The sequence below is a fragment of the Salvelinus fontinalis genome, chromosome 22 (genome assembly GCF_029448725.1).
Source record: "Salvelinus fontinalis isolate EN_2023a chromosome 22, ASM2944872v1, whole genome shotgun sequence".
Taxonomy (NCBI): Eukaryota; Metazoa; Chordata; class Actinopteri; order Salmoniformes; family Salmonidae; genus Salvelinus; species Salvelinus fontinalis.
The window spans coordinates 1,475,182-1,547,270 of NC_074686.1; the positions used below are offsets into that span (position 1 = coordinate 1,475,182).

General features: G+C 42.9%; 1 protein-coding gene and 1 pseudogene across 4 annotated transcripts; both read right to left on the reverse strand.

The window, feature by feature from the left end:
- Positions 1–25,436: 25,436 nt before the first annotated feature.
- Positions 25,437–53,325, reverse strand: LOC129819533 (tripartite motif-containing protein 46-like). 4 transcript variants are annotated; one of them, XM_055875872.1, is made up of 12 exons: positions 52,881–53,325; positions 45,886–46,150; positions 45,499–45,655; positions 40,663–40,861; positions 40,432–40,578; positions 39,975–40,070; positions 39,157–39,410; positions 37,767–37,888; positions 36,676–37,014; positions 33,222–33,451; positions 27,746–27,813; positions 25,437–27,375 (listed from the first exon to the last, which is right to left on the reverse strand). In XM_055875872.1, the coding sequence occupies exons 1-12, from the start codon at positions 52,893–52,895 to the stop codon at positions 26,916–26,918; spliced, it is 2,352 nt and encodes a 783-aa protein (XP_055731847.1). In that variant the 5' UTR covers positions 52,896–53,325; the 3' UTR covers positions 25,437–26,915. The 4 variants fall into 4 exon arrangements, with proteins under 4 accessions (XP_055731847.1, XP_055731846.1, XP_055731849.1 ...); XM_055875871.1 differs by lacking the exon at positions 52,881–53,325 and adding an exon at positions 51,789–51,941; XM_055875874.1 differs by lacking the exons at positions 25,437–27,375; positions 27,746–27,813; positions 52,881–53,325 and adding exons at positions 36,363–36,403; positions 51,789–51,896 and having other exon boundaries at positions 33,373–33,451.
- Positions 53,326–57,264: 3,939 nt separating this feature from the next.
- Positions 57,265–61,963, reverse strand: LOC129819534 (protein S100-A1-like; annotated as a pseudogene).
- Between the last annotated feature and the right edge of the window lie 10,126 nt (positions 61,964–72,089).

Consider the following 72,089-nt stretch of genomic DNA (forward strand, 5'->3'; position numbering starts at 1 on the left):
GATCGGACCAAGATGCGGATTGGTAATTGTACATGTTTAATGTAAAAACACAAGAAAACACTACAAAATACAAAACAACAAACGTGACTAACCTCAAACAGTCCTGTGTGGCCCAAACACTAAACACAGGAAACAAACACCCACAAAACACCAGTGAAACCCTGGCTGCCTTTGTATGACTCTCAATTAGAGACAAACAATACACACCTGTCTCTAATTGAGAATCATACCAGGCCGAACACAAAACCCCACATAGAAATACAAACATAGACAAACCCACCCAACTCACGCCCTGACCAACTAAAATGAATACAAAACAAAGGAAAACAGGTCAGGAACGTGACAGAACCCCCCCCTTAAGGTGCGAACTCCGGGCGCACCAGCACAAAGTCTAGGGGAGGGTCTGGGTGGGCGTCTGTCCACGGTGGCGGCTCTGGCGGTGGACGAGGTCCCCACCCCACCATAATCAATCCCCGCTCCTTTAGCCCCCCCCCAAGAAATTTTTGGGTGAGCCTCTCGGGCTTCCGTGCTAGCCGCGTACCCTCATACCTTCGGCTCCTCTCTCCGGTTGCCTCTGCTCTCCTCGCTGCCTCCAGCTGTTCCCATGGGAGGCGATCCTTTCCAGCCAGGATCTCCTCCCATGTGTAGCAACCCTTGCCGTTCAAGACGTCTTCCCATGTCCATTCCTCTGTCTGTCTCTGCTGCTGTCGCTGCCCTTCTCCACTCCGCTTGGTCCTCTTGTGGTGGGTGTTTCTGTTAAGGCAGTCAATGTTGTTCTCCTCCTCAGACGAGGAGGAGCATGGATCGGACCAAGATGCGGATTGGTAATTGTACATGTTTAATGTAAAAACACAAGAAAACACTACAAAATACAAAACAACAAACGTGACTAACCTCAAACAGTCCTGTGTGGCCCAAACACTAAACACAGGAAACAAACACCCACAAAACACCAGTGAAACCCTGGCTGCCTTTGTATGACTCTCAATTAGAGACAAACAATACACACCTGTCTCTAATTGAGAATCATACCAGGCCGAACACAAAACCCCACATAGAAATACAAACATAGACAAACCCACCCAACTCACGCCCTGACCAACTAAAATGAATACAAAACAAAGGAAAACAGGTCAGGAACGTGACATTATCATTCCCAACCTTGGTCTCACCCTATGTGATGGTAATGATATACCAAGCTAAAAATGGACCAACAGATGTTTCATGTGCTCAGTGGCACAGCCAGCGTCATTAGTTCAATGCCTCTTCAGGTGCCGAGGGTCACATTCGTTCATTCACAGTGGTGAACTTGGAGTGGCTGGCAGGCAGCGGAGGGCACTGCCCTTTTTAGAGTGTACTTAGGGGCCAGAGAGACATACACATCATTCACTTAGGGAGGGCAAGGGAGACACTAAAGAGCCACTGAGACGTTAACATCATTCACTGAGTAAAATGGGACGTTGGTGTTTACTGTTAATAGTGTGAGTGATGGTGTGAGTGACTGCAGGCACGGGTTCTTTCTGTTTTAACAGGGTTTGTACATGCATACAAGTGTGTAAGATACTATGTTTTTGTGTATATTAGTAGAATATGTGTGTCTTTTAACACACACATACTCTACTTCATATAGGCCTACCCTACACAAACATTTAGTGAGTATTTGACTCTAATTGTATGTTGAGTACTGAGCCTGAGGATATAAAACTGCAATTGTCAAATAGTTATTACAGACAGTGAATTTGAGTACCCCTCTACAAATGCATTTGCAATAGTGTGTACGTACGTACGTGTGCCTGCATCTACCTATATATATTTGTATATGCCTTTGTATACGAATATATGTTTCTGTGACGTGCAGTGTAGTTGTCTGTGTTACCTCAGTGTGACTAGCCCTGTGCGTGTGTGCCTCAGTGGGAACGACCGTGCTGGCGTTTCTCAATGTGTTTCTCTGCCATCTCCTCTTCCTGTACTCAGTAAACCTGTGCTCCAGCAGAGAGGGCCTGGCAGACACAAGAGCCACCCTGGGAAAGGGAAGAGGGACGGGGAAGGCAGTGAAGAGAGATGGAGGAGTGACTGGGAGGGAGATAGACAGTGGAAAGAGAGGTTAGGAGGGAGAGAGGCAGTGGAGAGAGAGGTGAAAGTGAGAGGTTGGGATGGAGAGAAGCAGTGGGGAGAGAGAAAACGGGGGATTGAGTTTGTGGAGTGGAGAGGGGCCGAGAGAGGAGGAGAGGAGGGAAGGGAACAGGGGGAACAGAGGCAAAATGTTGAGAAGATAGGGGGTTAAAAGGAAGGGAATTTGCACTTTGAACAATTGATGACCTGAATGGTGCATTAAATCTAGATGCTCATCCAGACTTTTCTTCAATCCCCCAACACCCCCGACTGCCAGAACCCCTGCTTCCCACAGCGTGAAGTTACAGCTTGGAGTGAACATAGTTTTTTAAAATTGTACCTTTATCTAACTAGGCAAGCCAGTTAAGAACAAATTCTTATTTACAATGACAGACTACCCCGGCCAAACCCTAACCCGGACGACGCTGGGCCAATTGTGTGCCACCCTATGGGACTCCCAATCCCGGTTGGTTGTGATACAGCCTGGAATCAAACCAGGGTCTGTAGTGACGCCTCTAGCACTGAGATAATGTTTGGGCTCCCGACTGCTGCGCCACTCGGGGGCCCAAAGGTACCGAGAGAGAAAGAAAGTTTGAGTTGACAAAGAAGATACTGTATGATTAAGTCAGAAAAGAGAAGTGACTCATGACTCCATAAAAGCTGAAAAATGTGTTTTAGAGATTTATGTTGTATGTGTGTGGACAGGTCAATATCAGTCGAGTGAGAGGTCCAGATTAGAGATTGGGGTCTAAAAGAACAAAGGGCGTATTGAACATTTTGGATTGAGAAATATAGACATACAGTAAGTATATAACTCAAATGCTTTGTAACACGAAGAAAGACAGAGAGAAGGGGAAAGAGAGAGAGAGACTCACTGAGCTGAGAGTGTATATTGTATAGGAGAGAGTCAGCTAGAGTAGCAATAGAGCTTGTCGAACAAACAGGAACCCTCTGTTTCCTGAGCCGAAGACCTAGTCCGTCATGTGTTATGTAGCCATGAGATGGTTGTAATGAGTGTTTGTGTGACTAGGGCGACTAACAGTGTGTGGTAGAGTGTGTGTGTGCGTGTGGACATTTTGCGTATAATGCGTGTAGTTGGAATATGCAACTGTGGTGTGTGAGGTGAGTGAGTGTGTGGCTGTGTGTGTGTACTCAGTCAGTGTGACCCGTAAAACCACATGAGGATGGGACAGCACTTCTGTGCCCTCATTGCCCTAAGTCAAAACACACCTGTTTCAGCTGCTGCTGTGAGGGAAGAGCAGAGCAAAAGGAGCTGCAATGAAAAATAAGAATGTGCTTCTGTCATTCTCTCTCCTTCAGCCTCCCCGCCCGCCATCCTGTCATAATATATCACATCAGTAGGCTGATGTGATGTACAGTGGCCTGCTTTTTCTCACTTGGGTATTGTTTGTTAAACTTTAATAGCTGTCGTTACAAATTGCCTTTGTGGAGTATCATGTTCCCCTAGTACACTACGTCATTCCCCCTCCAACCAAATCCATAGTTGTCATTGTGTGTTTGATCAAATGCCTGGTGTCAGTGGAACAGCATAGCAACATCAGCTCGATACCCTTCCAGAGTGCAGTGTCCTTTAACATTATAATGTTTGACGTGGGAACTAATTGGCACATGATGCTACGAAAACCTCTGGCTGTATTAAATTGGACTGCGCTATTTCCTCCCAACATCAGTGCACGAGATCAGGGGATACAATGATTTTAATGAGTGTCACTTCACTGTACCAAAACAGCATGGGTTGGGTGATGTATGTGGCTGTGTCCCAAATGGACCCCTATTCCCTACATACTGCACTACTTTTGACCAGAGTCCTATGGGCCCTCGTCAAAAGTAGTGCACTATATATCAAATAAAAAATGTTTTGTCACATGCGCCGAATAAACAGGTGTAGACCTTACCATGCAATGCTTACTTACAAGCCCTTAATCAACAATGCAGTTCAAGAAATAGAGTCAATAAAATATTTACTAAATAAACTAAAGTTCAATTTTTTTTTATTTTAAGTAACACATTAAAATAACAATAACGAGGCTATATACAAGACGTACCGGTACTGAGTCAATGTACGAGGGTACAGGTTAGTTGAGGTAATTTGTGCATGTAGGTAGGGGTAAAGTGACTATGCATAGATAATTAACAGAGAGTAGCAGCAGTGTAAAAATTTAAGTAGTCTGGGTGTAAATAGTCTGGGTGGCCATTTGATTAATTGTTCAGCAGTCTTATGGCTTGGGGGTAGAAGCTGTTAATGAGCCTTTGGAGCTAGACTTGGTGCTCCGGTACCACTTACCGTGCGGTAGCAGAGAGAACAGTCTATGACTTGGGTGACTGGGATCTTGGACAATTTTTTGGGCCTTCCTCTGACGCTGCCTGGTATAGAGGTCCTGGATGGCATGAAGCTTGGCCCCAGTGATGTACTGGGCCGTACGTACTACCCTCTGTAGCGCCTTACCTTACTTACTTACTTGCCAAGCAGTTGCCATACCAGTTGGTGATGCAACCGGTCAGGATGCCCTCGATGGTGCAGCTGTAGAACTTTTTGAAGATCTGGGGACCCATGCCAAATCTTTTCTGTCTCCTGAGGGAGAAAAGGCGTTGTCATGCCCTCTTCATGACTGTCTTGGTGTGTTTGGACCATGATAGTGTGTTGGTGATGTGGACACCAAGGAACTTGAAACTTTTGACCCGCTCCACTACAGCCCCGTCGATGTTAATGACTACTTTTCCTATAGTTCATGATCAGCTCCTTTGTCTTGCTCACATTGAGGGAGAGGTTGTTGTCCTGGCACCACACTGCCAGGTCTCTGACCTCCTCCCTATAGGCTGCCTCATCGTTGTGGGTGATCAGGCCTACCACTGTTGTGTCGTCAGCAAAATGAATGATGGTGTTGGAGTCGTGCTTGGCCACGCAGTTGTGGGTGAACAGGGAGTACAGGAGGGGATTGAGCACACACCCCTGAGGGGCCCAAGTGTTGTGGATCAGAGTGGCAGATGTGTTGTTGCCTACCCTTACCAACTGGGGGCGGCCCGTCATGAAGTCCAGGATCCAGTTGCAGAGTGAGGTGTTTAGTCCCAGAGTCCTTAGCTTAGTAATGTGGTGTTGAACGCCGAACTGTGTCAATGAACAGCATTCTCACATAAGTGTTCCTTTTGTCCAGGTGTGAAAGGGCAGTGTGGAGTGCGATTGAGATTGCTTTATCTGTGGATCTGTTGGGGCGGTATGCGAATTGGAGTGGGTCTAGGGAATAGTGTGCCAATTAAATATGGATGGGATTGTCTGTCCTGATAATCTTTATTTATATTTTTATTTTATATTTGTCAGTTTTTTGTTAACTAAGTAGAGGCTCAGGTTTGTTAATATAACCATTGTAGGACAGCGATTTTTTTTCCCACTTGGATAACGTGCAGTATTCTGACCTGATGGCTAGTCATATATGTAATCGAACATACCGATTTGCAGCCTGGTCTCATAGACTAGACGTATTATAGTAAATGTAAATTTGAGACACTCAAATTAGAAAGTATTCACACCCAGGGGTTTTAAACAAAATAACTTTCCAATCAAACCACTATTATTTTCATTCCGTTCCACTGTACCCAACAGCAAAATAAAGTACCTGTTTACAGCGTTCCCTTCTGTTCCTTTTTAACCTGTGAAATCAATAATTTTTTACATTTAGCTCCTTAAATTACTTCACCAATCAGTGCGGATACACTCTTAGAAAAAAGGGTTATTTGGCTGTCCCAATTGGAGAACCCTTTTTGGATCCAGGTAGAACCCTTTTGGGTTCCATGTAGAACCCTCTGTGGAAAAGGTTCTACATGGAACCCAAAAGAGTTCTGTTCAAAAACTGTTCTTCAAAGGGTTATCCTATGGGAACAGCCAAAGAACCCTTTTAGTTTTTAGATAACACCTTTTTTTTCAAAGAGTGTAGAGCAGCTGTCAAACTAGTTGTTTACATGCGTGATGGACAGACAAGTGTAGCCTATGGCGCAAGATGCGAGTGAAATTTTGCGGGTGGGACTGGGGAGAGTGAGAGAGAGAGAGAGTGAGGAGGAGGCTTGAGGGGCTGGGCATCTTGTTATGACATGCCTTATCTGAATTAGGTCCACAGAACTATACCTAGGAGGGGCAGCTTCTATGGAGGAACTTTGAATGTCGTTTGAGCTTGATAGCTAACAAGCATGAGCTAGCTAACATTAGCTAACAAGCGTGTGTGTGCAGAGCCTCACCAGAGTAAAAACACGTTTTACCTTTTTGTAGCTAATAAATCCAACATGAAATGTGATAACTAGGCCTATGGTATACTTAACTAGCATTTCAAACGTTTATCCATTCATCTCTTGCTAATTAAAAATTCTCTCCATATCTTCTGTATCACAGTAGCCTTTGCTTCGAGGGGGGGGGGGGCAGGCAAAGATTTTCAGCTTGCAGGCAGCCACTGCAATATGTTTCTGAGTGTCAGAGTGAGGGCTTTGCATAGGCGCTTTGTTGTGGGACTAGAAACAAATATCTGTTCTGTTCCGGAACAGTATGGATCACTTTGTTTCAGGTTCCATTTCTGTTCCTTGAAAAATTGTCTCAGTTTTGTTCCCTGAACTGGTTCCAACCTCTGTTGACACCCCTTGACTTTTTCCATATTTTGTTGTGTTACCGCCTGCATTTAAGATCTATACAAAATAGCCCACAATGTCAAAGTGGGATTTAGTGTTTAGACATTTTTACAACTTAATAAAAAATGTTAAGCTGAAATGTCTTGAGTAAATAAGTGTTCAACCCCTTTGTTATGCAAAGCCTAAATACGTTCAGGAGTAAAAATGTGCTTAACAAGTCACATAATAACTTGCATTGACTCACTCTTTGTTCAATAATAGTGGTTAACATTATTTTTTATAAAAACCCCATCTCTGTACCCCCCACATACAAGTATTTGTAAAGTCCCTCAGGTGTTATACAATACAAACCATTTCCAATGCATATTTGGATTTTTGTGGATATGCACCATATCCTAACAAATTCTGAATCTAGATGCGTTTTTTAGGAGTGTGCAAAGCTGTCATCAACTTTTGACTGGTACTCTATAGATTTTTTTAAATATAAATGTATTTAAATTAACTTACTGAAATTAAATAGACATGTCCCTCAGAGGTTCGCGGATCAGGTATCTTCCCCCGGGAAGCTCACAGTAAAAGTCTGGTCTGGGCGGGTTCACGTCCTCTTTGGTCAGATGGGAATTTCCCTCATGCCTTTACACGGAACTCCCCACCAGTGTTCCCTCGCAGATCCTGTTCGGAAATTCAACACCAGGGACACCTGAAGTCAATATGAAATGATTCACTCTTTATTAACCTTTAACTGGAGAGGTTACAACAAACACACGTACAAGTCTGCCACAAGCTCTGCCAGGGTGGTCCCTTCAGTCCTCTGATATACAGTGCCTTCGGAAAGTATTCAGACCCCTTTCCTTTTTCCACATTTTGTTACGTTACAGCTGTATTCTGAAATTGATTAAATACCTTTTTTTCCTCATCAATCTACACACAATACCCCATACTGACAAAGTGAAAACACGTTTTTAGAAATGTTTGCAAATGAAAAATTATTGAAACAGAAATACCTTATTTACATAACTTTTCAGACCCTTTGCTATGAGACTCGAAATTGAGCTCAGGTGCATCCTGTTTCCAATAATCATCCTTGAGATGTTTCTACAACTTGATTGGAGTCCACCTAAGGTAAATTCAATTGATTGGACATGATTGGGTAAGGCACACACCTGTCTAAATAAGGTCCCACAGTTGACAGTGCAAGACAGAGAAAAAAACGAGCCGTGAAGTCGAAGGAATTGTCTGAAGAGCTCAGACACAGGATTGTGTTGGGCACAGATCTGGGGAAGGGTACCAAAACATTTCTGCAGCATTGAAGGTCCCCAAAAAAACAGTGGCCTCCATCATTCTTAAATGGAATACGTTTGGAACCAGCAAGACTCTTCCTAGAGCTGGCCGCCCAGCCAAACTGAGCTTTTGGGGGAGGAGGGCTTTGGTCAGGGAGGTGCCCAAGAACCTTATGGTCACTCTGACAGAGCTCCAGAGTTCCTCTGTGGTGATGGCAGAACCTTCCAGAAGGACAACCATCTCTGCAGCACTCAATCAATCTTTGACGAAAGCCACTCTTCGGTAAAAGCTCATAACAGCCAACTTGGAATTTGCCAAAAGGCACCTAAAGGACTCTCAGACCATGAGAAACAAGATTCTCTGGTCGGATGAAACCAAGATTGAACTCTTTGGCCTGAATACCAAGTGTCGCGTTTGGAGGAAACCGGACACCCATCCCTACGGTGAAGCATGGTGATGGAAGCATCATGCTGTGGTGATGTTTTTCAGCGACAGTGACTGAGAGACTAGTCAGGATCTAGGGAAAGATGAACAGAGGGAACAAAGTACAGAGAGATCCTTGATGAAAATCTGTTCCAGAGAGCTCAGGACCTCAGACTGGTGCGACGGTTCACCTTCCAACAGGACAACGACCCTAACCATACAGCCAAGACAACGCAGGAGTGGCTTTGGGACAAGTCTCTGAATGTCCTTGATTAGCCCAGTCAGAGCCCAGGCTTGAAAATAGCGTGCAGCGACGCTCCCCATCCAACCTGAAAGAGCTTTAAAGGATCTGCAGAGAAGAATGGGAGAAACTCCCCAAATACAGTTGTGCCAAGCTTGTACCGTCATACCCAAGAAGACGCAAGGCTGTAATCACTGCCAAAGGTGCTTCAACCAAAGTACTGAGTAAAGGGTCTGAAAACTTATGTAAATGTGATATTTCATTTTTTTTTTTTTTTTATAAATTTGCTAAAATTTCTGAAAACCAATTTTTGCTTTGTCATTATGGTGTATTGTGTGTAGAAGTGTGAGGGGGGAAACAATTGAATCCATTTAGAATAAGGCTGTAACGTAGCAAAATGTGGAAAAAGTCAAGGGGTCTGAATAGCTTCCGAATGGACTATAGATGAAGTTTACAATTTTTAACAGCTTGACCAATGATGTTTCCATAAAAATGGAAGAAAACAGGTCCCAAAATTGACCCGTGGTACAACTTTATGTACTTCAAGAAATTATGACTTAACCCCATCAATCACGATGGCCTAAGTTCTGTTACTAAGATAATTAACCATGAAACGATGAACAGAAGTCCAAGCTCAGGCCTATCGAGGACAATTTACTAAAAAAACAGCATGATCAACAGTATGAAAAGCTTTTGATAGGTCCACAAACAGAGAAGCACATTTCATTTTAGTGTCTAAAGCATTGACAAGATCATTAACAACTAAAGTGGTTGCTGTAATAGTGTCTAAACCCTGATTTGTTTACAGACAAAATACATTTCTAAGATAAAAAATATCAAAGTTCTACATTTATCAAGGATTCAAGAATCTTAGCTAGACAAAGAAGTCTTGAAATGGGGCAATAATTATTAAGGTCATTACTACCCCTCCCTTATGAAGTGGCAGCACAAGAGCTGATTTCCATATTTTTGGAATATTTCCTGATAACAATGTTAAATGAAAAATGTGGGTTATTGAGCCTGTAAGGATCGACGCTGGTAGACGAGAAGCAGGTACAGGGAGTGAACATTTAATAAACCATGGACATGGAACAGAACAGCATCTGGACATGAAAACACAACGACATTAATGCTGACACCAGGAACCAATGGAGGAACAGACAGATATAGATGGGGCAATCAACAAAGTGAAGGAGTCCAGGTGAGTCCAGTGAGCGTCGATGCGTGTAATGATGGTGACAGGTGTGCATAATGAAAGGCACCCTCGAGCACCAGAGAGGGAGAGGGGGAGCAGGAGTGACAAAGCCATCAATGATTGGCAATGCGCAGTTAAGCAGACCAGGATCCAATTAGTCGGCCCCTGTGGATTTCTTGTTGTCTATTGCTAGCAAAGGATCCAGGACTTCCTTTTCTACAAATAGCCTAAAGGAAAAGCTTTGACTATCGTTTCTCTGATCATTCAGCAAGTTTCCCCTATCAGCATCCAGCACAAAATCAGTGTGAATAGGCTTAGAAGTTATTTCAAAGAGATCAATGATTGCATTTTTTCAGTAATGATGTCAGTGTCTGAATGAATTTGTTGTGGCATAGAAGAGGAAGTAGAACCCTTCAGGGATTTGACATTTTTCCAGAATTTAGCTATGTTCCCATTACAATCCAAAAGAGCTGTTACATAATAATCAGATGTAGCCTTTCTAATTTGTCTTGCAAAATAATTCCTCAGTTGCTTAAAAGCTTGCCAGTCCGAGCCTAAGCCTATGTTCCTGGCCTTGACCCAAGCATCATCTCTTTCATGAATGACTTCCGATAATTCCGGAGTGTACCATACATTCGATCTACCTTTAACCCTTAGTTTTTTGAAGGGAGCATGATTATCCCCAATAGTATTGAAGACATCTGCAGGCTCAAAGCTAAATCAGGTTCAGGGATAGCTGAAATACAATCAAGGTCACTGAAATAAAGATCATGTTAAACATACTGTTCACTAAAGTCAAAAGAATTCATAATTAAAAAGGGCAAAGAGGGACTAACAGTACAGATAGATAGCAATAAAAACGGTACCATAGAAGCACAGAATACGTTACAGGAAAAACTAAAAGAAATGGAGTAACATATTATAAAACATAAAGGGAACTGGATGGAAATATAGGGAAAATGCACAAAATAATTGTTAAGTCTTTAACATAGAAATACTACCAAAAATAATTTACTGAAACATGGGAGTCACCCATGATTCACCAAGCATATGTCTTCTTTTCAGTGTGTCCTTCATCTCCACTAACCGAAGTTAATTGTAAGTATTTTTTCCCCAATTAATAATGTAAAATTAACAGCTGTACAGAAAGACTCACGTGAAGCCAATTAAACCCTTTAAGTCCGGGAAAACTCCAGGGCTGGATGGCATACGAGTTGAGATATATCAAACCTTTTTTTTTTATATACTCAGAGTACCGTTATTAGCATGTTTTAACCACTCCGATAAAAATGATAGATTAGCAGATACTCAACAAGAAGGCCTGATTGCATTATTACTGAAACAGGATCCAAGTGGTAATATTAAGATCCAGTCCATTGAAAAAGAATTTGGAGGATCCTTACACTTCAGTGTTGTGATGCACAAATTCTAGAAAAATGCATAGCGCATAGAATTAAAAAGATATTGTTGGACATGTCGTGTCTTTGACTATGCCAGATTAATTGCTATGACATGCTATTCTATAAAATAATTTCTCCGTAATGAATATTACCTGATTGAACTAATCATGTAAATATGAATTAACTAGAGAGGGACACCACGAAAGAATATTTATAGAGCTGTTATCTTTCGAATAAACTCTTAAAGATTTAGTAATATTTTACTAAATAGCCGTCACATTAATCGTCATTTTATTCAGTCTCATCTGAAAGTTGTAAGTCCTTGATTATCTGCAAGAATCCTGGCTAACAAGTTGAATCAGCAATACAAAATTGGGTTTAATTATTTATTTACTAAATACCTAACTAATCACACAGAAACACACATACACAATTAAATCATAACTTGATCACAAATTACGTCATTCAGAAAAACGTCCCTAGCGGGCAGAATCGATATGACAGCTTGTTACACAAAGGAAAGGGGGGGAGTCCTAGTGAAAGCGCGGGAGACTTGAGCATAGGCGAGCTGTGCTATCGTAAATCTTATCTTATGCATTCTAAATTACCGCCATTTGAAGAGGCAAATGCAATGAATATTTACTCTGAGCTGCACTTCAGTAGGTTGGTGGTAGATAGCCCGTGTCGCCAACCCGAGTCCTCTGTCCTTTGAAGAATGTCTCCTTCACAATCAAAGTCCATGCTGATGTTGGCTTCATCTATAGTGATTATCTGAACCATTCTGACACTGGATCGTCATCCTAGCATACCCGGAACAGAAAGTTATATTCTGGTTCGTGGCTTTATATAGTGGAGGCAGAGGGGTGTGTCTGAAAAGTCTATTACCCAGGTCTCTTCACAGGGGCGGGCCCCTGGTTGAGCAGAAGCCAAATTTATGAAAACACAGATCTCTCATTTGGAAGGTAAAATTAAATTTCACCTCTTCACAAACAATGTCATATTCAAACATTTGAATTAAACAACAATTCCATGTGAATCCGATACCTCTGACGTTTAGACTTTTCACAGTAGCGTTTATGTCATTCTATCATTGATGAGAATGTGTCAGAGGGCAACCGAACTGACATAATATACCTTAAGTACCACCGCATATGTACAGTTGGTTGGATTACCAGAATATAGTTCATTTCCCCCAACTTCTGATGTTACCCAGAATCTCTATGTTAACCCATTTTCTTGTGTCACATCAGTTATAGTGGGGAGAGAGAAAAAGGGGGAAAGAGGTATTTATGACTCGTAAACCTACCCCCAACCCAACGTCATGACAGACATTATTCATCCTAATCAGAAAGGTTTTTAATATGGATGATACATTGGAGATAATTTAAGACAAGTACTGGAAACAATAGAACACATTGAAAAATCTGGGAAACCAGAACTGGTATTCATAGCTGACATAGAAAAGGCTTTTGATAAAGTACGACTGGAATTTACAGTTGGAAGTTTACATACACATTAGCCAAATACATTTAAAATCTGTTTATCACAATTCCTGACATTTAATCCTAGTAAAAATTCCCTGTCTTATGTCAGTTAGGATCACCACTTTATTTTAAGAATGTGAAATGTCAGAATAATAGCGGAGATAATTATTTATTTCAGCTTTTATTTCTTTCATCACATTCCCAGTGGGTCAGAAGTTTACATACACTCTATTAGTATTTGGCACCATTACCTTTAAATTGTTTAACTTGGGTCAAACGTTTCGGGTAGCCTTCCACAAGCTTCCCACAATAAGTTGAGTGAATTTTGGCCCATTCCTCCTGACAAAGCTGGTGTAACTAAGTCAGGTTTGTAGGCCTCCTTGCTCGCACACGCTTCTTCAGTTCTGCCCACAAATTTTCTATAGGATTGAGGTCAGGGCTTTGTGATGGCCACTCCAATATCTTGACTTTGTTGTCCTTAAGCCATTTTGCCACAACTTTGGAAGTATGCTTGAGGTCATTGTCATCTTGGAAGACCCATTTGTGACCAAGCTTTAACTTCCTGACGGATGTCTTGAGATGTTGCTTCAATATATCCACATAATGTTCCTTCCTCATGATGCCATCTATTTTGTGACGTGCACCAGTCCCTCATGCAGCAAAGCACCCCCACAACATGATGCTGCCACCCCCGTGCATCACGATTGGGACAGTGTTCTTCGGCTTGCAAGCCTCCCCCTTTGTCCTCCAAACATAACGATGGTCATTATTGCAAAACAGTTCAATTTTTGTTTCATCAGACCAGAGGACATTTCTCCAAAAAGTACGATCTTTGTCCCCATGTACAGTTGCCAACTGTAGTCTGGCTTTTTTATGGTGGTTTTGGAGCAGTGGCTTCTTCCTTGCTGCACTTTTCACACCAAAGTACGTTCATCTCTAGGAGACAGAACGTAAGTCCTAGCCGACTTACCAAAACTATAGTTTGTTAACAAGAAATTTGTGGAGTGGTTGAAAAATGAGTTTTAATGACTCCAACCTAAGTGTATGTAAACTTCCGACTTCAACTGTATATATAAATGCCTGGAATATTTCAATTCTGGAGAATCTCTTATACAATGGGTTAAAGTTATATATAGTAACTCTAGGTGTAAAAATACAATGGGGATACAACCATACCAGCTCTGCAGATTTCGATATGAAGAGGCAGAATCATTAGATCGTTTGTTTTGGTACTGTCCATATGTAGCTTGTCCATATTTATCTTGTTCAGGACTGACTGAAGAATTGCATCATTTGCCTGGAGCTAACTCTGCAGATAGCACTACTGAGTGATTTAAAAAGTCACAGTCAATCCATCAATAATATAATAAATCTCTTAGCAAATAGGTTTATCTTTAATTTACTGTCGAAGCTATGAGAATAGAAAGGGTTCAGAACTTTTGTGAAATATCACTCCATAGTTGAAAAATTTATGGTAAATAAAAATCTAAACCTGGATGGTGTTCAGAGATAGATGGGAGGGGTTGAGGGTAGCTGAAGGCTGCAACTAAAAACAAGCAAAATATAACTATTGTAAAATATACTGTCCGTAAAATGTATATAGTGTGTATAAGCTGGAAGTAGTAGCCTAAAAGTTGTTGTCTATTAGTTTACTTCAGTTAGGGGAGGGGTGGTAGGGTTAGGGGAACATAATAAAGGAAAATATATGACAAAATATATATATTTTATATATTTACAAAAACATACAGGCGATCAGAAATTATTTTGATAATTACATTGATAGAATCCTCAATCTATCTGCAATATTAAAGCTGATCTACCCCTAAAAAAAAATCTACGGACACAAACAAATTTGGATAGGCTAACTATGGGGATAATGGGCCTTTTGTGACTTATATGGAAAACATTATATAGCATTTAGCTTCTCATTATGCAATTAATATCTTATGTTGTCCAACCAGATGAGGGTATCCACTTCTGCATGGGTTATTCATTGGTAGTGATATATTGGTCTGCAAGGTCACTAGTATATCAGTAATTCATATCTAAATAGGGCATTTTCTGTTCAGTGATTTGCGATCCGCTTACAACGAAAGGGTCACATGATTCATATTAAACTAACTACCTGGAACATATTATATTAAACTATGGTACATTGATTCAAATAGTTATCCAATTAAACCAATATTGTACATTTAAATGTATATTTACATTCATATACACATTTACATAAATAGTGTACAGATATAAATGTATTATAGACCTCATATACAACCTTATGAACTAGACGTGTGAATGGGAAAGGTCAACTTCTGACTGCCCTTTAGTATTACACTGACAGCTGATTCTGGTGGTCGCTCTAGACAGGTGTCTCTCTGTGTGTGGGGGGGGGAGAGGCGGGGGGGTGTGTGTCAATCAGTAGATGAGGCTGATTGGATTGTACTGCTGGACTAAGTCGACCTGCCTGTCGATCGCTTTAGTCTGGACACTGGGCATATTGTGCTCTCCAGCCCCCCCTTTACCTTCCAGAAATCTGACCCCTGGACCCTCAGCCCCAGAGCCCCCTCAGGCACCTGCCAACCTCTGACCTGTGAACCTGGCGAGCATTTGAAGAGGGTCAAATGTTGACACTGTAACAGATAGTGCCAACAGTCCCAGACTACGAAGAGACAGCTCAGACTGTTTTTCTCTTCTCACAGGTCAACTGTTTTAACCACCCCTTCTCCTTCATCTGTCTTAACCCTCTCTATACTTTGGTATTTTCTCTCTCCCCTCCCTCCCTCCCTCCCTCCCTGTCTCTCCCCTGATTCTTTCTCTTCTTTCTCTCACTCTGTCCATCTCTCAGGGTGCGTGTCATGTGACTCCTGATGGCTACACACCTTCAGGGCTGTGATGTGATGTATGCACAGCTGCTCCTGACAGAGCAGTCCTGGAAACGTGTGGTTAAAAAAAAACTTGTTGACACGCAGATTTACCTCGGTTTTCGCTTTTCAGCGGCCTGGAATTTGAACAGCTCTGAGACTGTAGGTGGAGGTTCCAGTCAGCACAGCTTGTTTGACCGGGGAGGGAAAGCCATTCTAAAAAAAAAGTAGCTAACTGCCTGCCTCAAATGTAAACAACAGGTGTAGATTAACAGTGAAATGCTTACTTACGGGTCCTTCCCAACAATGCAAAGAGAATGAAAATAGATATAGTATAGAAAAGTTAAACACGTAATAATAAAAGTAATAATAGATACATAATGAGTAACGATAACTTGGCTATGGCAATGGCTATTTGCATATAGTTTGACGAGCAGGTGTCCACATACTTTTTGGCCGGTGTATATTTATAGAATATTATATGAATCCTATAAATTAAAAAGGCCAATTTGGGTGCAATCAATTAGCTTAAGTTATCAGATATCAAATTATATTTCAACAAAATAATGTTGCTGGAATGCTAATCTTATCTGTTTCTAACAACAGAAGCAAATTCAGAACAATCTGAGATGATTGGTGTCGAAATCCTATTTCTTGTGCTTTTGAGGTGGAAGGACCTATCTACCTCAATACAAAGGGTACCAGTACTGAGTCTATGTGCAGGGTACGAGGTAATTGAGGTAGATACCTGTACATATAACTATGAAAGTGACAGATAATAAACAGTAGCAGCAGCGTATGTGATGAGTCAAAAAAGTTAATGCAGAAGGTACAATGCAGATAGTCCAGGTAGCTATATGGTTAACTATTTAACTAACTACTTAGCAGTCTTATGGTTTGGGGGTAGAAGCTGGTCAGGGTCCTTTTGGTTCCAGACTTGATGCACCGGTACCACTTGCTGTGCGGTAGCAGAAAGAACAGTCTATGACTTGGGTGTCTGGAGTTTTTGAAAAATGTTAAGGCCTTCCTCTGACACCGCCTGGTATAGAGGTCCTGGATGGCGGGGGGCTCGGCCCCATTAATCTACTGGGCCGTATGCCAAAGGTTTGATGATTAGTTCACAAATTGAATCAGGTGTGCTAGCTCTGGAATAATTCAAATAGATGTAACGGCTGGGGGTCCCCGAGAAGAGGTTTCAAAACCATTGACCAAAACTAAACATTGGAATGGAGTAAGAGCCTACAAAATGCAGGCTAAAGGAAGGGAACTAATACTAAATTGGCAGTTAAATATGCGTTGTTATTATTATTAAATGTGTTATTTAACCTTTATTTAACTGGGCAAGTCAGTTAAGAACAAATTCTTATTTACAATGACAGCCTACCAAAAGGCAACACTTTTGATGAACAGGGCACAATAGAAATAGGCCTATAACATTTAGGATGAGCTTGATCTCCCCCTTTAAATAAAGGACGAACTGACAGTCACTACTGATAGTGGCTAATATTTAACATGATAGGCTACAAATACAAAATAGAGAAATTCGGGCATATGATTAAAACATTAGAGTGCATAAAAGTCACATTTGGCACGACATTGCTCAATTGACTACATGAACTAGGCTGTGGTACCCATTTGGTTTGCGTTACCAAGTTTCATCCCTGCAAGCTAAAATGCCATGCAATAAAAATTCTGCATAACATCACAGCACTGTGGGAAAGGGGCAAAAATACCTATCATGTTGATATGCTTTTAAGTTTGTTGCCATATGACTGGTTTCACATTTGTCTCCAGCAATCATAAGGTAGAATAGATCTTAAACCAGTATGACAGCAACCCATTCTTTGTTTTGTTGTCCACTGATTCAAATGTTAACTTTTTAGCATTTCTGCCAAAAATCCAATGCAAGTTAAATGGTACCTATATTAGCATTTTCACGCTTCATGTCCAAATCATCCTAAAGTATCTCAAAATGTATTGTATAACTCAATGATGTTACTTATCGATGATTTGGATAAGAAGCGTGAAAATGCTAATAAAGGTACCATAGACCTGCATTGGGTTTGTGCTTAAAAGTGCTAAAAAGTTTGCATTTGAAACAGTGGCCAGGTAAACCAAAGCATGGGTTACTGTCATTCCTTGTCCATAAACTGCTTACAGGGTAAGGAAACAAATATCAAATTTTGTAATTTGGGTGAACTATTCCTTTAACATTGATAATAGCAGGAACAGCACCATCTGGTGGTCAGAACCTGGTAATATCAGGATGTAGGATGGCCATAAACCAAACAATATCAATGACTAATTTCTCTGAACAGGGGATAAAAACATCACTTAACTCACGGAGAATACATTACATAGGATGAAGAAACAATACTCCAAGACGCAGCTCCATACTACTGTCAAACATAGAGAACTGATACCGTATACTCGTTTTGGGGTGGGATTGGCGTAGGGTGTGGGGGGTCCGTGGGTGCCTTTTGACAATTTATTTGGATTCCCCATATCTTACTCATTGTTAGAAAAAGGTTTGGTCTAAATCGGATGTTATGTCCTATATTTATTTAATATCATATTAAACCTATCAATTAAAATGGCCAATTTGGCTGCAATCAATTACCTTATTTTTTTCTCAGAGATTGTTATATTTCAACAAAATCATGTTGCAGGAATGCTAATCTTATCTGTTTCTAACTACAGAAACAATTTAAGAACAATCTGAGATGGTGGGTGTCATGGCTTGCTGGATTCCTACACACTTGATTTACAGTGTCTTCAGAAAGTATTCATGCCCCTTGACTTATTCCACATTGACCCCAAGCATACAGCCAAAGCAACGCTGGAATGGCTTCATAACAATAATGTTAATGGCCTTTAGTAGCCCAGCCAAAGCCAAGACTTGAAACCCACTGAAAATCTGTGGAAAGACTTGAAAATTGCTGTTCACTGCCCTTCCCCATTTAACTTAACAGAGAATGAGAAAATATGGAAGAATGGGAGAAAATCCCCAAATCCAGATGCGCAAAGCTGATGCAGACATACCCAAGATGACAAAACTATAATCACCACCAAAGATGCTTCTACAAAGTATTGACTCAGTCATGTGAATATTTATGTAAGTAAATTTGGCATTTAATTTTCAATAAATTAGCAAAAAATTCTAAAAACGTTTTCACTGTCATTATGAGATATTGTGTGTAGATCGGTGAAATTTTTATTTTATTTAGGCTGTAACACTTATTTTTTTTATGTGGAATAAGTTAAGGGATACGAATGAAAAGTCTAAGTCTTTGAGGACGATGCCACAGTTTAAGTCAGCAATATTGTAACATCACACTTCAAAGTGGGTGGTGGAATACCTTTAGCTGTCGTACCCTAACTAGGTTAGGGATATAGCTACTGCAGTGAGACCAATGCCGACGTTTTTATGCCTGCCTACATTCACATTTACACTGCAAGTTCATCTTTAGTGTGAAACAATAAAAGCAGAGTTTGTCTGGAGAAAACAGAAATATGGAAAAACAATCCAAATGGACATGGCTTTGGGAATGTAAATGATCATTGAATTAGCCATGTCCCTCCAACCATGAGCGTAGTGCACTAGCCTACACTAAGTGGCCATATGGACTGTCACCCCTCATTTATTATAGTGAGTGAAGATGGCCTCACAATGGCTTCTCAAATCCATTCTTTTTTTTACACTTCGGTTCAGCTTCTCATTTTTAATTAGGTAGCCAGACAGGAATATATTCACACTGCTGACGGATGAAAGAAGCACTGAATGTTTAAACTGTATTTCTAGCCAAAGGCCTATTTTTAGTGTGAAATTGTTTTATATTTATGAAAAATGATCATTTGGAACAATGGGTAATGTCAATGTTACAGCATGCCAAAGGTGAAAAGGAGAACAAATAGAATTGTGTTACTATGTAACTTGTGTGAACATGTTGGGTAGCAATTCATTCAAAGCATCTATATTGCAATCAAAGTGGGACAGTTAGTGCCATGTAGGTGGAATGGAAGGCTACTGTTTATACTGGATAATAAAGGGAATTGTCTATATGTATCACTGAGAACCTCCATTACAGCAACGCATGGTAATGATGACTTTAACTGTACGATATAGGACAGGTTCTCAACAAACAATGAAATATAGGCCATGTATACAGACTGTCACGCCCTGACCTTAGAGATCCTTTTTATTCTCTATTTTGGTTAGGCCAGGGTGTGACTAGGGTGGGCAATCTATGTGTTCTATTTCTTTGTTGGCCGGGTATGGTTCCCAATCAGAGGCAGCTGTCTATGGTTGTCTCTGATTGGGGATCATATTTAGGCAGCCTTTTTTCCACCTTAGTTTGAGGGATCTTGATTTTGTTAGTTGCTGTTTAGCATGCAGAACTTTACGGTTGTTTTGTATTTTGTTGGTTTTTGGTGTTCATTTTAAATAAAAGTAAGATGTTCGCCTACCACGCTGGACCTTGGTCTAATTCCTCTAACGAGCGTAACACAGACAGTAGCCTTGTCACATATCTGTTTGTGCGCTTGCCTATTCCATTGCTGCTGACTGGGAGTTGTCATAATAGCACAAACAGACTGTAACTAATGCCGTACAGACAGTATTTAGTACACTGGGCCTTGGAATGATATTGGCTTAGAGTGTATAGTTAAAAACAGATCTTGTACAGATAGTGTCATTACCAGCCTCGACAACCAGAATGTGCAGTGTGGGTCTTCCAGATGGCGGGCTGCAGTACAGCTCTTCCAGATTGGATCTCACAACCAGCCAGGCCTTCATCAGATCATTTCAAATTACTTTTCAAGTCCCCCCCCCCCCCGTACATGTTACATGATGTTCATGGAGATTAAATATCGGTGGTAATTCCTCTGAGGTATTTAAAACAAGACTCATGCTGGGTGTAATACTCACTGGGAGGATAATGTGGTTCCCACTGCATTTGGTGTTGTGGCTGCATACCTCCAGTCAGCCTTAACCAATCTGTTACAGGTTTAGACGGAATCTAACAGAGGTGCAACCCCTTTAAGTTCTTCGAAGAACCCCTTTTAATGGATCCTCAAATAACCTTTTAAAGAACCTTTTGGGGTTAATTAATAATAATAATATGTATAACACAATATTTTAGTTCTCAGTGTTTATTATGATTTTAGTGGCAAAGCAGAATAAAAAAAGCCAAATATGAGGTAAACTCCCAGCAGAGCCCCAAGTCCAATGGGTATATCCCCTGGCGTGTTGATGTTCTCCGTATCCATCGGGAAAAGGGGACACCTAGTCAGTTGTCCAACTGAATGTATTCAGCTGAAATGTGTCTTCCGCTTTTAACCCAAACCCACTGAATCAGAGAGGTGCGGGGGGCTGCCTTAATCGACATCCACGGCGCCCAGGGAACAGTTGGGTAACTGCCTTGTTCAGGGGCAGAACGATAGATCTTTACCTTGTCAGCTTAGGGATTCGATCCAGCAACCTTCCAGTTACTGGCCCAACGCTCTAATGATTTTGCCGTGAATGGTGATCGAACAGAATTCCTGTTATATTCATCAGAGGTGTAGGGAGGTTGAACATTTCAATTATACACATTAATAAAAAACGCACACGACAGTTTTCAAACCTTGTTTTTTTGTGGTGAATGTGAATGAAAAAAACAGTTTTGATAATGGTTTTCATACACATACCTTGTCCATAATGTAGAGGCCTATGGGATATTCATTGATGAGTTAAGGAAAGAGGATGGTAAATGTGATCTGCCCCACATACAAATTGAAATACCTTTGTACGCCTCCTTGTCTGTATACCTACAGACACAAAAGTGAACAGTTCAGTCGTCTGCCCCCAATACAGCTAACCATCAACTTGTTCTTATAGTCGACATATTCTTACCTTTTTGTTGATTGATATCTGTTGAATTGTGTCCATTTTCTGTTTTATAAAGATTTGCACAAATATGAGAAGATAGATGGTATAATAATAAAACAATATCAATTTAGATCATACAAGAGACAAACCTTACCTTAAATTGAGATCTTTACATGTGTTACTTAAGTCCCTGCACCTGCTGTCCTTCCAAATCCAAGTGTTTCAGTTGGGCAGTTAGGTTCCTGCAAGAACTAAGGAGGAACTAAGGAGGTTCCTCAATGAGGTTCTTGGAAGAACCTTTGGGGGGGGGGGGGCATTTTCGGTGCCAAAAAACCCTAAGGTTCTTCAAAGAACTTTAAGGATCTTAGAAGAACCCTTGTTGAACCCTTCATTTTTAGAGCGTAGGCAGTCTGTACCTGTGGCCAGAGGGAAGGAGCTGGAATTCGGAATGGAGTGGATGGGAAGAGTCAGCCTCTATTTTATTTGCCTTCTGGAGGGCTCTGCCCAGGTAGATAGATGGCAGCTCTTGCTGTTGCTGCCCCAAGATTCAGCAGATGTTCATTTTATTTATGATTCATAAAAACATGTCATTTCTCACAGCAGCCAAGTGTTAATATTTCTTTAAACATAGCATTTTACAGTCAGAATTGTGTTTTCACTACACATGTGGAATTTGTTAACATTTCCGTGTAGTCTAAATTTGTCATCCATCTTCGGCATTTTGGCAACTTGGCAAGCAGCCCTGTATTTTTCCTTCCATTCAACTACAATAAAGTGTCATAGACACAAACCATATTGTTTATAAAAGGCTAGGCTAGCAGCATAGCCTGGTTCCAGATCTGTGTGTGTGCTTTAGTCAAGTCTTCTGACCATCACTGTCATTGCCCCCCCCCCCCCCCCCTCCACACACACACAGTTTTATCATTGGAACGTGACACAAAACGGGGCAACAGTGTGCTTTAGGACCATGCAGACGCATCTGAGGGATAGGGTATGCTGTCTGGAGCGTTTATCCGGCTGGATAAAATATATATCTATATCTATCCCCCTATTCTAAATCCAAGTGATCAGGAACCAGGCTAGTAACTCTATTGTCATCTCCCAACAGGTGGCTCCTCCACAACACTAAAGTATCTGACAATGGTCCTTTATTTAATTCACCATATAATATATATATTTTTTCATCCCGACGATTGTTTGTTAGGCCGTGCTGATTTTTATGTATCAGGGTTTTTATGCATGTTTGATAAAGTGAAATACATTCCTTCATTACTGCTGTCTGTCCACAGTACATACTGAATATAGGACAGGGGGAGAATATGAATTGCATTTCCTTGATTCCTCGCGTCCTCTCTCTCCTTGCCTTCTTCTTAAAACCACTTGGTCCCGCCCCTGACCTTCTCATCCAATGGGTTTTGAGAAGGGGGCCAGGAGAGAGGATGCAAGGAATCAAGGCAAATCAATTGAGATTCTCCCAAGGTATGAATTAGGTTGACTGTTAGAGTAATTCATGTTCTACTGCCACCCAGTGGTCAAGGAGAAGCACTGCACAGATACTGGTCAAATCAAATTATATGTATTTACACTAGATGACTTAAAGATGCTGTTTTGAAGCCACCACACCTCCATGTTGGTAGATTTAGAAAGCTATAGAAATTTCTTAATATATACATTCGTTTTTGCCACGTTTATTCTATTACAGACACCTTAATGCATACGTTTATATTATGTGAGCTAAACATTAAAAAAATATAAAAACATTTCCTTAAAGTAATATTTTTATAAAATACTAATATTACTGTCCCCACTTCAACAAAAAATACGTAAATACATGTAATTTTGTCCTTGAAACATTTAATTTAAATACTGTAGAATTCCATTCATTCCTATTGAGGACTACTCCTACTGAGGAGTACCAATATGTCAGTCTGGTGGCTTCAAAGCCTCTCAAATACAAATACATACAAATACATACAAACACATCTAGTGTTTTACATACATCATTAGACAAAACAAGTGCAGTAGTCACCCCTCTGCAGTTATTAGGTCCCCCTCACAAAATAGGTTTCTAACATCAAGGTTCTTTGCCTGGTTAAATAAATGTAAAAAAATGTGTCTATAGATACACTATGAAACTACATTGAGTCTCATAGGAAAGGGCTGTATACTTATGTAAATAAGGTAGTAAATAATATATATATATATATACATATATATTAGTGCATTCGGGAAAGTATTCAGACACCTTGACTTTTTCCACATTTTGTTACGTTACAGCCGTATTCTAAAATTGATTAAATTGTTTTTTCCCCTCATAATGACAAAGCAAAAACGTTTTTTTAGAAATGGTTGTAAATTTATAATAAAAATGTATGAATTCAATATCATAATTACATAAGTATTCAGACCCTTACTCAGTACTTTGTTGAAAGACCTTTGGTTGCGATTACAAGCTTGGCACACCTGGATTTGGGGAATTTCTTCAATTCTTCTCTGTAGATCTTCTCAAGCTCTGTCAGGTTGGATGGGGAGCGTCGCTGCACAGATATTTTCAGGTCTCTCCAGAGATGTCAGATCGGGATCAAGGCCGGGCTCTGGCTGTGCCACTCGAGGGCATTCAGAGACCTGTCCCGAAGCCACTCTTGCCTTGTCTTGGCTGTGTGCTTAGGGTTGTTGTCCTGTTGGAAGGTGATCCCTCGCCCCAGTCTGAGGTCCTGAGCATTCTGGAGCAGGTTTTCATCAAGGATCTCTCTGTACTTTGTTCCATTCATCTTTCCCTTGATCCTGAAAAACATCCCCACAGCATGATGCTGCCACCACCATGCTTCACCGTAGGGATGGTATTGGCCAGGTGATAAGCAGTGCCTGGTTTCCTCCAGACCTGATGCTTGGCATTCAGGCCAAAGAGTTCAATCTTGTTTTCATCAGACCAGAGATTATTGTTTCTCATGGTCTGAGAGTCCTTGTGGTGCCTTTTGGCAAACTCCAAGCAGGCTCGCAGTGCCTTTTACTGAGGAGTGGCTTCCGTATGGCCACTACCATAAAGGCTTGATTAGTGGAGTGCTGCAGAGATGGTTGTCCTTCTGGATGGTTCTCCCATCTCCACAGAGGAACACTGCAGCTCTGTCAGAGGGACCATCGAGTTCTTGGTCAACTCCCTGACCAAGGCCCTTCTCCCCCGTTTGCTTAGTTTGGCTAGGTGGCCAGCTCTAGGAAGAGTCTTTGTGGTTGCAAACTTCTTCCATTTAAGAATGGAGGCCACTTGGGACATTCAATGCTGCATAATTTTTGTAGTACCCTTCCCCAGATCTAAGCCTCAACACAATCCTGTCTCAGAGCTCTGCAGACAATTCCTTTGACCTCATGGCTTGGTTTTTGCGCTGACATGCACTGTCAACTGTGGCACCTTATATATACATGTGTGTACCTTTCTAAATCATGTCCAATCAATTGAATTTACCACAGGTGGACTCCAATCAAGTTGTAGAAACATCTCAAGGATGATCAATGGAAACAGGATGCACCTGAGCTCAATTTTGAGTCTCATAGCAAATGGTCTGAATACTTATGTCAAGGTGTTTTTGTTTTTTAATAAATGTGCAGACTTTTCTAAACTTGTTTTTGCTTTGTCATTATGGAGTATTGTGTATAGATTGAGGGGGGGAATTATTTATTACATTTTAGAATAAGGCTGTAACATTACAAAATGTGGAAAAAGGGTAGGGGTCTGAATACTTTCCGAATGCACTGTACATATAAATTTTATATGTACTATTAGTATATATATATACATAACTGCACTGTTATCATAAATATCAAGGGTCTGTTTTGACATGAAAGTACTTTCAATATGAATTTAAAGAGTTGGAGAATGTGACACATGCTGAAGCAAATGAACTGAAGCTGATTTGACTACTACACATAACAATAAGGAAGTCAGGTTTTTCTCATTTTCAGAATTTGTCTTTATTTAGCGTAAATTGTTGGTCTGTTTTTTTTATTTTTACAAACATTCTGCCAGCAGGTGAAGTTTACATTTTGTCCGCGTCCCAAATGGCACCCTATTCCCTAAATAGTGCACTACTTTTGACCAAGCTTTGGGCCTTTGTCAAAAGTAGTGCAATATACATGGAATAGGGTGTCATTTTGGAAACAACCTACATTTCTAGAAAGCGTATCATTCATAAGAAGTACTGCTCATAATTTTACAATCAAGCACACTTTGAAATAATACAAAATATTCCCTAAAAGACAATTATAATCAGCAAATGGTGGTCAATATGATTATCAGACATGTGAATTATTTTAACTGCAGTCTCACTCCTACACACACACACACACACACACACACACACACACACACACACACACACACACACACACACACACACACACACACGCACACACACACACACACACACACACACACACACACAGTTAAACGTTGGAAAAACAACCAATGCACAAACACATTAATCAAGGTGGCTGAAGCGGTATCATTCAGTTCCTAATTCCAGTATTTCCTCATGACATGTTATCCTCCTAACTCAATCTACTGTCTACTCAATGACAACAGTATTTAGACCAGATAAATCACTTTAGTTGGGGTTGTGATGGAGTGAGTGGGAAGATTTCACTAACAGTCAGGACTTTTTTTCCATTGGAGATACACAGACGTACAGTAGATGTGTAAATAGTTTTAGTACAGTGAAGGGGGGAACTGTTACATGATCAGAAAACATAGAACCTCCAATTCATTTCTGGACCTTGAAGTAATTTCCACATGGGACACCAGGTAGATGCAATTAATGATCAGGTAAAACGGAAAACCAGCAGTAGTCCGGACCTCGTAGGGTAAGATTTGAATACCCCTGACATAGATGAACACACAGACAGGACATGACTGAGAAACAGTTTTTCTAAAATAAATATATGTTCTTGCATATATATATATATATACCGTAAATATATACAGTATAGCGTGGTTAATAGAGCAAGCGTCGAAGATAGGAGACATTACATAATTGCTATGTGTGTAATTTGCCAGCCCCTACTTAAGCAATTTAGCATTTCTGGCAAAATAAAATGTGTAAACCAAAAAAGTATGTAATAAAGTAAAATACATTTGCATATCGGTTGCAATAAAAATGATTTTTTTTCATACAAATGAGATACAAAACAACAAAATGAGGTTACTAACTTTTTGCTCTGGCCAAGTAAATAGCTTACAATTAACTTTACATTCTATGTCCAATCAATCACCTAAGATTAAGGCCGAGATTCAATGCGCCGTTTAAAGGCAATGTTACTGCGTTTGCAGAGATCACATTCAGGGTAAACGCTGTAGAGGTCGGCTCAATTGGAAATTACCTTTAAATGTCAAGCGCGTGCTACACCATGGTTTCAAATTGAATCGCAGCCTAATTATTCAGATTAGTGACACGTGATTGGATGGTGACCCTCCTGACTGGAGTCTGGTCTGCCATCCGATTGGCCACCAACTCCTGTAACTGTAGTGCCCCTCCGCCAATAAAAAAGAAAGCCGGGCAAACGGGGCCGGAGCAATCGACAGGCCCCTCCCACAGAGGACGGAGCGAGTGTGCATCGTAGAAAGTGACGCGACCCTTTTCAAAGTCAAGGCACACCCCAAGCCTGGGAGGCAGGGGGTAGGTGAGGCCCGTAGGCGAGGAGGCAGGGCTGTTGCCGTTGGCGATGGTGGGGCTGCGGCGGGGGTTGGTGCCATTGCAACCATGGTTGTTATGATGGTTGGAAGCCTGGGGCAGGAAGATCTTGCCCATGCCCATGGTGAGGAAAGAGAAGGGGGGAGGGGATTCCAGGGAATCCTCTGCCCCACTGTCATGGCCACTGTCTGGGTCATAACTACAGGGGGAGGCAGAGAGAGAGAGAGCGAGAGAGAGAGCGAGAGAGAGAGCGAGAGCGAGAGCGAGAGCGAGAGCGAGAGAGAGAGAGAGAGAGAGAAATAGAGAGTGCGGAGTCATACACACACGCACACATCTAGGGCCCGTATACATAAAGCGTCTCAGAGTAGGAAGGCTGATCCGTTCCCCCTGTCCATGTAATCTTATTCATTATGATGTAAAAGGTTAAACTGATCCTAGACCAGCACTCCTAATCTGAGATGTTTTTTTTTTATACAAGCCCTGATAGTCAGTCTATCCTCAACCAATTTTCCATTGACTACTTCCTGTCCTCCCTGGACTTTATAGCCTCAACCTCCTGCACCACTCACCGGGGACTGGCCATGTCTTGCGGGAGGTGAAACCAATCCTGTAGTTTGGCCTCTAGGCCCACCCCCACCTGTGGAACAGATAGAGGCAATGAAAGGGGGCAGCGGTGTTGCATATCAGTGTTGCTTCCTAAGTGGACAGTTTGATTTCACAGAAGTGTGATTGACTTGGAGTTACATTGTGTTGTTTAAGTGTTCCCTTTATTTTTTTGAGCAGTGTATATATATAAGTCAAAAACCTGGTTGCCTCTGCCATGAGGCTGAAACTTGGCCACAAGGGGATGTTCCAGCAAGACAATAACCCCAAACACACACCAAAATCAACAAAGAAATGGTAAATTGAGCACAAAATCAACACCTCCTGACTAGAGGTCTTCTCCCGAATGCCCAAGGCCCGATCCAGGATCTGAGTCTTGATCTAGAATTCTAGATAATGTTACAGGTCTGGGTCGGATCTGATGATTGTTAAGGTTCTCAAGGAAGGTGTAATTTTAACTGACTTCTCCGAAAGGACCTGTACAGATCCGAAACAGACTGCGGTAGAGGAGCGAGAGACCTTGTATAATTTATGCTGCTGCTCTTTTCAAGAGTGATGCCTGTAGCTTGTTATTGTTGTTGGTCAACTATAAGTCTGTCACGATCGTGTGGTGGATTGACGGACCAAAACGCAGCTTTAGGAAAATAAGCCATCTCCTTTTTATTAACGAAGAAGGCAAACGAAACAAAAACACTTAAACACTAAACAAAACAAGAACACGATCGTGAAGCTAAACAACGATGTGCACACACTGGCTACAAACGTATCACATAGACAACTACTCACAACAAATGAAAGCCTATGGCTACCCTAAATAAGGCTCCCAATCAGAGACAACCGAAATCAGCTGTCTCTAATTGGGAACTCATTCAGGTAACCATAGACTCTCCTAGACAACTAAACATACATAGACAACGCTAGACACATGTACTCAACACAAACCCATATACTACACCCAACAACCCCTTTACCATAGAAACACCCAAAACCAACAAAACACAAACATTCCCCATGTCACACCCTGACCTAACTAAAATAATAAAGAAAACAAAGAATACTAAGGCCAGGGCGTGACATAACCCCCCCCCTTAAGGTGCGAACTCCGGGCGCACCATTAACCAGTCTAGGGGAGGGTCTGGGTGGGCTTCCATCCACGGTGGCGGCTCCGGCTCTGGTCGTGGTCCCCACGTCACCACAGTCCCTAACCGCCTCCTTAGCTTCCTCCAAAAGACCCCCCTCCACATTAACCCCATTGCATTAAGGGGCAGTTCCGGACTAAGGGGCAGCTCCGGACTAAGGGGCAGTACCAGGGTAAGGGGCAGTACCAGGGTCAGGGGCAGTACCAGGGTCAGGGGCAGTACCAGGGTAAGGGGCAGCACCAGGGTAAGGGGCAGCACCAGGGTAAGGGGCAGCACCAGGATAGGGGGCAGCACCAGGATAAGGGGCAGCTCCGGACTGAGGAATGGCAGCTCCGGACTGAGGGACTGCAGCTCCGGACTGAGGGACGGCCCATGGCTGGCTGACGGATCTGGCTGCTCATGGCTGGCTGACGGATCTGGCTGCTCATGGCTGGCTGACGGATCTGGCTGCTCATGGCTGGCTGACGGATCTGGCTGCTCATGGCTGGCTGACGGATCTGGCTGCTCATGGCTGGCTGACGGATCTGGCTGCTCATGGCTAGCTGACGGATCTGGCTGCTCATGGCTAGCTGACGCATCTGGCTGCTCATGGCTGGCTGACGGATCTGGCTGCTCATGGCTGGCTGACGGATCTGGCTGCTCATGGCTGGCTGACGGATCTGGCTGCTCGTGGCTGGCTGACGGATCTGGCTGCTCATGGCTGGCTGACGGATCTGGCTGCTCATGGCTGGCTGACGGATCTGGCTGCTCATGGCTAGCTGACGGATCTGGCTGCTCATGGCTAGCTGACGGATCTGGCTGCTCATGGCTAGCTGACGGATCTGGCTGCTCATGGCTAGCTGACGGATCTGGCTGCTCATGGCTAGCTGACGGATCTGGCTGCTCATGGCTAGCTGACGGATCTGGCTGCTCAAGGCTAGCTGACGGATCTGGCTGCTCATGGCTAGCTGACGGATCTGGCTGCTCATGGCTGGCTGATGGATCTGGCTGCTCATGGCTGGCTGACTGATCTGGCAGATCCTGTCTGATTGGCGGCTCTGGCAGATCCTGTCTGGTTGGCGGCTCTGGCAGATCCTGTCTGGTTGGCGGCTCTGGCAGATCCTGTCTGGTTGGCGGCTCTGGCAGATCCTGTCTGGTTGGCGGCTCTGGCAGATCCTGTCTGACGGACGGCTCTAGCGGCTCCTGTCTGGCTGGCGGCTCTAGCGGCTCCTGTCTGGCGGACGGCTCAGTAGGCTCATGGCAGACGGGCGGCTTTGCAGGCTCATGGCAGACGGGCGGCTTTGCAGGCTCATGGCAGACGGATGGCTCAGACGGCGCTGGGGAGACGGATGGCTCAGATGGCGCTGGGGAGACGGATGGCTCAGATGGCGCTGGGGAGACGGATGGCTCAGATGGCGCTTGGCAGACGGGCAGTTCAGGCATCGCTGTGCAGACGGCAGACTCCTGCCGGCTGAGGCGCACTGTAGGCCTGGTGCGTGGTGCCGGGACTGGTGGCACCGGGCTGGGGACACGCATCTCAGGGCTAGTGCGGGGAGCAGCAACAGGACGCACAGGACTCTGGGGACACACAGGAGGCTTGGTGCGTGGTTTAGGCACTGGTGGTAAAGGGCTGGAGACACGCACCATATGGCTAGTGCGTGGAGGAGGCACTGGTGGTACTGGATTGGGGCGGGGAGGTGGCGCCGGAAATACCGGACCGTGCAGGCGTACTGGCTCCCTTGAGCGCCGAGCCTGCCCAACCTTACCTGGTTGTATGCTCCCCGTCGCCTGACCAGTGCGGGGAGGTGGAATAACCCGCACCGGCCTATGTAGGCGAACCGGGGACACCATGCGTAAGGCTGGTGCCATGTACGCCGGCCCGAGGAGACGCACTGGTGACCAGATGCGTTGGGCCGGCTTCATGACATACGGCTCAACGCTCAGTCTAGCCCGGCCGATTCGTGGAGCTGAAATGTACCGAACCGGGCTATGCACGCGTACAGGAGACACCGTGCGCTCTACTGCGTAACACGGTGTCTGCCCGTACTCTCGCTCTCCACGGTAAGTACAGGGAGTAGGCGCAGGTTTCCTACCTGACTTCGCCACACTCCCTTTAAGGCCCCCCCCAAGAAATTTTTGGGTTGTACTCACGGGCTTCCAGCCTTGTCTCCGTGCTGCCTCCTCATATCGCCTCCTCTCGGCTTTAGCTGCCTCCAGCTCTTCACGAGGAAGGCGATATTCTCCCGGTTGTGCCCACGGCCCCTTACCATCCAGTATCTCCTCCCATGTCCACGAATCCTGTGTAGGTGGGTCCTGTTGCCGCTTTCCATGCCGCTTGGTCCTGTAATGGTGAGTAGTTCTGTCACGGTCGTTTGTTGTTTTGTATAGTTTGTTAAAGTGTGTCGTGTTCGTTCATCTTCTTTAAATAAAAAGAGAAGATGTATCATTATTCCGCTGCATCTTGGTCCGTCTCTCCAGTACACGATCGTGACAAAGTCATCAAAGTGGAATTGGGCTACAGTCATAGAGCCTCAATGTGGTAAAAGTTAGGAGATAACTAAACAATGGAAGATGGAATTAAAATGACAGAATTAAAAGTTAAGAAGAAGGATAGGCTACAATAACCAAGAGCTAACAGGTAGGCTGCTATACTTAATATTCTAAATGGGCTTGTTGTTATTTGTAACTGTAGGACGAGAAAGTGCATGCAGCCTCAATTAGCCTAGCAGCCTCAATTAGCCTAGCAGCCTCAATTAGCCTAGCTTGCTCCCCGAGTCACTCGCTCACAGTATCAAGGCCCCTCCCCACCTACTAAAGCGGACATCTCTCTCCCTCTCCCTCTCCCTCGCGCTTAATCAGCTCTGGTTAATGAAGTAGCTTTTAAAAAAAAGACTTTTCTGCTTCCCTCATTCGGATCGGACAGGGTTTGGATCTAACCAGGTCTATACGGAACGGGTCTAGTGGTCCTCGGGTTCGTTCGGAACGGGTCACTATTTTTAAAATGAATTTTCGCATGTCGGTTCCGGGTGGAAAAGTCCCAGGTCCATTTCAGAAGCGGTCCAACTTTTTGGACCTGTGAAGACCTCTACTCCAGACTTGAACCCCATTGAATACCTGTGGTTAAAATTGAAGAGGGCAGTCCATAAGCGCAGACAAAAGATAAAGGATCTGGAAAAATTCTGTATGGAGGAATGGACTAAAATCCCTCCAATCCAATAATTCTCCAATCTCATAAAACATTTTACGCACACTGCTGTTATCTTCACAAGCTGAGGTATTGAAAGTTATTGAAAACAGGGGTGCCAATCCTTTTTACCCTTATCTTTGAGAAAAAAAAGTAATATTACTTGTTAAACAATCTCTTTTCTGAGCAATTATATTAATATAAAATAATATAGTTTCCAGATTTTTGTTTGTAGCATACAATATAGCCCAGCATTTTGTTGCTCATCAAGGGTGCCAATAATTTCGAACATACATTTTCATACACATTTTTGTATATAGTTATGCATACATACAAAAAACACATAAATACACACCATACAATATAGTAAGGGCCAATTCTAAATCGTCCTCTAAGGGTTTTCCAACTGGCGGCCCGGCCCGCGGGTCAAATGGTTTTATTTATACGTTTTGAGATTTTTATTTATAAATATAGAGAGATTTTTTTGTGTGTGTGTGGGGTGATTTTCATTGTTGAACATAAGACTGTAAAAAATCCAGGAAATCAGCTCCAAGTGATTTTCATTTTTAAAAATCTGTTCCCAAGTATTTTCCTGCATAACAGAGAGACGTGATCATGTCAAAATCAAATGTTATTTGTCACATGCGCCGAATACAACAGTGAAATGCTTACTTACAATCCCTTAATTAACCGACAATGCGGTTTAAGAAAATACCCCCCAAAAAGTAAGAGATAAGAATAACAAATAATTAAACAGCAGCAGTAAATAACAATAGTGGGGCTATATACAGGGGGTACCGGTACAGAGTCAATGTGGAGTCAATATACAAATGTAAGCAAGGTTTGAAATGATTATGTTTTACTATCTGTTTGGGCTTCTTGCAGTCAAATTATTTGTAATTATGTTCCGGCCCCCCAACCATCCGCACAAGAAAAACTGCCTACGGCTGAATCTAGTTGCTGATCCCTGCCCTATGCACCTGTAGAGATTTGAAAGGATTTGATTGGTATAAGCAATATGGGTTAACTTCCACCTAGCAGGGGGCAAATCCTCTCAGATCTCCACAGGTGAATATGGCACTGGCCTTATGGGGTAGATTTGGGATTGGGACAAACTCTCCTCCCAGCCATTCCACTTACTTTGACCAGATAGGAGCCGGGCTCCACTGAGCACGCCCAGTAGTGCCTGCCCTGGGTGATGGCCACGTCGCCCACCAGGAGGTCTGCAGTCAGGTGACAGGAAGTGAGCGCTCGGTCAGCGGCCTGCATCAGGGACAGGCCGGGGACGCTCCGGGCACAGCGCTGTTCCTTGCTCACCACCAGCCGGTCGGCATGGAGACCCCAGCGAGAGTCCAGGTAGAAATTTAACACTGAGAGAGAGGAGGCCAGGGGAGGATAGGGAGATGGAGAGGGGGAAAGAAAGAGGGAGGGTGGAAGGAGGAGTGCATAAGTAGGAAGGAGAGAAGAGGGAAGAGGTAGGTTTTGATGAGATAGAGTAGAGAAGCGAAGTAGGAGAGAGGGAAGACGATAAGGGCACAGAGGAGGTAAATACAGGGTAGTGCTGAGCAATTAGTGATTTTTGAGGTTGGTTCAATTATTCAAAAATAACCACTTTTTTATTTTTATTTCGATTAAAGAAATGTACATTAAATGCAATGTGCATTATGTGGGTTGAATGCTGTAAAAACACAGAATAAAACAATGATGGTAGTGACTGCTTATCACTTTAACCATAATTTATTCACATTACTTTAATAAAATATTTGTTTTATTTAATAACTTTATATTTAATTCCAAGTTCTCATCTCTATAGAGCTGCTGCCTATGCTGTCTGACAGAATCACTATTTTAGTCGTTTTCAAAGTAAATAAGGCCTACTTTTTTATTTTTTTATTTAATTTTACCCCCTTTTCTCCCCAATTTCGTGGTATCCAATCGCTAGTAATTACTATCTTGTCTCATCGCTACAACTCCCGTACGGGCTCGGGAGAGACGAAGGTCGAAAGCCATGCGTCCTCCGAAACAAAACCCAACCAAGCCGCATTGCTTCTTAACACAGCGCGCCTCCAACCCGGAAGCCAGCCGCACCAATGTGTCGGAGGAAACACCGTGCACCTGGATCCCTTGGTTAGCACGCACTGCACCCCGCCCGCCACAGGAGTCGCTGGTGCGCGATGAGACAAGGATATCCCTACCGGCCAAACCCGGCCAAACCCTCCCTAACCCGGATGACGCTAGGCAAATTATGCGTCGCCCCACGGATCTCCCGGTCGCGGCCGGCTGCGACAGAGCCTGGGCGCGAACCCAGGGTCTCTGGTGGCGCAGCTAGCGCCAATAAGGCCTACTTTTGACTGCTGAATACCAACTATCAATCACTTAGATCATGTATTTACGCGCTCGTGAAGCAACTGCTTTCTGTCCCTCTTCATCGCACGTTCTCTCTTGTCTCAGTCTCTGTGTCTGCTCCGCACAGACCAGACAAGTTCAAGCGGGCACGCAATGGATTATGGTCATTGTAGTTAATTATCAAGTTTTCTGAGCTAAACAATGTAGAATATTGGCCTGTTGAAAACTAAAACTCCCTACTACATCGCACAGTTCAGGCTTGATCTGAGTTATCTATACAGAAACCGCACATTGAGCTCACAGAACAAAACTGAACAAAGTGGAATTCAAAATAATTGAACCGACGTCGGTCAATTAGTTGTTTATAAAACAAAAAATAACCGATATTTCTGTTAATCGATCAGCACTAATACAGGGATAGAGGAGTAGTAAGATGCAGTATATTAAGAAAGTATTCAGGCTCCTTGACTTTGTCCACATTTTGTTATATTACAGCCTTATTCTAAAAATTGTTTAAAAAAAATTCCCCTCATCAATCTTCACGCAATACTCCACAATGACAAAGCAAAAACTGTTTCCGAATTTTTTGATAATTTCTATAAAAAAAACTGGAAATATTACATTTACATAAGTATTCAGATTTTTTACTCAGTACTTTGTTAAAGCACCATTGGCAGCGATTACAGCCTCATCTTCTTGGGTATGACGCTCCAAGCTTGGCACACCTGTATTTGAGGAGTTTCTCCCATTCTTCTCTGCAGATCCTCTCAAGCTCTGTCGGGTTGGATGGGGAGCATTTCTGCACAGCTATTTTCAGGTCTCTCCAGAGATGTGGTTCAAGTCCAGGCTCTGGCTGGGCCACTCAAGGACATTCATAGACTTGTCCCGAATCCACTCCTGCGTTGTCTTGGCTGTGTGCTTAGGGTCATTGTCCTGTTGGAAGGTGAACCTTTGCCCCAGTCTGAGGTCCTGAGGACTTTGGAACAGGTTTTCATCAAGGATCTCTCTGTACTTTGCTCCATTCATCTTTCCCTCGATCCTGACTAGTCTCCCAGTCCCTGCTGCTGAAAAACATCCCCACAGCATGCTGCCACCACCATGCATCATTGTAGGGATGGTGTCAGGTTTCCTCCAAATGTGAAGCTTGGCATTCAGGCCAAAGAGTTCAATCTTGGTTTCATCAGACCAGAGAAACTTGAAGCGGGCTGTCATGTGCCTTTTACTGAGGAGTGGTTCTATCTGGCCACTCTACCATAAATGCCTGATTGGTGGAGTGCTGGTTGGTTGAAATACTGTTTTCACTTTGTCATTATGGGGTATTGTGTGTAGATTGATGGGGGGGGGGGGGATATTTTATACATTTTAGAATAAGGCTGTAATGTTACAGAATGTGGAAAAGGGCTCTGCATACTTCCTGAATGCCCTGCATAGAATCAGGGCAACAAAGAAAGAACTGAGAGGTTTAACAGAGACGAGGGATAAAGAACTGTCATGCAACTCCTCTGGAATGAAAAGAGGAGACATGGACTAGGAGAGAGGGAGTCAAACTGTCTTTCGTCAACAAACGTAGAAACTGATAGAAAACAGTCAAGCAGAAGGTCAATCAAAGGAGAAGGAGATGCATCGTTCCTAAATTGGGATTATTAATATTCCTGAGGGAAACATAGCAGAATAGAATCGTTTACCAAGGGAGACAAGGAATGACCACTCCGGACTTCCCAGACACATTAGCACAGATCTCCATCAACTCAATCCATTTGTTAAGCCTCAGGTTTGAACAAATAGCAAACCTCATCAACACACTCTGAGATCTCATTGTGGAGGGAGAACGAGGGTGCCTGGGAGGACAAGAGATGCATGGTATAAATGTAAAAAGAGGTCGAGATATGTGCGAAGCAACAGGAGGAAAAATGAGAAAAGAGTGTCGATGCTCACATTAACAGGCAGAGGGGGAGATATGGATTGAGAGAGTGGACCTAGGAGTGGAACGAGTGAGATGAGGAGAGACATGTGAAGACAGTGTTCAGAGGATGGGTTGGATAGAGAGATGGGATGGGAGGAGAGTTGGATGGTATGGGTAGAGAGAAGGATGGGAATGGGCAGAAAAATAGAGAAATTAGTCATTAAGATGATCTCTATGGATACTGTTCGGATGCATATCAGTTATACCAATACTGATGAGATCATGTGTGTGTGTGTGTAGTGTGCATGTAGTGTGTGTACCTATAGAACAGTGTATAAACCTCACCCGGTGCTGGCGGGGTGTGTAGGTACACCTCCTCACTGTACTCCCCGAAGCCCGCCTTGTTGCAGCCTCTCACCCTCAACACATACACACTGTCCATCTCCAACCTGTCAATCACAGCACTGGTTCCGCCCACCTCCTCCAGCCGCTGCCAGCCCCAGCGGGCCGCAGCCAATCGCCCTTGGATACCACCCCTGGCCCCGCCTCCTGGCACCACCCCCCGGCGACGAAACTCCACAGAGAAGTGCCAGGCGGGGGCGGATTCCTGAGGCAGCCGCCAACACAGGAAGAGCTGGTCATAGGCCAGGGTCTTTTGGGTGTCAATAACAGGGGCCAGAGGGGCTGATGGGAGAAAGCATTACAGCTGTCAGTCAGATGTTGGATACAAAAAACATACTCTCTGGCTTGATTACATATGCAATACTGTCAGATGTTCACTACAGTTTGCTAATGCATAGTTGAAGATACAGTATGATTCAGTAAGATGACATAACTAATGGTAGACTCAACGAGATGATGTTGCCACGAGCAGCACAGCAGATATTCAGATGAGCGCGATGCAACACTGCTCTCACACAGCCACACAGAGTACCTGCGCATGTGCACGGGTGCGCTTCGCTCTTCTACAACGTGATAGCTACAGGAGAAGTTTAACCTTGCGCTTCGACGCTCTCAGCTGTTGCGGAAATTGACCCACTACTGCTGTTTATCTTGTGCATTTATTTCATCTTGCTGAGTCTACCTTTAAATTGAATTACCACCAAAATGTTACATGATTGTATTCTGTAGTATGTCATTTTTCTTACATCCTCTCTTTCCTCTCCTAAATCCCTTTTTCAATACTCTGGCTCTAACCCTGCTCTCTGGTTGACTATCCCTCTATGTCTCCATAGTCCCCTCCTCTATCCTCCTCTCTCTCTGACTGACTCTATCCCTCAACGTCTCCCCACGCTCCTCCTTTATCCTCCTCTCTCTCTGACTGACTCTATCCCTCAACGTCTCCCTAGCCTCCTCATTTATCCTCCTCTCTCTCTGGCTGGCTCTATCCCTCTAACCCCCCCTAGCCCCCTCCTTTATCCTCTCCTCTGTCTCACCCTGGATGAACTGCAGGTCTGTGAGGAGTTTGAGCTCTTTGGAGACGTCCAGCTGGAAGTGTCTGAAGGAGGGATCAGCGGCCAGAGAGAAACACTGCAGCCCCTCGATGGACGTGGATAACCTTGGAGAGAGAGAGAGAGAGAGAGAGAGAGAGAGAGAGAGAGAGAGAGAGAGAGAGAGAGAGAGAGAGAGAGAGAGAGAGAGAGAGAGAGAGACAGACTTTTAGAATAATTATTTGGGATTAGATGACAAGTCCGAGGGGAGAGGTATGCACTACATAGACTTAACAACTTTATTATTAGGGTAATACGCAATTAGAGTAACTTTAATTGATAGCAGATAGATTAATCTTGGTTAATCCAGAACTAAAGTCTCACGTAATTGGTCAGCTGCTCGATTAAATTTTAGGTCCATGCATGTTAAGAGAAGGGGCTAAGAGACGCTAGAATGAGGAGCAGAACCGGAACGAGGAGCTCCAACTTCTCTCTTTGCTGGCCGAATGCCTCCTCCCCTTCCGAAATCCGAAAGATATATTTTTTTTCTTCACCTTTATTTAACCAGGTAGGCTAGTTGAGAACAAGTTCTCATTTGCAACTGCGACCTGGCCAAGACAAAGCAAAGCAGTGTGACACAGACAACAACACAAGAGTTACACAAGATGCTAATACCTGCGAAATCGTGATTTGACCAAATAACCAGTTACAAAACAAAAAAACACCGGAACTACTGCTGCTTGTTATCCCACGCAACCCATTCCATTCCCTACAGATTCTACGGTACCAGTTATGTTTACATAGACCTGTCCACGAGACATTACAGATACTGTAGATTAATGAGACTACGCCGTGTAGCAGTCTACTGTCTACCTGTATAACTACATGTTAACATGCCTTTAATCCAGTGTCAGTCTAACAAACCATCATTGGAAACAGTGAACACTGGTTGGAGCACAACTACATAGAACACCCATCACTAAAGCCACACCACGTTCTCTTTATCAAACAGGTCTACTGGCTCCCTCTTGTGGCCATTTGTCATTTTGCGGACGCCGTGGGATGAGCAGTGAAAGCACACACAAGAGGGAAAGAAGAATAGACCATAGACATTGATTGGAGGACTGGGTGAGAGGAAATGGAACAATAAGAGAAACAAACAGAGAAACAAACAGGGTTACAGAAACAAACAAACAAACAAAACAAAACAAACAAAGGAACGGAAAAATCAACAAAACTAGGGCGTTAAAGAGCCCTGGGTATTCGTCCAAAGTAGAACCCTATTCCCTACAGTGCACTACTTTGGAACAGAGCTCTATGGGGAATAGGGTGCTATTTGTATGAGCTTCCACGCTGTCTGCTGCCCAGCCAGTCAGACCTGTTGTGTGTAAAGTACCTGCTGTGTGTCTGGCGTGCTGCCTGTACGAAGCAGGGCGGGTCCGTCTCCTTCAGCAGCTCTTGGGAGAACGCCATGAGACCTGCGTGTTCTAGCAGGCTCCGCCTCTCCGCCACCTGGCCCGCCAACGCCTCGCCCCGCCTCTGCCGTGCCCCCTCCAGGGCCTGAGACAATGAGGCGTGGCGCTCAGCGAGAAGGGCGGTCAGGTCTCTCACGCTCTGAGACAGCTGCTCCCGTGCCGCTACGCTGTTCGCCTGTGGACAGACAGCAACACACAGGGAGGAGTAGCACCGTAGAGATGTAATGTATTTCAATCAATATTATTCTAGAATCGTGTTCTATTTCATTCTGTGGTTAAGCCAGGCTACGCAGTCAGACAGCAACACACAGGGAGGTTAGGAGGACCACAGAGATGATGTATTAGACAGCAACACACAGATTAGGAACATAGAGCTATGTATTATGTATACATGAGCATAATACAGTATACATGAGCATATGATGTCTACTGTGGTAAACAATGCTGTCTATGGTGGTGTGGTCAGTAGGATCAATATATTAGCCAGCTTGCTTAGATATTATTATATATTATTGTGGAGCTCATATGATGAATTGACAATTTTTTTTACAAAAGAAAACTTGGTCTAATTGACTCAACATCTAAAAACACATATCTAAGGTAAACTTCCTTCATTAATCCAAAGTTATTTCTGGTTGTTTATCAAAGTTAGCTGGCTAACTCATTGATCCTGCTTTGTGGTATACCCCTCTGGTGGCCTATTTCTGGACCTCTGCAGACTGCAGTGTTATTTAGTCACCTCTGTCTGAGTGGTGGCACTCTCCAGCTGTGAGATCTGGCCCAGCACCGTCTCCTGGTTGGACAGAATGTAGTTCATCTCCTTGGTAATCTTGTCCTGTCAAATAAACAAAGAGTTAATGCCCTGAACAGACGTAATCCTAATGCACATCAGTAGCTCTGTATTACCCTACATTTGAACTGTATTCATCTCTTACACACTGGATGATCTAAACCCACAGCTCAATGGCGACTTACCCCTTTTCTGTCATGCTACTAGACTAACCACCAACCATTGAGGGCCTATCTCCATTGAGTGTGATATCCACTAATGCCACTGAGTATAACAATATTGCCATTTAGGTACTTTTATTCAAAGCAGCTCAGGTATTACATACATTATCCAGTAAATCCCACAGTATAAGGCCAATGCAGGAACCATGCTACAACCAATTAAGCCATTGCACCCAGATGCCTACCTTGAGTGTCTGGTAGGCCTGGGCGACTGGCGCCACCTTGTGCCCGGCGTGGACGCGGCGCAGCTTGCAGAGCGGGCACAGCAACCGCTGGCACGTCCTACAGTAGAAGTGCAGACGCTCCTGGTCATGCTCCGGACACGACAGAACCTGGAGGAGGAGGAGAGACAAGAGGGGTGAGAGTGAGGAGAGAAGAGAGGGATGAGTGAGGGATGAGAGAGAGGCAGGCCTCACCTTGGGCCTGAAGTTGAGGGTGGGCTGGACGTGTTCGTGCTGGGCGCGCGGCGTCCCCCAGGGGTGGTAGAGCTTGAAACACTCGTTACAGAAGCTGGCTTGGCAGTCGGCGCAGCCCTTAGTGGCCTCCAGGGACTGGGGAGGCTTGCAGAACTGACACATCACAGCCACACTGCCCAGGCTCACTGTGTGCCTGTACCTAAGAGAGGGGGGAGAGGAAGATAGAGGGGAATGATTAAAGGGAGGAGGATAGGGGAGCGAGAGAGAGAGAGCATGGGCAAATTAGGGCAGGATAGTAGTAGATAGGGGGTGGGCGAGGTTGGAAAAGGCGAAAGAAATAGATACAAAAATAAGAAAGACAGAAGGAGAGAACAGGGCCAAAACAGAGAGAGAGGGGATGGGTAGAGCGGGTGATAAATAACATAACAGAGGTTACTCTACATGGGGAAAATAAGCTTTTAGCCGTTACACTGCAGTAGTCCAGTGGAGGTGCAATGTATTTCTGCGACAGTAGGTTGCTGCAGTGTGTTGCTGCAGTGTGTTGCAGTCTGGGAGCTCTGCTAATTTCCTCTCTAGGTCAGCTCCATGCTGATTAACAAGAGTGGCACCCTATTCCCTATATAATCCACTACTTTTGACCAGGACCCATACTATTTTTGACCAGGGTGCTGGTGCTAGTGTGTGTGTGTGTGTGTCACGGGTGAGATCTGAACAGACTGGGAAACCAACGTCTTCAACAGACCAAGAGGAAATTCCTTCCCGACGGTGACACTGATTTTGCAGGCAGGGTAAGGCTGGGCAATATGGCCAAAATATCATACAGTATCAAGGTATTTCATGTTTTTGAATAATAAAAGTTCTAAATTTGCTTTATGAGAAGTGTGTGACCATAAGATTGCAACACATACATTCTAAGCGATTTCAATGGGTCTTTCTCCCTTCTGATTGTTTTATACTGTTCAATTCAACTTAAAACAAAAATCTTTTTCAGCATTTTCATCAATTTCTGCATTTCCTGCAATCATTTGAGATCATTTCCACACTGCCACGTAGAGCTGCACGATATGGGCAAACAATTTTAAATAAAATGTTGCAGTTGCGATATGGAGCAAACCATTTGGGTGAACTGTTGGAATCATGGAAATAGAATGATTATTCTAATTCTATAGTTAGGCTATAATAGTGGGCACTTTGAATACAGTGTTGTTCGACATGACAAAGAATAAAAATGCCAGGGAGGAGTTATGGTGACAGGGTAGGAACCAAAGTGATGGTCAGTGTTTCATAGGGGATCCTATAACCTTTGGTTACATTGAATGTTTTCTCTTAGATACTTCCTGTAGCTAACATGTTCATGCTTCGCATATTCCTCTTGGATTTAGAAGATGCTGTTGCACAAACAACATGCTGATTTAGGTCACACCATCCCTGGTATTATCAGGCTGTATAGCTAGTAGAGGTCGACCGATTATAATTTTTCAACGCCGATACCGATACCGATTATTGGAGGACCAAAAAAGACGATACCGATTAATGGGACGATTTTTAAAAATGTATTTGTAATAATGACAATTACAACAATACTGAATGAACACTTATTTTAACTTAATATAATACATCAATAAAAATCAATTTAGCCTAAAATAAATAATGAAACATGTTCAATTTGGTTTAAATAATGCAAAAACAAAGTGTTGGAGAAGAAAGTAAAAGTGCAACATGTGCCATGTAAGAAAGCTAACGTTTAAGTTCCTTGCTCAGAACATGTGTAACGGTCGTCGGATGAAGATGAAGAATCGGACCAAAGCGCAGCGTGGTAAGTGTTCATGTTTTTTTATAGAACTGAACACTATACAAAATAACAAGAGAATAAATGAAAACGAAACAGTCCTGTCAGGTGCAGAAACACAAAACAGAAAATAACTACCCACAAAGCATCGGTAGGGAAAAGTAAGTATGAGTGTGATTCTCAATCAGAGGCAGTTGTCTATCGTTGTCTCTGATTGAGAATCATATCAACTACACCCGGCCAAACACAAAGAAATACAAAACATAGAAAATTAACATAGAATGCCCACCCAAATCACACCCTGACCAAACAAAAATAGAGACATAAAAAGCTCTCTACGGTCAGGGCGTGACAACATGAGAACATATGAAAGCTGGTGGTTCCTTTTAACATGAGTCTTCAATATTCCCAGGTAAGAAGTTTTAGGTTGTAGTTATTATAGAAATTATATTATATATATATTATATATTATTACTATTTCTCTCTATACGATTTGTATTTCACATACATTTGACTATTGGATGTTCTTATAGGCACTTTAGTATTGCCAGTGTAACAGTAAAGCTTCCATCCCTCTCCTCGCCGCTACCTGGGCTCGAACCAGGAACACATCGACAACAGCCACCCTCGAAGCAGCGTTACCCATGCAGAGCAGGGGAACAACTACTCCAAGTCTCAGAGCGAGTGACGTTTGAAACGCTATTAGCGCGCACCCCGCTAACTAGCTAGCCATTTCACATCGGTTACACCAGCATAATCTCGAGAGTTGATAGGCTTGAATTCATAAACAGCAGCGCTGCTGGCAAAACGCACAAAAGTGCTGTTTGAATGAATGCTTACGAGCATGCTGGTGCCCACCATCGCTCAGTCAGACTGCTCTATCAAATCATAGACTTAGTTATAACATAATAACACACAGAAATACAAGCCTTAGGTTAGCTGTTCGTAATGTTTTGTCTAGTGATCGATAAACTCACAAACGCTTGGATTGCTTTTGCTGTAAAGCATATTTTCAAACTCTGACACGATAGGTGGATTAACAACAAGCTAAGCTGTGTTTTGGTATATTTCACTTGTGATTTCATGAAAATAAATATTATTATTTATTTTTATTTTTTTGCGCTCTGCAATTCAGCGGTTGTTTACGAAAATGATCTCGTTAAAGGGATCCGTGCGCCAAGAGGTTAAATTAATATGGTCGAATCCGGAAACTGTCATCTCGAAAACAAAACATTTATTCTTTCAGTGAAATACGGAACCGTTCCGTATTTTATCTAACGGGTGGCATCCATCAGTCTAAATATTCCTGTTACATTGCACAACCTTCAATGTTATGTCATAATTATGTAAAATTCTGGCAAATTAGTTCGCAATGAGCCAGGCGGCCCAAACTGTTGCATATACACTGACTATACACTGTGCAATGAACGCAAGAGAAGTGACACAATTTCACCTAGTTAATATTGCCTGTGTAACGGTTCTCATGGGCTGAAGGAAGAGTGGACCAAGGTGCAGCGTTTAAAATGTTCATGATTTAATCCAAAAAGAAACCAAATCGAACAAAAACAACAAACAACAAACAGCAGAACGAAAGCAAAACAGTTCTGTCTGGTGCAGACACAAAACAGAAAACAACTACCCACAAAACACAGGTGGGAAAAGGATACCTAAGTATGGTTCTCAATCAGAGACAAGGGATAGACAGATTTCTTTTAGCTAAATATGCAGGTTTAAAAACATATACTTCTGTGTATTGATTTTAAGAAAGGCATTGATGTTTATGGTTAGGTACACGTTGGAGCAACGACAGTCCTTTTTCGCGAATGCGCACTGCATCGATTATATGCAACGCAGGACACGCTAGATTAACTAGTAATATCATCAACCATGTGTAGTTATAACTAGTGATTATGATTGATTGATTGATTGTTTTTTATAAGATAAGTTTAATTCTAGCTAGCAACTTACCGTGGCTTCTTACTGCATTCGCGTAACAGGCGGGCTCCTCGTGAGGCAGGTGGTTAGAGCGTTGGACTAGTTACCCGTAAGGTCGCAAGGTTGAATCCCTGAGCTAACAAGGTAAAAATCTGTCGTTCTGCCCCTGAACAAGGCAGTTAACCCACCGTTCCTAGGCCGTCATTGAAAATAAGAATGTGTTCTTAACTGACTTGCCTAGTTAAATAAAGGTATAAAAAAATAACGCCGTCCAAAATGACCGATTTCCGATTGTTATGAAAACTTGAAATCGGCCCAAATTAATCAGCCATTCCGATTAATCGGTCGACCTCTAATAGCTAGTTACGTTTGCTCTGACTCAGTACATTTATTAGCTAGCCAGCTAACTAGCAATTAGCATTAGTGGCTATTTAGGCCCAACTTTTGGCCCAACTTGCTAAGAAAAGACAAACTAGCCATTTGCAGATGTAAGAAACACAAACTAATAGTGTAATTATAGAACGCTAGTGGATTTATATTAAGAAGCAAAGAGAAAACAGCATAGTTGTCATCAGTGTTGAATGTGCTGCATTGACCACTGAACGCAAGTGTCTCGTGGTCGAGGAACAACAAATATGCACAGGGTGAGGGGCTAGGTCTTGGTGGAAAGCGGCATGGAGAGAGATGACTATAAAAATGGACGTTACACATGGTGTATCACATTCAATATCCGTTATAGAAGGTAAAGTAAAAACCCAAACCAGTCTGTGCATCAAAATACGGTATACTGCCCAGCCCTAAGGGCTACATCCTCCCTTACAGAAAAAACACGATTTCACAAGTTCGCAAATCACATTATTTCAAGTGAAATTTCACATGAAAATCATGTGAAAATGTGTTTTCACATGTGTAGTTTCATGTTATCACATGTGTAGTTTCAGGTTATCACATGTTGCTTTACATGTTATTACCTTCACTTCACATTAGATCACATGGGATCACATAAAATGTATGTGTCCTTTTCCGTAAGACCATGACCTGTGCATAGTGCATGTGTGCGTACTTGCGTGTATAAATGTAAGTGTGTATAAATGTGTGTGTGTGTGTGTTACCTCTCTACAATGCGCTCCAAGGTGAGGTTACGCAGGCAGTCCGTCAGGCCCTTCTCTCCCAGCTCTACCTCTCTCCCACAGGGCGGGCACGGAAACAACATCGCAGGGGGCGGCGGTTCCTTACGCCGTCGCCCCGGCGACGGATACGTCCCAAATCCTGGACAAAGGGTGACAGAGGGGGAGAAGTCAGTCAGTGGGATGAGGAGAGAGGGATGGGTAAAGAGTGGATGAAATAGAGAGAAAGAGATGTGTGCATTTCCATCGCATCCCCAGACTAGTCCTATTGATCGTCACTTGACATTGAATCTAAAGACACATACACACACACACATACACACACTCTCTCTCATGTGCAAACACACATTTACGCAAACACACACACATTACCTGAACGTAGCACGCGGTCGATGGGTCGATGGTCGGCCTTGCTGGGCATGGGCCTGCGTGCCTGGCGGGGAGAGCGGGTGTTGGGGGTGGAGGCAGGAGAGTTGGGCTCGGGTGGCAGCTCCGGAGGAGGGTAGCCATTTTGAACCAGGACCTCTGAGGCACACATCAGGCAGACGCTGTGCTGACATGGCAGGACCACGGGCTGCTTGACGATCTCCTTACACACTGGGCAATGCAGCTCGCACTCAATGCTCTTCACGTTAGACTGGGGAGGAGGGAGAGGTGGAGAGTCAATGAATCACACAGGTAGGGGTCCTGTGGTGCTCGGTTGGTAGCGCATGGTGCTTGCAATGCAAGGGTTGTGGGTTTGATTCCCATGGGGGGATCAGTACAAAAAACTATGAGAATATGTGCACTCACTACTGTAAGTCACCTCTGGATAAGAGCCTCTGGTAAATGGAATGTAAAATGGGTCACTTTTACTTTGATATTCAAGGGAATTAATTCATTGAATTAAAACGAACCCACCAAGACAGAAAAAGAATGGGTAGAGAGATGAATTTATAGTGTTTGAAAGGAGAACTAAGTAAGTACACAGCGCGGGACCAAAATAGAGGAATGACATGAAGAAGAGGTATTGAAATGAAACATATTAAACAGTTGTGCCCCCAACGACAATAATCTGCAGCACTCAAGATGCTACGGTCTCTGGTCAAAAATAACGCACCATATAGGTCATAGAGTGCCATTTGGGATGCAGCCGTAGTGTGCGAGATGGCAGATATTTCTCAAGCTAAGTGTTAGCACGTGACTGTGGTCTTTATAAATAGCTGTCCACAATGGGCTGTCAGAGCAGTGGGAGACTCGTTAAATATCAATAAGGAAGGATGACCAGACATGAATTATTTAACTCCTGCACACGCCTGGTCCGGAGTGTGTGTGTGTGTGTGTGGGTGTGTGTGTGTGTATGTGTGTGTGTGTGTGTGTGTGTGTGGACGTGTTTAACCAGAAGTCCCCACAAGAATAGTAAACGAACAAAAATTTGACCAACTTGGGACATTTTGTTAGTCCCCACAAGGTCAAATGCTATTTCTAGGGGGTTTAGGGTTAATGTTAAAATTAGTGTTAGGGTTAGGAGCTAGGGCTAATTTAAGGGTTAGGGTTAAGAGCTAGGGTTAGGTTCAGGGTTAAAAACTTATTAGGACGTGCCCAAAGTAAACTGCCTGTTGCTCAGGCCCTGAAGCCAGGATATGCATATAATTGGTACCATTGGAAAGAAAACATTTTGAAGTTTGTAGAAATGCTAAAATAATGTAGGAGAATATAATACAATAGATATGGTAGGAGAAAATCCAAAGAAAAACCAACCGGAACTGTTTTTAGAATGGCAAGTATAAGGTCATTTAGGAAATAAGCCAAAATTAGCCAAGCCAATTCCTCTGGCTTCCACAGGGTGTCAGCAGTCTATGTTCAAGGTTTCAGGCTTGTAACTTAAAAAACGAATAAGAAATCTCAGTTTTAGTACAGGAACACAGTCTTGGAAATTTGTGTTTGCGAGCGCCATGAAGACAGGACGCACCATCTAAAATCGGTTTCCTACTGAACATACTTCTTTCCGTAAGAAATATTATAGTTTAAATACATTTTAGGGTATCTGAGGAGTAAATAGAAACGTATTTTGACTTGGTGAAACAGAGTTTATGGGTAGATTTTCGGATTCCTTTATCTGCATGTTGAACAAGTGGATTACTCAAATCAATGGCGCCAACTAAATTGACTTTTTGGGTTATAAAGAAGGATTTTATCTAACAAAACGACACTACATGTTACAGCTGGGACCCTTTGGATGACAAATCAGAGGAAGATTTTCAAAAAGTAAGTGAATATTTGATCGCTATTTGTGAATTTATGAAACCTGTGCCGGTGGAAAAATATTTTGATGTGGGGCGCCGTCCTCAAACAATAGCATGGCATGTTTTCGCTGTAATAGTTACTGTAAGTCGGACAGTGCAGTTATATTAACAAGAATTTAAGCTTTCAACCGATAGCAGACACGTATATGTACCTAAATGTTTAATATCCATCATTTTTATGATTATGTATTTGAATTGAGCGCCCTCCAGTTTCACCTGGAAGTTGTCCCGCTCTGGCTAAAACAGACCATAATGAGTAAGATTACATGGACAGGGGGGACCTGATCCTAGATCAGCATTCCTACTCTAACCCTGTTAACTGTAGCGGAATCAGTAGCCTAACTGTTGCAGGATGCATCAATACTGATAGCAGCTCTGGTAATAGCCTATGATGTGGTATAAAATTCAGGGTGGGGGGGAAACAGTGCAAACTCTACTCCAGCTGTCTTTCACTAAGGGGATTTTTCAGTGGCACAATGACATCATTCCAGGAAAGGGTTCTATGAAATAAGTAATGGAATTGTAGATCCTAGCCAATAAATAGGCTATCCAAAACTCAGCTTTGTGGCTTTCTGAACCAAAGGCTCCAGGAACTGACTCACACACACACACACACACATTGACACGAACAGTGACACACTCATACGCACACACACACTGACACACAAGTTAATCAGTACATTGAAAAACACTGAAACGAACCGATATCCATTCTATTGATTGCTCTGAGGCAGGGGGAGAGGAGGACGACAACCTTCCTTTGAATTTAATAAACTAATCACATCCACTTAAATGACATGATTTGTACTTGATTATATGCTTTAAGCAACACTATAGCACAGCCTAAATCAAGTGATACTTTTCCCACATTACAGTTTTATTCAATCACTTTGGCGCATTCTTCAGATACACAGTTTCATTCAGAAAGTATTCAGACCCCTTGATTTTTTCCTGCATTTTGTTACGTTACAGCCTTATTCTAAAATTGAATATATAATTTTTCCCCCTCATCAATCTACACACAATACCCCATAATGACAAAGCAAAACAGGTTTTTAGACATTTTGTCATATTTATTCAAAATAAAAACTTAAAAACAAATATTACATTTACATAAGTATTCAGATCCTTTATCAGTACTTTGTTAAAAGCACCTTTCGCAGCGATTACAGACTCAAGTATTTTGGGGTATGACGCTACAAGCTTTGCACACCTGCATTTGGGGAGTTTCACCCATTCTTCTCTGCAGATCCTCTCAAGCTATGTCAGGCTGGATGGGGAGCGTCGCTGCACAGCTATTTCAGGTCTCTCCAGAGATGTTAGATCGGGTTCAAGTCCGGGCTCTGGCTGGGCCACTCAAGGACATTTAAGAGACTTGTCCTGAATCCACTCACGCGTTGTCTTGGCTGTGTGCTTAGGGTCGTTGTCCTGTTGGAAGGTGAACCCTCGCCCCAGTCTGAGGTCATGAGTGCTCTGGAGCAGGTTTCATCAAGGATCTCTCTATACTTTGCTCTGTTCATCTTTCCCTCGATCCTGACTAGTCTTCCAGTCCCTGTCATTGAAAAACATCCCCACAGCATGATGCTCCCACCACCATGCTTCACTGTAGGGATGGTGCCAGTTTCTTCCAGACGTGACGCTTGGCATTCAGGCCAAAGAGTTCAATCTTGGATTCATCAGACCAGAGAATCTTGTTTCTCATGGTCTGAGAGTCCTTGAGGTGCGTCTGGCAAACTCCAAGCGTACTGTCATGTGGCTTTTACTGAGGAGTGGCTTCTGTCTGGCCACTCTACCATAAAGGCATGATTAGTGGTGTGCTGCAGAGATGGTTGTCCTTCTGGGAGGTTCTCCCATCTCCACAGAGGAACTCTGGAGCTCTGTCAGAGGGACCATCGGTTCTTGGTCACCTCCCTGACCAAGGCCCTTCTCCCCCGTTTGCTCAGTTTGGCCAGGTGGCCAGCTATAGGAAGAGTCTTGGTGGTTCCAAACTTCTTCCATTTAAGAATGATGGAGGCCACTGTGTTCTTGGGGACCTTCAATGCTGCAAAAATGTTTTGGTACCATTCCCCAGATCTGTGCCTGTCTCGGAGCTCTACGGACAATTCCTTCGACCTCATGGCTTGGTTTTTGCTCTTACATGCAATGTCAACTGTGGGACCTTATTTAGACAGGTGTATGCCTTTCCAAATCATGTCCAATCAATTGAACTTACCACAGGTGGACTCCAATCAAGTTGCAGTAACATCTCGAGGATGATAAATGTAAACAGTATGCACTTGAGCTCAATTTCGAGTCTCATAGCAAAGGGTCTGAATACGTATGTAAATAAGGTATTGCTGTTTGTTTATAATACATTTGCAAAACATTCTAAAAACCTGTTGTCTCTTTGTCATTATTAGGGTATTGTGTGTAGATTGATGAGGAAAAACATTTTTATTTAATCTATTTTAGAAAAAGCCTGTAACGTAATAAAATGTGGAAAAAGTCAAGGGGTCTGAATACTTTCCGAATGCACTGTAAGTGGTCTATTTTCAAAACTCTAAGTACAAAACTCTAAACTGATAACACTTGTAATGGCCCCTATCCTTTTAAAGAACTTTTGATTGTGCATTCATTGGGGTTGCACATATCTTTCACCCCCGAGTCATTTATGCAAAATCACCAATGCATCAGATAATGACAAGTTCACCATTTAGTTATTTAAACTACTATTTAATCCAACAGCAAAACAATACAATATACACATTGTGAGCATGTTGGGAAATAGGTCAGTCTTACGGTTTCATTATCCGTATCCAGTACAAACGTAGGACAAATCATCAGAAATATGGTGTATAACTAAAAAATAAATAATAATATGTTTTATTGTCACATACTGTATACGGTGTTGTATGTCATTTCTGCCCCTTGCAACATTTCACATGATCACCTTTTCTATGTGTTTCAATACAGTATCTCCTATCTCTCTGCTCAACAAAATGAATCAGCTTACACTGAGTGTATCAATGAAATTCAGATAACGAGTGGAACATGTTGTTATATACAACCCAGGTATTTCAGCAGTGCATTGTACTCTACACTATAATTCCAAATGGTAGCACATAAGAGTGACTCTTTCCACGTTGTCCTATTGAAGCACATTGGCTTCTGGAGAATGATGATGTAGTATTTACAGTCACATCCATATACAGTATGATTTAGTTTTCCCTTCCAACATAAATTGATGTCAAATTGATACATTTATGGGCTAAAAATATAGAAATGTACAACTATCAAACTATATATGTTAACTAGGCACTACATCAGTTTAGTTCAGTAATTAACAGTTTTGAGCAGTTTGATTAAGTGATAATGAATTGTAGTGTTAACAAATGATAAGAATATCATATCAAATGTAGGCTTAAAGTGAATATTGCATTTTGAAAAGCAGATAATTAAATTGAAAATGCATCCAAATTGAAAGAGGGATTTGTTGCAGTGAACAAGGGACTGTGAATTCGTTTGTTATACTTGGTCAATAAAAACATTTGATTCGAGTTTTGAAACATGAGCTATTTTGATGATCTGTTTAGATTTTTGTGCTCAGAGTTGTGAAAATGCACGAAAGTGATTTTTTTAAATATAATGTATATGAAGCCAAGCCCTTCACACACACACATCACATCACATCATAAAACACGCAGATGTGAAGGTCAAAGAAAGATCATTTATAATTTACCAGCACGACATGGTTTGAGTCACAATGTCTCTATGTCATTCACCAATGTCAACTCCGTCCTGTCCTTTCTTGTTCTATTGAAACAGCGGCCGAGTATACGAGCAATATGCTAGCCAGGTTATGCTACACTGGCTACAATCCACTGACGCCCACAAATGATTTGTCCACATAGAACCTGCAATCTATTTTAAAAGCCCAAATTGCCTCGCAATGCAATGTCTTTCACCTGCTTGGTTTCCAGAACACGCGTTGTGATACAGCGCAATTCTTACCTTCAGCTGGAATCTAGGCGCCATGACGGGAATGTTTCTTCCACGGTAATCGGAGCGGTGCTCCCGGAGAGGTGACACTAGAAACTGAAAGGGGGGGGGGGGGGGGGATTTCTGCCCAACTACAAGGAGGTGTGACATGGGAGATTTGTGAGATGCTAATTATTTTAAAGACTACCTTTTAATTCCTGTTGATATAGTGCTTAAAAATTGTGATTGTCAGTCTTTCACTGTTCTCTTTGTTGAAAACTACAATAGCCTGTGCGATCTTCGGTACCGTAGTTTTTTTTTTTTTATCTCCCCCTATGCAGCACAAGACTGCACCGCGTGCCTGCATCCCGTCTCCATGGTAACAAGCATCCCTGGTACCTGCACATCCTACAAGCTCGAACAAAACGTGTGGCATTTTATTTGCACGGCTTCTTTGTTTGTTTCCAGCGTGTCAAGTGTTGCATTCGAATAAGCATGGGGTCTACATCTTTAACGCATTTTTGTTGTCCACAAAAAAAAATCACCAGGTCATTATAGCGCACCTTATAGACTAGATCTAAAAAACAACATGTGCACCAAAATGGGTAACGCCTATAATAGGCCTATGAGTGATTCAATACATTTGGTAGGCATCCACATATTTACAGGTGAATTTAATGGGAAAGTATGGCAAAGGCTACAATGTTATTTAAAACATAAAAAGGCCTTTCTGTTTCCTTTTGGTCTAGGTTGAAGACTATTAGCCAACATAACGAATTAATGACCAGGTAGAGGAATGGGGTGGAATAGGAATATATATATTTTTTGTATGCTATAGATAGGCCTATATCACCTTTTTTTAAACATATTAATCTGTGACATCGAGCCGTGTTAAATGTTGGAAATGATTATGAAATAAGAGTGGTCCGACAGGTGGAAATTGGGGCGAATCAGACACCTGAAAATAAATAGTGGCAATCTGGTTCTGGTAGTTTAGGCATTAGATCATGAACCTATAAAAATGTCCTAGGCTATTAGTAGACTACAACGGGGAAACAACAAAACATGTCAACACAAACAATACACTGACACAACCATACACAGGCTAGTCATACTAATACGAACCAGAGCGTCCATCATTGAAGAAGTGAGCGTTCAATCCGACTGTGCATCCTTCGGTGAATTACACATGATACCCCTACCGTTATCATAACAATAACAACAGGTGCCATGAAGGCGAAAATTGCGAAATAGATATTCATAACTCCTGGTTCACCATTTCCACAATACGATTATTGGAACTGGGCGCAGGCGCGTGAGGCTACAACCCATAAAAAAAAACGTTAACAATAGAAAAATGAAGCCAAATGGGAGAGAGGTATTTTATTTAAACGAAATAAATGTAAACGATCATGAAAATACACACAGCATCCCAAATGCTGCCAGATTATTCGCTTGGTAAACTACTCCCAGCCCAGACATCTCTCAACCTTCCTTTGTTGAATCGCATTAGCCTCGGATATTCTGCCACGATTCTGGGGTTTCTGTCTCTGCTAGGCACTGTAATAAAGGGGCGGGTGAAAAGCACTACAGCAGTCGGAGCATGCGTAAAAAACTCTGTTACCAAAAAGTAACCACCCCCCCAAAATTTGAAAATGAATGAATAGTGTAGAAAAGGCCCATGGAGTTGGTGGAATAATCCTTTAATTCATGGCCACTTACTCAGCTGGGCCAGGGGCGCTTTAATTAGGTCAGGTGGCAATGACCGACAGATCTCATCCACATAAAAGGAGGAAAACAGCATCGCCCGATCTCGCTGCTTTCTCTTCCTTAACTCCGTCTGCTCGAGAAGTTCTGTGCGTCCATGAATCCACGTAAATCCACCGACTCTGTTACCTTTCATCTGAACTATCTGTTGCGATCGGGAGAGTGGGCCATTAGTTACTGTTTATAGTTATTATCGCGGAGCGCGGCTTGGAGCGCACGCTTCAAACATATGCTGTAATGTGAATTGTAAATGATCGCGGCCATACGGATCCTCGTAGGCCAATTATGCAATCGATATGGTTAATATGTAATTAAATTAATTACATGTACACATGAAATAAATACAGTGAATGGTCATTCAATCTATAATCTCCTTTAGTTTGATATCAAAGTCGATCAGATAGCAAACAATGACGTTTCTCATTTCACCCTTTCAATTGTCTTCATGTGTACATGTAATTAATTTAATTACGTATTAACCATATCGATTGCATAATTGGCCTATGAGGATCCGTATGACCGCGATCATTTACAATTCACATTACACAATATGTTTGAAGCGTGCCCTCCAAGCCGCGCTCCGCGATAACAACTATAAACAATAACTAATGGCCCACTCTCCCGATCAACAGAGCGAGCTTATGGGGCGGCTTCCTATCTAAGAGTGGAGGATAAGGCAGGACACACCCATGTCTCCTTTGTCATGGCCAGGTACAGGGTCGCACCCAAGAAGCAGTTGTCAATGCCTAGGCTGGAACTCAGTGCTGCACTTGCCGGAGCCCAGTTGGCCTCTACCTTGCGAGCCGAGCTCACCTTGCCAATCCAAAGGGTCATCTACTGGAGTGATTCGACCACTGTATTGACCTGGCTCACATCGGAGTCCTGCAGGTATAAGGTGTTTGTCGGAACTCGCATTGCGGAAATCCAAGACCTGACAGAAGTCCAGGACTGGAGGTATGTTTATAGCATAAACAATCCTGCTGATGACTTACTCGCGGTAAAACCCTTAAGGAACTGGCTCAACCCCATTGCTGGAGCTTGGGACCACCATTCTTGTCCCAACCAGAGAACGAGTGGCCGAAAGCCCCCAGGCGTGCGGCTCCTCCGCAACCAACCTCATGCGTTAAGGAAGTCCGCCCAATGTTACAGCATCTCTACGGAACCAACAACAGCTCTCCCTGACCTAGCACAATCCCAACACTGCCGGATCTGATCGCCGCCACAAACCAAACCTCAGATGGGGTGGCTTCTATACCCACCTCCCTCGCGGCAGAGACACTACTCCTCCAGCATGCACAAGCAGTTAGCTTCCCTGAGGAGCTGAAAGCTCTGAAAAACGGTAGAGAAGTTGCTAAGGAGAGCCGTCTTCTCTCTCTCGCCCCAGAATATGATCAAATCCCTGGAGAGATTAGAGTCGGAGGGAGGCTGCGCCGAGCAGAAGTTTTGGACCCCGACGCTATCCACCCAATTATCCTTGACTCCAGACACCCTCTTACCAGGCTCCTCATCAAGAGTTATGATGAAAAGCTTCTCCACCCAGGGCCAGAGAGGGTCTATGGGGAGATGAGGTGGAAGTACTGGATACTTGGAGGACGAGGAGCCATTCGTAAGCACCCATACGCCTGCGTAGAATGTCAGAGATGGCGGGCCGGAGCCATTGTGCCCAAAATGGCAGATTTACCCCCTGCTCGCTTGCGCCTCCTCAAACCCCCCTTCTGGTCAACAGGAGTAGATTGCTTTGGCCCCTTGACAATCAAGCTAGGTCGTCGAGTAAGCGCTGGGGCGTTCTATTCAAGTGTTTGACGACTAGGTGTGTCCACCTGGACCTACTGGAGAGTTTGGATACTGAAGCCTTCCTCATGGCCCTACGGGGGTTTATCTCCCGACGGGGGAAACCCTACGAGATCCTGGCTGACAGAGGCACAAACTTCAAGGCAGGAGAAGCCAGGTTGGAGGAAGCCTTCCAAGCCATGGAACCCAGCCTCCAGGATCAGCTGATGGACCAACAAATCTTATTCAAATTTAACCCTCCAGGAGCTCCTCATTTTGGAGGAACATGGGAGCGAGAGATCAAATCTGTAAAGACGACCTTACGAGTCGTCCTGGGGTACCAAACTGTCACTGAGACTGTCTTGCGGACCGTCCTGATAGAGGTGGAAGGGATATTGAACTCCAAACCCTTGGGATATCTCTCTGCAGACATCGCTGACTCCGGTTACACCGAATATGCTCTTGATGGAACGCCGAGATGCGTCACTTCCTCAAGCCATGAATGCTGAGACCAACCTCGTTGGCAGACGCCAGTGGCGACACAGCCAGATCTTGGCTGACCATTTCTGGGCCCGATTCATTCAGAATTACCTACCAAGCCTACAGCACAGAGGGAAATGGCGGAGAGAAATGGCCAGCCTGGAAACTGGCCAAGTAGTAATGATGGTGGACCCTCAGCTGCCTCGAGCCTCCTGGCCGGTGGGACGTATCACTAAGACCATGCCTGGGACCGATGGTCGCGTTAGATCAGTGGAGAACCAGGTAAAGAACCGGACATATATTAGGCCAGTTGCTCGACTAATTCCTCTCCCTGAGATGACGGAGGACGGGGAGCAATGAGCCTTTTTGAGGAGTGTGGAATTTAACAAATTTCCAGGGTGGCTGTAGAAAAGGCCCATGGAGTTGGTGGAATAATCCTTTAATTCATGGCCACTTACTCAGCTGGGCCAGGGGCGCTTTAATTAGGTCAGGTGGCAATGACCGACAGATCTCATCCACATAAAAGGAGGAAAACAGCATCGCCTGATCTCGCTGCTTTCTCTTCCTTTCTCTTTCTCTTCCTTAACTCCGTCTGCTCGAGAAGTTCTGTGCGTCCATGAATCCACGTAAATCCACCGACTCTGTTACCTTTCATCTGAACTATCTGTTGCGATCGGGAGAGTGGGCCATTAGTTATTGTTTATAGTTATTATCGCGGAGCGCGGCTTGGAGCGCACGCTTCAAACATATTGTGTAATGTGAATGGTCAATGATCACGGCCCTACGGATCCTCATAAGCCAATTATGCAATCGATATGGTTAATATGTAATTAAATTAATTACATGTACACATGAAGACAATTGAAAGGGTGAAATGAGAAACGTCATTGTTTGCTAACTGATCGACTTTGATATCAAACTAAAGGAGATTATAGATTGAATGACCATTCACTGTTTGTATTTATTTCATGATTTATGATAAATAGTTAAGAGCCTAAATGACTCACGGGTGATTACTATTGACTTCTTAATGAACTAGATTGTTGAATTCCCTAATTATGTTAATAATGAATGATTGTTATGATTTGATCTTTGTGATTATGAATTTGATTGGATACATGTTATTTTGTTTCCTTTGTTATGCAGCACAGACTACTCAGTAAATATACCACTTTATGGTTAAAGGAATTCCTGCCTCAGTCTCATCCATTCTTCTGTCACCTGACACGTGACCACCTGTTCACCTTCACTGTCAGTCATCCTACCTGTCCAGCTACCCACACAGATTCCACTAATCTTTTAAATAGGCTTACTTTACCTAAAGAAATGCTACTGCTTTATAAACATAATAAAAAAGAACAGTAGTGTCTAAAGCAATATTGAAGGCCTTTTTTGAGAACATGAGTTAGCACAGCTGGGATATCTACAGCACAGCTGGGATTGCAAATGTCCATAAACGCATGCAAAACAAATCGCTTCACAAACGTGGATCTTTGGTTGGGTCTTTTGCCCATTTATTAGCAGTAAAGACAAAACATATCAATAATTCCAAACAGACTGATTGAATTACTGTACGTGCATAACCCAGTAAATACATACGCCTACACACCCTGTTTACTATCTCACATGCTCTGTTTTGCAGCATTCCTTAGATCTTAATATACGTAATTTAGCAGACGCTTTTTATCCAAAGCGACTTAGTCATGCATATATTTGACGTACGGATGGTACCAGGAATCAATCCCACTACCCTGGCGTAGCAAGCGCCATGCACTACGAATTGAGCCAATTTCTGACAAGAAAATCCATCTGGGTGCATGTATTTGAGGATCAGTCTTATAATTGTTGCAGAGTTATGCAACTCTTTGCGTCTATGTGTGCATACGGGCATGCGTGTGGACACCGAGGAAGCCGTGTATCCAGTTTACTCAATGAGATATGAGACATTATTCATGTGACATGCAGGCCTAATGCAATACACTGTAGAAAGCAGAAGATACATTTTCCCTTCCAGGAAGCAGTCGCACATGCAGGCAAGGGATTCAATCAGGGTGATGTACTCCTTGAAGTCCACAGCGCCATCACCGTCGTGGTCTAGCATTGCCATCAGCTCACCCACATCAGGACCACCCTTCTGCTCATGTCAATGTAATATGGGATCACAAGGAAGACACAATATATTGGGATTTATGTGTTTTGTTGTCATTCACACTGAATTGCTGACACTTCACTCATGTCAAGAGAACATAAGCAGGGGATTAGAACACAAGACACAATACATGATGATTTCTTTACTTTGCTGTCATTAGTCCTAAATGAGACTCCATGCAATATAGAATCAGTCAGTCAATCAAACTTTATTTTATTTATTTTATTTATCCCAACACTTGACAATAAAAAGTAGCATTAGAATAGCATTTGCTGTCTGAGGGGCCAGTTTCCCAAACACAGATTAAGCCTAGTCCTGGACTTTAAAGCTGGAATACTTAATTTTCGTTTCATATGGTATGTATTCATTTGTGGATGTCATCACTCATTTTGTATGATATGTTACGAATTACAATTCGTATTATATGTTACAAATTGCAAAACATACAATATGTTACGAATTTGCAAATGTATGATATGTTACGAATTTTAGCTAGGTGGCTATGTGGCTAACTTCAGCTAGCTCACTAACGTTTGCTAGGCTAGGGGTTAAGGTTAGGGGTTAGGGTTAAGGTCAGTGTTAAGGGAAGGGATAGCTAACATACTAAGTAGTTGAAAAGTAGCTAAAAAATAGTAAGTAGTTTAGGTGCTTCTAATTAGCTAAAATGCTAAAGCTGTCTGGGATGAGACTCGAACTCGCAACCTTTGGGTTGCTAGACATTCGCGTTATACGCTCACCAAAGCACCCTCCTTTGATTTTTGCATTAAATAACCATCTGTCTTATGTAACCATACCTAATGTAACATATCATTCTAAATGGAGCTTATTGGTCTTACGTACAGTATAATACGAAATGCTCTGAGACCAGGTCGGCACCATAGAACAACAGAATATGTATTGAATTTCCTTTTTTTAATACCACATTGCCGTTTCCTCACTGCAGATTTACATCTTTTTTTGAAAAGCATGCTCAATGGACAATCTTAATTGAAAGTGCTTTTCTAGTCCAGGATAAGCTTAACGGGGGTCCGGGAAACTGGCCCGAGTTGTTGCATTGACTCACCCCAGTTATGTTGGGCAGCTCCTCCTTGATGAGGTTGGTTAGCTCTTTCTTGCTGAGGGTCTTAGCAGCTCCACTGCCAGCGTGCTCGTGGAATGCCATGATGAGGGCTCCCAGGGAGGTTTCCAGGGGTGTGGGCTGTGCCATGGTGTCTGAGACTGATGGTGATCCTGGAGGTGGAAACTATTATAAGTAGGCTACTAGGCAAGTAGCTTACATTTGGAATGCCTTATGTTCTGCATAGGAAAAAAGTACGTAAGTAAAGTACATAATGTAATTAAGCGCTTGCTACACGCAGAATAGACACGCTAAATTGATAACAATTTACTCAGACCTATGAGTTACCTGTGTCAGTCACACAGGTAACTGACATTTCAACTCGTGTTTTGAATGCATGTAAATTCATGCAGGCGCTATTTCAAATATTTTTCTGAAAAAGTAGTGTCGGTAGAGTAAAGAACCAAATAATTATGAACAGTACATCTTTAGGGGAAGAATCATTAACAGTCACACAGCTGTACCCTATGCAGATGAGTGTTCAAAATGACACATGCATGAAGATCAATGTGCTGTTTTCAAAAGTATTTTTAAATGTTTTTTTTTTATCAATTCCTGCGTTCTACCCTATTGATCGATGTAATATTTTATGCTTCAGTCTAAGTGGCCGATTAAACAAGGAATATCCACACTGTAAAAAAAATCAGGTTCTTTTTAGGTAGGGTAGACAAGGGATGGTTATAACACTTTTGGCATTTTTGTTCATTTTTCAGAGATTGTTTGAGCTACTAGATTCAAAATGAGATACGAACAACTTACATCTTGTCTGCTACAAATTAGTGTAGGTATTATCTCTCTAAATCAAACAGACAAGATGTGACTTTGTCTCAAATGCAAGGAGTGAAATGTTACAATTTACCCCACCTCCCAGGACAATGGTAACAGGGCTTAGGGTCAAATGTAAGTTTGAAAAATTGCATGAATCATGACATGCAACGAAATATTGAAGGCCATTTTTTGAGAACATGAGAACAACATTGCCATGTTTAACATTTTGTGTGGCAGAAATAATAAAATAATAATACAAATCATAAAATGTGTATTATTTTTATGCTCCATTAACTGGCCCTTTTTAACAAAAAAATGTGCGTGTGTGTGTGAGGGTGAGTGAATGAGTGAGTTTGAGAAAGACAGAGTGTGTGTGTGTGTGTGAATGTTGTACATGTTCATTCAATCACAGTCACAGTTGGGAGAGTGGTATGGTAGTCTTGGGGTACAGGCTTGGTGCTCCCATCATTTATATTCCTACGACTGCGCCCAGACCTCCTTAGGCTTGTTACAACTAACCATGACCCTTGCCGTCTTTAGCTAGCTTCAATTTTAGCTACATATTAAAACTCTAGCATTGCTGACTTACATAAAAAAAATATCTACACACACTGGTTATAAACCTGATATACATCTGGTGAATCGAGCTACAAAGCAAAAAATAAAAAATGCAAAAAATAATTGGTCAAAGAAAAGTACTTTCTTACCTCAAAATCAGATTTGTGATAATAAAATCTATCACGTGGTCTTACTCCTTCACGTGAAGGTTGAGGATTAAACAGCATGTGCACAGTGAGTCGTGATTCTAGTTTGTAACACCCTCAATATCTTCAACCAGGAACAATCAACCCATGTTACATCCATCCCCGGTCTCCCCTAATTTACTGTCAGCCAGTTACCTGTAAGTTACTGGGGGGAAACATAAGTACAGTATGTTAGCCTACCATAAATTCCAAATAGGTCTAAACTTTGCTTTAACAGTACAGGTAAATGTCAGACAGTAAGTTACCTTAAAAACAACAATATATATATATATATTTTTTTTTACAGTGCATGCTACGCTAAAATACACTGATGTAGACCAGCAATTTGTCCAAATAGCCTATTTCAGCGCAAATTGCTGTGCAATGCGACGTCTGTCTCTCACCAGCTTGTTTTCCAGAACAGCGCATTTCTTACCTTCACCTGGAATCTAGCCGCCATGATAGGAAGGTTTCTTCCATGGTTATCGGAGCGATGCTCCCGGAGAGGATAGGAACTGAAAGGGGGGGGGGGGGGGGGTATTTCTGACCCGCCACAAGGAGGGGTGAGGGGGAGATTTGTCTGCATGCATCATCGTTAGCCTATAAAATGTCAGAGGCTATAACTACAACGGGAAAACAACGAAACATGTAAACACAGACAAAACACACACGGACACGACCACAGACACAGGCTACTCACGAACCAGAGCGTCCATCATTGAAGCGAGCGTTCAATCCGACTGTGCCTCCTCCGATGAATTACACACGATACCCCTACCGTTATCATAACAATAACAACAGGTGCCATGAAGGCAAATATTGCAAAATAGATATTCATAAATCCGGGAAGATCAGTTTATTTAGCTGAAGTAGGACTTGCCCATGCCCTAATATGGCATCTGTTTTGCGCAGTAAGGTTGGAACTGGACGCAAGCAAGTAAGGCTATAGACGACATTATAGGCCTGCAACCCAATAGAAAAATGAAGCCAAATGGAAGAGAGAAAAAATTAATTTGTAACGAAATCAAATGTAGGAATAACGATCATCCGATCATAAAAATGCACCGTTCCAAGTGTTGCCAGATTATTCGCTTGGGGAGATCCTCCCCGACCAGACGTCTCCCACCCTTCCTTTCCCGAATCGCATAAATTTTGGCAAATCTGCCACGATTCAGGGGTTTCTGTCTCTGCTGTTGTTGGCTGGCTACACTGTAATATAATGGGTCGGGGGTGAAACGGACTACATAGTCGGAGCATGTGTAGCCTAATAAACCCTTTTAAAGTTGCCTCAATTACGTTGATATTTTAGGGTACAAAAGAAATGACTGCTGTTCACCGGGGGAAAAACAGTGGGTTCGCCACTGTCAAGTGGGATTGCAAATATTCATCAACGCGTGCCAAAAAAAACTCTTTGCCAACGTCGTTGGGTCTTTCGTCAATTTATTAACAGCAAAGATAAAACATTTTGTAGCGATCCTCCACTATATGAGCCATGTTACAATTCCGACCGAGTGACTTAACCCTATGTGACTTAACCCTATTAGTGCGAGGGTGTTTGCCTCTCAAACCAGGCATGCACCAGGGTGTGTTTGCCTTTCTCTTCCCTTCCCCGCCGTTCGGTACACTGGTATCAGAAGTGTGATTTCCATTGGAGAAGCAGTTTATGTTTGGAGATTATTGAAGTTAGCTTATCGTTATCCAGCCAACCCGTTATTTTAGCAAAATTGCTGGAAGTCTCCTGGTATAGTCGCCAGCTCCTCTCAAAAGCAGGGGAACAGACCTAACTACTCCAAACCTGGGTGATTAGACATTTATAGTCTTACAAAGCTATACATTCGTTCATTTCACTGTTAATCATGAAACGAGAGTCTAGCCACTTCCCCATTATTTCCCGTTGTCCCCATAGAGATGTAGGCCTAGAGAGTTCGGAACGTTGTGTTTCAATGGCGCTGCCTGTGCGCGCACAGACACCATACTGGGACAGGATAGATAGCCTACCACGCGTTTGCTGATTTTGACTGAATTTCAGAAAGACACACATTGTAACGTTCTTCGTCAGGCGAAAGAGAGGAGGACCAAGATGCATCGTGGTGAGTATTCATTTTAATAAGAATACTTAAACAACTAACAAAACAATAAACCGACAAAACGAACGAAAACGTAACAGTCCCGTATAGTGAAAACAAACACATGAACACAGGAACAGGAACAATCACCCACAACCCACAAAGACAAAACAGGCTACCTAAATATGGCTCCCAATCAGAGACAACGACTAACACCTGCCTCTGATTGAGAACCATATCAGGCCAAACACATAGAAACAGACAAACTAGACACACAACATAGAATGCCCACTCATATCACACCCTGACCAAACAAAACATAGAAACATACAACGCAAACTATGGTCAGGGTGTGACAGAACCCCCCCCCCCCCCCCCCCGTCCCCCCCCAAGGTGCGGACTCCGGCCGCAAAACCTATAGGGGAGGGTCTGGGTGGGCATCTGTCCGCGGTGGCGGCTCTGGCGCGGGACGTGGACCCCACTCCACCATAGTCATTACCCGCTTCAGTGGCCTCTTTAAAACGGCGACACTCGCCGCCGACCTTGGACTGGGAACCCTAATAAAGGGCCCCACTGGACTGAGGAGCGCCTCTGGACTGAGGGGCGCCTCCGGGACTGAAGGGCAGCTCCGGACTGAAAGGCAGCTCCGGACTGAAGGGCGGCTCAGGCGCCTCTGGACTGAAGAACGGCTCAGGCGGCTCCTGACTGAAGGGCGACTCAGGCGGCTCCTGACAGACGGGCGGCTCAGGCGGCTCAGGACAGACGGGCGGCTCAGGCGGCTCAGGACAGACGGGCGGCACAGGACAGACGGGCGGCTCAGGCGGCGCTGGACAGGAGGGCGGCTCAGGCGGCGCTGGACAGGAGGGCGGCTCAGGCGGCGCAGGACAAGAGGGTGGCTCAGGCCTGCCGAGGCTGGTGCGTGATGCCGGAACTGGTGGAACCGGGCTGGGAACACGCACCTCAGGGCGAGTGCGGGGAGGAGGAACAGGGCATACTGGACCCTGGAGGCGCACTGTAGGTCTCGAGCACCGAGCCTGCCCAACCCTACCTGGCTGAATGCTCCCCGTAGCCATGCCAGTGCGGCGAGGTGGAATAGGCCGCACTGGGCTGTGCTGGCGATCTGGGGATACCATGCGTAGGGCTGGTGCCATGTACCCCGGCCCAGGAGACGCACTGGAGACCAGATGCGTAGAGCCGGCTTCATGGCACCTGGCTCGATGCCCACTCTAGCCCGGCCGATACGAGGCGCTGCTATGTACCACACCGGGCTATGCACACGTCCTCGAGACACCGTGCGTATCTCTGCATAACACGGTGCCTGCCCGGACCATCTCTCTCCACAGTAAGCACGGGGAGTTGGCTCAGGTCTCCTACCTGACTTAGCCACACTTCCCGTGTCCCGTCCCCCCCCCCCCAAGAAATTTTTGGGGCTGCCTCTCGGGCTTCCTAGCCAGCCGTGACCAAGATGCAGCGTGGTGAGTATTCATTTTAATAAGAATACTTAAACTAAGAAAACAATAAACCGACAAACAAACGAAAACGTAACAGTCCCGTATAGTAAACACAGGAACAGGAACAATCACCCACAACCCACAAAGACAAAACAGGCTACCTAAATATGGCTCCCAATCAGAGACAACGACTAACACCTGCCTCTGATTGAGAACCATATCAGGCCAAACACATAGAAACAGACAAACTAGACATACAACATAGAATGCCCACTCATATCACACCCTGACCAAACAAAACATAGAAACATACAACGCAAACTATGGTCAGGGCGTGACACACATCTAGATAGGCTATACTTTTACAGGAAAAAGTTTCATTAATTTACTAGCATACCCAATGCAACCATGTGAATACAATTTGATCTCAACTATCCTTATAGTACAGGGATTATTCAAAAAGAAAACACCCGGACAAACAAATTCAAATTAAACAGGCATTTATTAATGTGGCATCTATACCTTAAGCCTATAAACTGCAGTTGATTTTGCGAGGAATTTCTTAATTTTAGGCTTAAAAGAAACATGTCTTCCTGTGTTTTGTATTTTTGTTAATTTTACATTTTTTCCCCCTGAGATACCATGCTGTTACAATGTAAATGATGTAAGCACTTGTAAGCACTTGCAATGTAGATTCTGTATAATGACTACATTACCCCTAATGGTCATTGACTGGATATTCCAAATTACCATAGGAATTATACATCACAATAGTAATATTAGGGTGAGTTCGTAAAATTAACTCTGGTTATTTACTCCGATTTCTGAGCACTCGTCTGAGTGTGCCAGAGCGCAGAATAACTGATGCATTAATGAACGTGCAACACCTGTTGAATATGACCGATATCACTAAACGTCGGCAAAAAAACGTTATTAAATTGTTGCCAGCATCACAGTTATCATCACCAACGCTCTAGATAACATGAAAACATCCTAACCAGCTCTGCTAGGGCGAGTAAAATGGGCGAGGTCAGAACACTCTGACAACGCTCTGAATTTACAAATGAACAATCTGACAACGCTCTGAATTTACGAACGCCCAGAGCACACTCCAAGCGCTCTCTGAAACTCCAGTGAATTTATGAACACACCCTTAATATGCAACCATTTATGTATATAAACCCTGGATTGCTGATGCTATGTATTGGCCATAAAGTATCACAGTATGAGTCATAATATCGATAAAACCTAGTGGTCAAACATGGAAACGGTTCCAATTGTTTTTCCACCATTACTTTTTCCCATGGGGGATTTTAGAAACACTTTGATAACTGTGTTTTTGATAACTGTGTAAATCACTCTCGGACCAGTCTACTTTTATCAATACTGTAACGACCCTGGGTTTATAAACGTAGTTATCGACTCTGCCGTTCGAGCATGCTTTTGGGGCACAGTCGATGGCGCGCTGAACTTCGGACCAGAAGGTTGAGGGTTCGAGACCTGCTCCTTGTCTTCATTGGTGTCAGAAGTGATCGGACCTTGCATCCACGAACGTGCGTGTGCTTGGCCAGTGAGCTCGTTCCTGTAAGACGTTGAGTTGTAGGCTAGCTAATGGTTAGCTAGCTAATGGTTAGCTAGTTAGCATTTATTTAACCTTTATTTAACTAGGCAAGTCAGTTAAGAACAAATTCTTATTTACAATGATGGCCTACACCGGCCAAACTCAGACGACGCTAGGCCAATTGTGCGCCGCCCTATGGGACTCCCTTTCACGGCCGGTTGTGATACAGTCTGGATTAAAACCAGGTTGTCTATAGTGACGCCTCTAGCTGATATGCAATGCCTTAGACCACTGCGCCACTTGGGAGCCCAAGTGTAGACTGGCTACATTAGCCATCTATTTGTCTTGATATTTAAATGCATGAGAAATTCCTAAAAAACGACGTTAGCTTTCTTTGGCTTTTATAAACCAACAGTCTAGCTTGCTAGTTAACTAGCTAACTAACTTTGATGATGAAGCTAGGCATTCTTGATCATGTTTGTTTGTGTCTGTGGGTGAGGGGTGGGAAGCCTATTTCCAGTAACCTACTACTTGACTTGTAGTTACCTTACCTAGCTAGCTGTATTATTTTGGTCTGGCTTTTTGAGAGTTTTTGACTGATTAGCATCTCTTGAGTCAACTCTCTACTTACTTTACTTCGGGAAGACATTGATCTGTTTGCTGTTACACTCTGGACAGCAAATTATTAGTATAGCTACTAGACAAGGTTATGTAACCTTACTTAGTCCTTTAAATTAATTGGAATTGGGGCCTCCCGAGTGACGCAGTGGTATAAGTGGTCGCATGCACGCTGACACAGTTGCCAGGTGTACGGGTTTCCTCTGAAACATTGGTGCAGCTGGTTTCCGGGTTACGCGTGCATTGTGTCAAGAAGCAGTGAGGCTTGGTGGAGTTGTGTTTTCGGAGAAGGCATGGCTCTCGACATTCGCCTCTCCCGAGTCCGTACGTGCGTTTCAGCGATGGGACAAGACTGTAACTACCAATTTGAAAGGTAATTGGTATTCACACGTTTGTTTTTTAGGTAGAATTACTGTCATGTAATTGATGCCAAATTGCAAACCTTCTCGATTCCAGAACCAATGGGTATGCCTGAGTCTTATCACCTCTCAACTAGTTAAGCTGTTTCAACCCGACATACTATTCTCCTGCTTTGGTCTGTTTCAGTCATTGCATGAAGTCCTGAAGAGCAGGAGTGTTGGAAGGGTTTTGTCACAGCCCAGCTCTAACACAGTAGCTAGTAGTTAGCTATCTGACAGCAAAGGTGTCAGCAGGAGCTTGCAGGGATTTGTAGGTTTTCATATGCTGCCTTTGAGGCTAATTAGCATTTTAGAATCTGGGGGTAAATAGAGCCGAATATATTGCTAAAAGTCACCTTGTCCGAGAGAGATTTACACGGTTATCAAAATGTCACGCCAGGTAAAGCCTACATGAAACACAGACCTTGTTTGAAGTGGTTGTAAAATCCCATATGGGAACAATGAATGGTGAAAGAACGGAGGCATTTCTGCAGGCTCTGCTGATAAGGAGTTTTTCTCTGCTCCTCTCATACAGGATTAATAAAGGCCTAGTGCACAAATGTTTTTTTTCTTAAAAAAAAAATGTTCTTAATACTTTTTTTTATTGTAATCTATCAAGGGTGGCTGCAGCACCCTCAGCACCCCTACTTCCCACGGCTATTTAAGTATTTTTGTTGTTGTTGTTGGGGGCAGTACTCCAAAAATATATACTTTAAGGATTTTGTAATATATGTATATATGTATATGTTTAGCTCACATAATATAATTTAAAAGTGTGCATTATGGTGTCTGTAATATAATACATGTGTCAAAAAACGAATGTAGACAATAATAAATGCATTTCTATATCTTCAAAAATATGTTTTACATTGCAGAGATGCCAAGATGGCTGTGAGGTGACTTCAATACAGCGCCCCCTGTCAGTCATCCAGGGTTAATACACGTCATGTATGCAACATGCAGCAATCCACAGTATCCAAGGTATACTATCAACAGTGCTATGGGCTTATAGCAGCCTATTCCCTGTGCATAAAATCTTCAATGGCTGATCTAATGACTCATTGCCCTGTTTTCCCCAACTCTTAAACTAACCCTCAAATCCTTTAAAATAATGCTGTCAAATAAAGCAAAGTACTGTACACAATGAGTCAAACTAGCACTAGGCCTACAACATAGGCTACAAACGTGAGCTGGTAGATTAGTCAGCCCTCACCTGAGAAGTGAAAATGACATTCTCACTCCCAATTTGGATGCGCGTCTTGCGCATCGGACATGCAGGACCAAGACTACAGGCCTACTGTTTTATAATAGATATAGATAACATGGGTTCTTGGTGGGCCTATTAAAAACATAGCATTTTAGAGAGAAAGCATGCGCCTGATCCCACAGGAAATAGGCCTATGGGAGTTTTTTTATGCTCTGGAGTTGAGAATATTACCGGTAAATCCAGACGCATTTTGATTTGCAGGAGGGGGGGAATTGCATTGCAATCATGCATTACAATAGTAGGGCTAATTCTATTTCTGTTGTAAGCTGTTTTAATAGATATGGATAACATGGGTTCATGGTAGGCCTATCAAAACATGCGCCATCAAGCCACCAACACACGCAGCAGTGAGCAGGCTTATCGCACAACTTGCTGACTTAAGTAACAGTCATGAAAGCAAGTGCCATGATCCGAAGGGAAATATTGGAGTTTTTTATATGCTCCGGAGATGAGAATGTTGGTAGCTTATCCAGAGACCAAAAATCTGAACAGATACATATTTGATTTGCAGAAGGGGGGGATTGCATTGAATCAAATTATACATTTCCAATGATGTACTGGGGTGCACGAGTGTAATGTAATACACTGTACAAAGCAGATGGAAGCTGGCATTTTCCCGCTAGGGCACAGTTGCACATGTAAGGGATCCAATCAAGGTGATGTACTTCTTGAAGCTCATGGAGCCGTCAGCGTCCTGGTCCAGCATTGTCATCAGGTGCCCCACTTCAGGACCACCCTTCTGCTTATGTCAATGTAATATAGGATCACAAGAAAGACACAATATATTAGGATTTCTGTATTTAATTGTCATTCACACCGAATGGCTAGGACTGCAATATAGAATCAGTCAAAGTTCAATAAAACTTCATTTCAAGTGGATTTTATTCTTAAAATCATGACACATTTAAAGTGATGCTCCAGAGATTTTTTATAATTTCAGTCAGTAGTTTTGAAAGTAGTGCTCAGGAGCAAAAACGGTTCCCAGAAAAAAAATCGTGGACTACGTCATCCATTTCATATGATATGTTGCGTCCTGCAAATTCCAATTCGTAAAATATGTTACGAATTTGTTAGTGCTTAAGATCCCGGACTGCATCTTCAACAATAACAAATAGCATTAGAATAGCATTTTCTATCTCATAAGGGAGCGGTTTCCCAGGCACAAATTAAGGCTAGTCCTGGACTTTAAAAAAAAGCATGCTCAATGGATTTTCATTTTTTAAAGTGCTTTTTAGTCCAGGACTATAGGCTTAATCGGTGTCTGGAAAACTGGCCCGAGGTGTTGCAATGACTCACCCCAGCAATGTTTGGCGGCTTAGCCTTGATGAGGTTGGTTAGCTCTTTCTTAATGAGGGTCTTGGCATCTCCACTGCCAGCGTGCTTGTGGATTGTCATGATGAGGGCTCCCAGGGAGGCTTCCAGAGGTGTGGGCTATGCTCTGGTATCTGTGACTGATGGTGATCCTGGGGGTGGAAACTATTATAAGTAGGCTACTAGGCAAGTAGCTTACATTTGGAATGCCTTATGTTCTGCTTTGGAATGAAGAGGACTGAGTAAGTAAGTATGTATGTACAGATGTCGGGTCTTAATTTGACCACTTTTGTCACAGGAGGAAAATAATCCTGCAGCAGAGGGATTTGAATATCTAAATAAATATTTTGAATTGCCGCCAGGTGGCAGCAGGAAGCAGTGTTTGTATATGATGCAATACCGTACCAACATTGTAGGCTACCTTATGTAGGCTACGTGCAGGCTACAACGCGTCTCGTGGGAATTCTTATGTGTATTATAATACATTTACATATTTGTATATTTTGTCTATTTTCTATATTGTAGAATAATAGTGAAGACATCAAAACTATGAAATAACACATATGGAATCATGTAGTAACCAAAAAAGTAGCCACCTGTTGCCTTGATGACATCTTTGCACACTCTTGCAATTCTCTCAACCTGTTTCATGAGGTAGTCACCTGGAATGCATTTCAATTAACAGGTGTGCCTTGTTAAAAGTTAATTTGTGGGATTTCTTTCCTTCTTAATGCATTTGAGCCAATTAGTTGTGTTGTGACAAGGTAGGGGTGGTATACAGAAGATAGTCCTTTTTGGTAAAAGACCAATCTATATTATGGCAAGAACAGCTCAAATATGCAAACAGAAATGACAGTCCACCATTACTTTAAGACATGAAGGTCAGTCAATGCGGACAATTTCAAGAACTTAGCCTTGATGAGGTTGGTTAGCTCTTTCTTAATGAGGGTCTTGGCATCTCCACTGAGTCTCTGCATGTGTACTTCCCACCTTGAAGCATGGAGGAGAAGGTGTGATGGTGTGGGGGTGCTTTGCTGGTGACACTGTCTGTGATTTTCTTTAGAATTCAAGGCACACTTAACCAGCATGGTTACCACAGCATTCTGCAGCAATACGCCATCCCATCTGGTTTGCGCTAAGTGGGGCTATCATTTGTTTTTAAACAGGACAATGACCCAACACACCTCCAGGTTGTGTAAGGGCTAATTCACCAAGAAGGAGAGTGACGGAGTGCTGCATCAGATGACCTGTTCTCCACAATCTCCCGACCTCAACCCAATTGAGATGGTTTGGGATGAGTTGGACTACAGAGTGAAGGAAAAACAGCCAACAAGTGCTCAGAATATGTGGGAACTCCTTCAAGACTGTTGGAAAAGCATTTCAAGTGAAGCTGGTTGAGAGAATGCCAAGAGTGTGCAAAGCTGTCATCAAGGCAAAGGGTGGCTACTTTGAAGAATCTAAAATCTCAAATATATTTTGATTTGTTTAACACTTTTTTGGTTGCAACATGATTCCATGTGTTATTTCATAGTTTTGACGTCTTCGCTATTATTCTACAATGTAGAAATCAGTAAAAATAAGGAAAAACCCTTGAATGAGTAGGTGTGTCCAAACTTTTGACTGGTACTGTATGTTGAAGGAAAGCATTAGGCAGAATAAATTATTAATACCACTGACCCCAGCACACATATGCCCTTTGACTCATGGATGAACATGTATTTTTGACGCATCAATTCCGTGTGGTTACAGCGTTAAAACAGAAAAAACTCAAAGGTTAAAGGGTAAGTCTCAACCGCAATTGCAGCCTTTGCCCAACCGCTTCAAATGTTTAAAAAAAATACATTCAGGTGAGAAGTTGTGGATGTGGGGAATTAATCATAAATATTCATTTTGGGGGTGGGTACATGTAGTTGCACCTGATCTGAACACTTTCTCACTAAAGCATAGACGGGTAGTTTTTTTTAGCAACTATGGGGCAAATTTTTTGCCATATTAGCATTGACATGAAATCAGTCAAAACACCTCAAAAAGACCTGAGCTGTGTTTGTATACTCATACTAACCATACTATTTGTGACGTAAATTAAGTATGTATTATGCTAATTGGTCATAGTATGGATAGAGTTAGTGTGCCAAAAGTTCCCGGATGTTGTGCTACATTCGCCAAAATACGAGGTAAACAAGCAGTGGACACTATTTCCCGTGCTTTTAGGGCCAATAATGCAATTCTTCAGAAAATGGGCGTGGCTTCACAACGTTTTCACATTTGAATAAATGGCGGAAAATATGCAGCCGAAGTCCGACGAGAGCGGATACAAATCCATTGCTTTAACTACTGGTATGTTAGCTAATTTTCCCCCAACATCGGAGGGGGAACTAGTCAACTATCTAGTAAACACTTCGGATACAAGGTTGGTGTCTCTTTTTTTGAACAAAATTAAACAGATATATCTTGTAATTGAACAAAATATTAAGGTGGCCAATAACTGGGGACCGTATGCCGATAATACACCGCTTACCACTGATAGTAGTAGTATTTCCACTGAATTGTCAAACATGCTAATTGCTAACCCATTAGCTAACATTTTTACGACACAAATAATCACAAAACATTGATGGCTTGATCACAAGATAACACTGTTGAAGGTTATATATTTCTTAGACGCTGTTTAATATGCCGATAATACGGGGTGCATCGCTAGCTAGCTACCTAATGTTAGTTGGCTACTAATTGCCAGTATATTAACTATATGATATCTAAGTACCCAATGTTTATTGACTTGATAATTCACGTCATTCTTAGCTAAGTGGTATAGTCGTTGTGCGTTCTCAATGGACATAAATTCACTCTGGCTATTTACTCTGATTT

Excerpts from the sequence above, each read along its gene's own strand:
- LOC129819533 (XM_055875871.1), bottom strand. The coding sequence starts at position 51,926 with ATGTCACACCTCCTTGTAGTTGGGCAGAAATCCCCCCCCCCCCCCCCC. Across the intron at positions 46,151-51,788 it reads CGCCTAGATTCCAGCTGAAG|TCTAACGTGAAGAGCATTGA; the intron begins GTAAGAATTGCG and ends CCTCCTCCCCAG. Across the intron at positions 27,814-33,221 it reads CCGGCTCCTATCTGGTCAAA|GTGGGGGTGGGCCTAGAGGC; the intron begins GTAAGTGGAATG and ends TCTGTTCCACAG.